We start from the raw sequence: 72,089 nt of genomic DNA on the forward strand, positions 1-72,089 counted from the left end.
CTGGTTGAAGATCTTTCCACAGTCAGTGCTCTGGAGCACTCTCACTTCCCTGTGTGTATTTCACTGCTTTACCATTCACACTCCCATTTAACATGTTTCAAACTGACAGAACAAAAAAATCACTTCTCCAAGATAAAAAGACCGATGATATTCACAACCTGAGAAATTGAATGAATCAATCAGACCCTGCCTACATTTGATTTAGTTTACAGTCTGTAAAAGCTCCCCTTCTAAAATGCTACAAAAAAGGTCATTACAGTCAGTTGCATTCAGTTCACAGCACTCTCGCCTCTGAATCACAGGTCCCGATATTTATATCTTACTCAAGGATTTGAGCATAAAAACCAAGGATGACTACTGCAGTCTGGAAGGAGAACTGCAATGTAGAATTTCAGATCAGGCAGGGGAGTTATTCCTGGTGTCCTGGCCAATATTTATCTGGTAATCATCAAAGAAATTATTTTGGTGGAATCCAGATGTTTGTCTCTGATGCCAACACAACTGCAGCAAAAATAGATGACAGAAATTCAGAATACAAAATTCTACTTGCCATGAAACATCCTTCTCCCTCTCAAACTATAAATCTCTGCCCCCTCATGCACTCCCGTCTCACTATTTATTTTAACACTAATTCATCCCACTGTTCTCCTGCTTTTCCCCAATTCTCCTCCCCTCAAGATGCTGACTCTGGCAGAGTTTCACTCTCACCTATTGTCCTCCCCAATATGTCACCCAATTGTCTGAATCTTATCCTTAAGTTAACAAACTGTTTTGCTAAGGGGAGAGGCATGGTGGTGCAGTAGTTAGCACTGCTACCTCATGGCGCCAAAAGAAGTTTGCATATTCTTCCCGTGTCTGCTTGGGTCTCATCCCCACAACTCAAAGATGTGCAGAGTAGCTGGATTGGCCACGCTAAATTGCCCCTTAATTGGAAAATGAATTTGGCAGCAGTGGTTAGCACTGCTGCCTCATGACACGGAGGACCCAGTATCGATCCCATCCCTGGGTCACAGTGTGTGTGGAGTTTGCCCATTCTCCCTGTCCCTACCTGGGACTCACCCCCACAACTCAAAAAGATATGCAGGGTGGGTGAATTGGCCATGCTAATTTTGCCCCTTCGTTGGAAAAAAAGAATTGGGTACTCTAAATTTATATTAAAAATTGGAAAATAAATTAATTGGGTACTTTAATTTTTTTTTACATTTACCCACTAGTACTTTGTGCCAGGATGAGGTTACTGCCGCCCACTCCTCCTCGCTTTTCATCCCAGTCCCAGTAATTTGGAGACTGGGCTCAGTATGGGTAATGGCGACCGGAGCTCCCACAATCCCGTGCGCTTGAGAAACCGCTTTATCCGCAGCGCTGGCGGGGAGCACGGGACTGCGCATGTCCAAGGAAGAGGTCAGTTGCACACACAGAAAATGGCTATTCCATTGGGCATGTGATCCGCTCTTGAGGTCAAAAGTGCATTCGTGGCCACGTGACATGGTGCCCTGTGTCTTTATGCGGCTGGCAACCAATGGGAAGAGTTGAACGATCGGAAGGACTCTGCTCCTCCGCCAATCAGAGCTCCCCCATTGTCTCAATGCAAGAAGCTGGACATGGAGGTTTCTGCCGAGCAAAGCTGTTGTTCCTCGAATGCTGAATGAGCTTGAACTTCACACAGACTAAAACTTCCTCCTGTATCCAACATCTAGGGAGCAAAACTTTCTTTTCTCCCCCTTTCCATTTATTTTCTCATTCTGATCTTCAATTGGTCACTTGCAGCAAATGAAGAGAAAGGAAGTGAATTCAGGGAGAGTGCATACTCTGGAAAGCTTGGCCCAGGTCTCTCTGTCTATGAAAGACATTGACATCCTTTGCTTCCTCAGCTTGACACCTTTATTTGCCTGGCTAAAAGGATGGTCTCTTTCCTAAAGTTCACAATTAAAGGGCTGGTTTCCCCAGGTGAAGGCTGAACATTTAAGGGTACAGTAAATTATATCGGCCAGAGAAATGTCCAGTGTTGTTATATGGGGAAAATTAGATATATTATTTATGGTTCTGTAAAGTACATTTATTATTATTTCTAGTCTTGTAATATTGTACTGTAACAATGTTTTATATTTTCAGTACTCTCTTACCTCAAGAGGATTGTTAATCTCTGGAATTCGTTTCCCAGAGGAACCAGTGCAGTCTGGGGGTCATTGAATATATTCAAGGATGAGCTAGACAGAATTATTTTTTAAAAATTCTAAGTGCCCAGTGTTTTTTTTTTCATTTAAGGGCCCCTTTCCCTTGGACATGTGCAGTTCCAGACCACCCACCCACATGGCGGATAGAGAGGTTTCTCCAGCATGGGGGGATTGTGGGAGCTGCGCTCGCCATTACTCGTCCGGAGCTGAGTCTCCAATCTCCTGGGACTGGGATGAAAAGTGAGGGGGTGGATATTGACCCCAACCTGACAAAAAGTACATGTGGGTAGTTTCATAGAATTTACAGTGCAGAAGGAGGCCATTCGGCCCATCGAGTCTGCACCGGCTCTTGGAAAGAGCACCCTACCCAAGGTCAACACCGTCACCCTATCCCCATAACCCAGTAATCCCACCCAACACTAAGGGCAATCTTGGACACTAAGGGCAATTTATCATGGCCAATTCACCTAACCCGCACATGTTTGGACTGTGGGAGGAAACTGGAGCACCCGGAGGAAACCCACGCACACACGGGATGTGCAGACTCCGCACAGACAGTGACCCAAGCCAGAATCGAACCTGGGACCCTGGAGCTGTGAAGCAATTGTGCTATCCACAAGGCTACCGTGCTGCCCCGTTGCTGGATTTGATTGTGATGTCCCCCTGTGATGATCTCTGTGTTAAGGACAGGAAGCCGTGAGCGTGAATCTGTCAATCAGCATCTTCAGGAGAATTGGGAGGTTGAATATTAGATACAGCAGAGTGAGAATGGAGGGGAAGTGTGTGGAACGGAGATGTACAGCTTTTGGGGAATGAGTGTTCAGAAAGTCTGTTCTGAGTTTCTATCCTGTGCTGACAGTGATGTCTTTTGTAAATTGTTTTTCTAGAATATTAAAAGAGGAGGAATTATAGACAGAAACCTCAAACATCATGTCTTGATCTGCCAGAGTCACTTGATTCCTCGGGGAACACACACCCGAGAGAGAGTGTTCCAGAGCACTGACTGTGGAAAGAGCTTTAACCAGACACGCAGCCTGACAAAACATCGCAGCTCTTACAACAGGGAGAGACTGCTGATGTGCTCTCTGTATGGGTAAGGCTTCACTTGTCTAACCTGGAGAGACACAAGGAGACCCAAATTATGGAGAAACAGTGGAAATGCTGGAACTGTGGGAAGAGATACAGAGCCCCATCTGCACTGGAAGTTCATCGACGCATTCACACTGCGGAGAGCCCATTCAGCTGCTCTCTTTGTGGGAAAGGATTCAGTCAGTCATTCACCCTGCAGACACACCAGAGAGTTCACACTGGGGAGAGGCCGTTCACCTACTCTCAGTGTGGGAATGGATTCACTCAATTATCCAGCCTGCAGAGGCACTAGTGGGATCACACTGGCGAGAGGCCATTCATCTGCTCTCAATGTGGGAAGGGATTCAATCAATTATCCAGCCTGACGTCCCACCAGCGAGTTCACAGGAGGGAGAGACCGTTCACCTGCTCTCAGTGTGGGAAGGGATTCTGTGTTTCCTCGTACCTGCTGAGACACCAACAAGTTCACAATTGATTACAGGGGTTAGATTCTGCTGCTATTATTTCTGCTCTCAACTACATCCAGGACTGCATTTTGTTCATTCTGACAGTTGGTCAATGGGGAGGGTCGGAGGGTTTCTTTCTGCTGAACTGGCCTTCTCACGACTGATGCTCTTGAGCCTTGTGGCAAATTTCATAAGGATCACAGAGTGAAAGGGTGTTTGGAAGGTAGATGACAGATAGTTCCTGTTTCTGTTTGGAACCCCTAAAGAATGCAGGTTTAAATGAAGATAGGCTATGGTGGTTACATGGTTCTGTCTCAGAAGGAAACTGTCAAGCTATGAAGGGCAAGTTGATTGGGAAATTTCAATAAAATGTGTAATGATACACAGGCAATCACATTTAAGGAATTATCACATATTTACATAAAATATAGATTCCCTTCAGAAACAAAAATCCAACAGGAAAAGTGACGCAACCGTGACTATCAAGAAAAATTAAAGATTCCACTGGTTAAAGGAAGAGGCTCATTGATAGATTACAGATTTATTGCTTCACTGATTTATTGGTACTTTTAAGAATTAATGCAGTATAATTCTTAAATTCAGTATACATACAGACAGAAAATGGAATATCCACAAGGCAAAGTCATTGTTTCAGATAAAAATATGAGAATTGCTGCACAGGAAGTTAATTATGTGTCAGAATCTAACACGGTTTCAAGAAAAGTTGCAGAAAAGCCCTCGTAGTGAATAAACCATTTTTCTACAAATACATTTAGTAATGAAAACGAATTGCAGCCTCAGCAACAGAAACATTTACAAAATGTAGCAAAGCCTGAGCAACAAGCAACGTTAATGCAGAACACCTCATCTTCAGAGGATTGGTACACGTGGCGGGAGCATGTAGATATTTAATTAATTTGATAGACATTAATGAATCTTAAGTCATGACCAATGCCTGGGTAACAAATCATGCTCCAAGTGACAGAGAGTTTTTTGAATTAATCAGGAAGCCTCAGCTGAGAATTTGAAACCAATAAGGGGTTAGACCACTGATGAGAATTTCTTTAAGAATAAAGTTTCATGACTAAAGTTTGTTCTGTATTCATGCTTTAAGAAATTCTGAACCATCTATTGATTTCCTAATTTTTTCTCATGTTTTTGTTTAACTCTCTTCATTATGTTTTGATGTATTATTTGATCTGAATTTTGATTTATTTTTATTAAGAGAATCAAGGTGGATAATTAGCAATAAAGTTGTATTTTTGGACACCTCTAATCAACCAGAACGTGGGATCATTTTTGAAGATAAAATAAGAGATCTTATCACTCATATAGGATGATAATGGCGTAGTGTAGGTTAGATGGCTTTTGTTTCGGTGCAAAATCGTGGGCCGAAGGGCCTGTACTGCGCTGTATCGTTCTATGTTCTATAGTTGCCAAAATAAATGTCACCCTGAGGACTGGGAACTTGTTTTAGAATTCAGCAAAGGACCAAGAAACTGATGCAGAGAAAATAGAATCTGAGAGCAAACTGGGGAGAACTGGAAAAGCTCCTGTAGGAATGTGAAAAGGAAAAGATTTGCAAAGACCAATGTGGATCTATTCCAGACAGAGACAGGAGAGTTTATAATGGGGAATAAGGAAGTGGCAGAGAAACTAAACAATATGTGTCTGTCTTCACAGAGGAAGATACAGAAATCGTCCCAAAAACATGAGACCCAAGGGACCAGTGAGCACGAGGAACTGAAAGAGATTAGTATTAGTGAGAAAGTAGTATTGGAGAAATTAATGTGGTTGAAAGTTAATAAATCCCCAAAAGCTGATGTTCTACATCCCAGAGTGTTGAAAGAGGTGGCTGGAGAGATAGTGGACACATGGGTGATCATATTTCAAAATTCTATAGATTCTGGAATGGTTCCTGCAGATTGGAAGGTGGTAAATGTAACCCCACTATTTAAGGAGGGAGAGAAAACAGGGAACCACAGACCCATTAGCCTGACATCAGTAGGAGGGAAAATGCTGCAATCTATTATAAAGGATGTGATAACATATAAATTAGGAGCAGGAGTAGGCCACTCGGCCCCTCGAGCCTGCTCCACCATTCAATAAGTTCCCGGCTGATCGGATTGTAACGTCAACTCCACATTCCCACCGACCCCCCGATAATCTTTTACCCCCTTGCTTATCAAGAATCTATTCAACTCAGTCTTCAAAATTTCAAAGATTCAGCTTCCACTGCCCTTTGAGGAAGAGAGTTCCAAAGACTTCCAACCCTCTTAAGAGAAAAAAGTTCACTGCCTTAAATGGGCAACTTATTACTTTTAAAGTGACTCCAATTTCTAGACTCTCCCACAAGAGGAAACATCCTTTCAACATCCACCCTGTCAAGGCCCCTCAGGATCACTTCAATGCCTTTTCCCCCACACTGTCCCCGTATCCCTTTGTGTTATTGGGCTTTAGAAATCTGTGAGTCTCTGCTTTAAACACACTCAGTGACTGAGCTCCCACAGCCCTCTGGGGTAGAGAATTCCAAAGATTCACAACCCTCTGACTAAAGAAATGTCTGCTCCGAGACCCGTCCTAAGTGGCTTCCCCCTTATTTTGAAATTTTGTCCCAGGGTCTAGACTCCCCAATCCAGGGAAACATCTCACCTGCACCTCCTCTGTCTATTCCTTTATGTATTTTATAAGTTTCAATTAAATCCCTCTCATTCCTTGAAACTCGAGAAAAAAAAGACCTAGTATCCCCAATCTCTCTTCATAGAACAGTCCTTCCAAACCCAGAACAAGTCTGGTGAAACGTTGTTGCTGTTCCTCTGTGGCAATACCTTTCCTAAGGTAAGGGGAGTAAAACTGGACACATTACTCCAGCTATGGTCTAAACATTTCATAATGATCGATGTCAAGGCCATCAGACGGTATTCATTGAGGCACGTTGCCTGGTTCTTCTTTGGCACCGGTATGATGGTGGTCTTCTTGAAGCAGGCGGGAACATCAGAACGGAGTAGGGAGAGGTTGAGGATGTCCGCGAACACACCCGCCTGTTGGTCAGCGCAGGATCTGGGTGCATGGCAGGGATCCCGTCAGGACCTGTCGCTTTCCGAGGGTTCACTTTCAAGAAGGCCAATCTGGCTTTGGAGGCTGTGACGGTGGGTATGGGTGTGTCCAAGGCTCCTGGGGCAGTTTGTTGGTTTCCTGCTCGAAGTAAGCATAGAATGCGTTGAGTTTGTCGGGGAGGGCTGCGCTGCTGCTGAAGACTCTACTCGGCTTTACTTTGCACCCATTATGTTATTTAAGCCTTGCCACAACCAACGAGAATCCATGTCGTTAATCTGTGATTCGAGCTTAGTCTGGTATTGTCCCTTGGAGTCCTGGTGTGGTCTCTTGGAGTCTGTGATGGCTTTGCGGAGATCATACCTAGATCTCTTGATTAGGTCAGGGTCGCCTGTCTTGAACTCCTCAGACGTGCCCTTCCGTAGGGAGTGAATCTCCCGATTAAACCATGGTTTCTGGTTGGGTAACGTACGTACTACCTTCTTTGACACACAATCTTCTACACACTTGCTGATGAAGTCTGTGACGGTGCTGGCATACGTGTTTAGGTTGGCTGCTGAGTTCTTGAATATGGACCAGTCCACTGACACCAAGCAGTCGCGTAGGAGCTCTTCTGTTGCCTCGGACCAGCATTGCACAATCTTCTTAATCGGATTCTCCGCTTCAGTTTCTGCTTGTTTGTCGGGAGAAGGAGCACCGTCTTGTGCTCCGATTTTCCGAAGTGCGGTCAGGGGATGGATCGAGAGGCGCCCTCGATGTTTGTGTAGCAGTGGTCAAGGATGTTGGGGCCCCTGTCGGGACAGGAGATGTATTGGCGGAATTTTGGCATTACACCTGAGGTTGGCCTGGTTAAAGTCCCCGGCCACGATGAACAAGGCCTCCGGGTATTCTGCTTCATTGTTATTTATAGCGGTTACAATTCATCAAGCGCCTTTTTCACCTCCGTTTGGCGTGGGATGCAGACCGCCGTGATGATGGCAGAAGAGAATTCCCATGGAAGGTAGTATGGACGGCACTTCACAGTCGGGTATTCCAGATCGGGAAGCAGGAGTTCGCCAGGATCGCCATGTCCTAGCACCAGGAGGAGTTGATGAGAAGACAAATCCCTCCACGCACTTCAGTCCTGGATGTGAACAGCAGGAATAACAGCAGAATCTAACCCATCATCACATGAGAACCATTTGGTGTCTCAGCATGTTGGACGACTGAGTGAATCCCTCCCCACAGTGAGAGCAGGTGAATGGCTTCTTTCCAGTGTGAACTCACTACTGTCTCCGCAATGTGGATGATGTTTCAAACCTCTTTCTGCAGTGAGAGCATCTGAACAGTTTCTCCTTAGTGTGAATGCGCTGGTGGGACATCAGTACCAGAGAGCTTTTAAACCCACTCCCACAGTCAGAGCATTTAACGGGTCTCTCATTGGTGTGAGTGACATTGTGGCTCAGCAAGTGATGACCGAGTGAAGCTTTTCCCAGTCAGAGGGGTGAACAGGCTCTCCCCGGTGTGACCTCGCTCGTGTTTCATCAGGTTGGATGAGGTTCTGAACCTCTTTGTGCAATGAGAGCAGCTGAACGGTGTCTCCTCAGAGTGAACGCGCTGATGGGACATCAGTAGGTGTGAGCTTTTGAAACCCCTCCTGCAGTCAGAGCATTTAAAGGGCCTGGTCTTGGTGTGAGTGACATTGTGTTTCAGCAGGCTGGATAATTCAGTGAATCCCTTATCACACACAGTGCAGATGAACGGCTTCTCCCCGGTGTGAACTCTCTGGTAGGTCTGCAGGTGGGATAACTGAGTGAATCCCTTATCACAAACAGTGCAGATGAATGGCCTCTCCCCAGTGTGAACTCGTTCGTGTCTCCTCAGGTTGCTAATGACAGTGAATCCCTTTTGACACTGAGAGCAGGTGAAAGGCCTCTCACCAGTGTGAACTCGTTCATGTCTCCGAAGGTTGCCAATGTCAATGAATCCCTTTTCACACTGAGAGCAGGTGAAAGGCTTCTCTCCAGTGTGAACTCGTTCGTGTCTCCGCAGGCTGCCACTATCAATGAAATCCGTTTCACAGTGAGAGCAGGTGAACGGTCTCTCTCCAGTGTGAACTCGTTCGTGTTTCCGCAGGTTGCCAATGTCAGTGAATCCCTTTTCACATTGAGAACAGGTGAAAGGCCTCTCTCCAGTGTGAACTCTCTGGTGGCTCTGCAGTCTGGATAACCGAGTGAATCCCTTCCCACAGTCAGAGCAGGTGAACGGCCTCTCCCCAGTGTGAACTTGTTCGTGTTTCCGCAGGTTGCCAATGTGAGTAAATCTCTTTTCACACAGAGCAGGTGAAAGGCTTCTCTCCAGTGTGACTGCGTTGATGCCTTTCAAGCTCGCACGGGCCTTTGAATCCCTTCCCACAATCCTCACATTTCCATGGTTTCTCCATGGTCTGGGTGATCTTGCATCTCACCACGTTGGACGATCAGTTGAAGCCTCATCCACACACAGAACACCTATACAGTCTCTCCCTGCTGTGAATGGTGTAGTATTTTTTCAGGCTGTATCACTGGTTAAAGCTCTTTCCACAGTCAGTGCTCTGTAACAGTCTCACACGGGGTGTGTGTGTGTCTCAGTGCTTTTCCAGACACACTGATGTTTAAAATATCTTGAAGCAGACAGAATAGACAAACATTTCTCCTTCTAGATTCAAAGGCCGATGATCTTCAGTTCCCAAGAATTGAGTGACTCAGTCAGTTCTTGACATGATATTTAGTTTGAGATATCGGCCTCAAACTCCTCTCGTTCTAACTTCCTGCAAACAGATTTTACAATAGTAATCATTGTCAGTACAGGATAGAAATTCAGAACAGACAATTCTAGTTTATATCGAACATTCTTTCCTATCTCTTTCCCTGAAATGCTCTAAATCTCAATCCCACACACTCTCCCTCCATTCTCACTCTGCTGTGTCTAATATTCATACTCCCAATTCTCCTGAAGGTGCTGATTCAGGCTGATTGAGAGATCCAAGCTCACTGCTTCCTGTCCTGGACACAGAGACCTGAAAAACTTCATGCAGGCTGCCAGACAGATATATGTCGATATTACTGGATGAAAAATGTATGTAATATACAGACTGTATTCAGTTACTTTCCCTCCCAATTTTCCCGAAGCTGCTGATCAACAAATCTAAACTCACTAAAACCTGTACAAGAGTAGAGAATCTCCATGTAAGTACATTTACTGATTAGAGATGGGGAAAGTCTGAGGAAAAATTTTATTTAGTCATGGAGTGGTCATGACAGGGAACTCACTGCCCACAAGGGTTGTGGAAGTTATTGAGATGATCAATAATTTAAAATAAAATAGGATGGTCACTTGAAGAAAATAAGCTTGCGGGGGAACAGGGATATCGAGGGGGAATGGGACTGACTGGATTGCTGGACAGAGAGTCAGCATTGACTTGAGTTACCAAATGGATTCTGTCAGTGCTGCAATGACTGTATGACTGGAAATATATAATGTAGGTACAGTACTATTTACAAAACTAGAAATAATAATACATGTATTTTATTACAGAACCATCAATATCTATAATACATACCATATAACAACACTAGACATATCTCTGTCCGATATTAAATTTTTAAAAATTAATTTACAGGATGTGGACAATGCTGGTTAGGCCAGCATTTATTGCCCATCCCCAGTTGCCCTTGCGAAGTAGTGGTGAGCTGCCTTCTTGAACCGCTGCTTTCCTTGAGGTGTAGATACATCCCGTGCTGTTTTTTTTTTTTTATAATTTGTTTTTTATAAATTTAAAGTACCCATTTCATTTTTTTCCAGTTACTGCAGTGTATCTTGTAGATGGTATACACGGCTGCTGCTGTTTGTCGGTGGTGGAAGGTTTGAATGTTTGTGGAAGGGGGTGCAATCAATCAGGCTGCTTTGTCCTGGATAGGTTTGAGCTTCTTGCGTGTTGTTGGAGCTGCACTCATCCAGCAAAGTGGAGTGTATTCCATTACACTCCAGACTTGTGCTTGTAGATGTCTGGTGGGCAGGCTTTGGGGCATCAGGAGGTGTGTTACTCGCCATAAGATTTCCAGCCCTTGATCTGCCCTGGTAGCCACAGTATTAATATGGCTAGCCCAGTTCAGTTTCTGATCAATGGTAACCCCCAGGATGTTGGTTGTGCGGGTTTCAGTGATGCGAATGCCACTGAATGTCAAGGGGTGGTGGTTAGATCCTCTCTTGCCAGAGATGGTCATTGCCTGGCACTTGTGTCGCGCGAATGTAACTTGTCACTTATCAGCCCAAGTCTGGATATTGTCCCAAGTCTTACTGAATTTGGACATGGACTGCTTCATTATCTGAGGAGTTGAGAATGGTGCTGAACATTGTGCAGTCATCCGCAAACATCACCACTTCTCACCTTATGATGGAAGGGAGATGATTGATGAAGCAGCTGAAGATGGTTGGGCCTATGATACTGCCCTGAGGAACTCCTGCAGTGAAGTCCAGGAGCTGAGATGGTTGACCTCTATTACCACAACCATCTTCCTTTGTGCCAGGTATGACTCCAACCAGTGAAGAATAATCCCCTGATTCCCATTGACTCCAGTTTAGCTGGGGCACCTTGATGCCATACTCAGTCAAATGATGCCTTGATGTCAAGGGGAGTCACTCTCACCTCACTTGTGGCATTCAGCTCTTTTGTCCAAGTTTGAACCAAGGCTGTAATGAGGTCAGGAGCTGAGTGACCGTGGCGGAACCCAAACTGAGCATCCAGGAGCAAGTTATTGCAGAATAAGTGCCACTTAATAGGACTTTTGATGACTCCTTCCATCACTATGCTGATGATGGAGAGTATTCCGACAGGGAAGTAATTGGCTGGGTTGGATTTGGCCTGTTTACTGTCCCCTTAAATGTCAGCCATCTCCTGGAGAAACGAGCCCTTTAATTGTGAACATTAGGAACAGACCATCCTTTTAGCCAGACAAATAAATGTATCAAGCTGAGGGAGCAAAGGATGTCAATGTGTTTAACAGAGAAAGAGACCTGGACCCAGCTTTCCAGAGTCTGCACCCTCCCTGGATTCATTTCCTTTCCCTTCAGTTGCTGCAAGTGACCAATTGAAGGTGAGAATGAGAAAATAAATGAAAAGGGGGAGAAAAGAAAGTGTTTTACTCACAGTTGTTGGAGACAGGAGTCTGTGTGTAGCTCAAGCTCATTCCGGGTTGGAGGAACAACAACTTTGATCAGCAGAAACCTCCATGTCCAGCTTCCGCATTCAGACACTGGTGGAGCTCTGATTGGCGGTGAAACAGAGTACTTCCGGTCCTCCAAGTCTTCCCATTGGTCAACACCTGAGCGGAAAGGTCCGCGGAATGAGCTTCCCCGCGCATGCGCAGCTTCCCCACACCCTGAGACATGCGCAGTCCCGGGTCATGGGATGGGGACACCACGGACGGCTGGAACTGTCAGGCGGTTGCCTTGAAACCGTCTCGAGGAAGTGTTGGGGGGGGAGGAAACAGAGGGTGGGGGCGGGGGACGCGTGTCTGAGCGCAGGCGTGTGCGCTCTGATGCAGTGACGTCACCGCGGAGCGGATTGATTCCTATTGGCTGATTTAGAGAATGAGCTCTTTTGGGATGTCATGATGTGGAGGTTGAACAATGGGTTTCAGACTAAAACTTCCTCCTCTGGACAACATCTGGGAGCAAATCAATGTCTCCCCTTTCAGAAGTTCATAAATATAGGAGCAGAATTAGGCCATTTGGCCCATCGAGTCTGCTCGGTCCTGGCTGATCTCATCCTGGCCTTGTCTCCACCGTCCTGAGAGTTCTTCAGAACCCTTCAACCCAATTAAAAATCTGTCTAACTTCTCCCTAAAATTACTCACTGTCCCAGCACCACCACACTCTGGGGTAGTTTTGTAAGGGCCACGAAGAATCCAGCACGAGTTTTAAGGATACAAAGTAATAACATTTATTTACTATAACAATATATACATAACAGTAGGAGTAACTTCCCTTGCTACCTTCTCCTTCCTGCTGGCTCCTGAACTGGCCAGCTTATTTATACTAGGAGTTTCTCCGCCCCCTCATTGGGGAAGTTTATACTCCCACAGGATTGTGGGATAGTCATTAGTCCCCAGCCAATCGTAAGTAGGCAGGTTATAACAGGTAGTGAACTCCACAGATTCACAGCCCTTGGGACAAGCCGTTTTTCCTCAACTCTGTTTTGAATAGGGCAGCACTGTGGCCCAGTGGTTAGCACTGCTGTCTACGTTGCTGAGGACCTGGGATTGTGATATAGTTCTCCTCGTGTCTGCGTAGGTTTCACCCCCACAACCCAAAGATGTGCCGAGTAGGTGGATTGGTCACACTAAATTGCCCCTTAATTGGAAAAAAAATAATTGGGTACTCGAAAAAAAAATTGAAATTAAAACTGTTTTGAATTTGCCACCGCTTATCTCGTTCTGGAATGCCCCACAAGAGGCAGCAGCCGCTCCAAGTCTAATTTATCTTTCCATTTCTTTTCTCATTCTGAGGGGTCATTGGTAACTTGCAGCAACTGAAGAGAAAGGAAGTGAATCTAGTCTGTATGTTCCACACATTTAGTGTTCAGTAATATAGACATATTTATGTCTGGCAGTCTGCATGGAGATTTTCAATCCTCTCCAAGATGGGAAGCAGTGAGCAGGGATCTGTCAGTCAGCCTGAATCAGCACCTTTAGATAATTAGGAGGATGAATATTACATACAGCAGAGTGAGAATGGAGGGAGGGTGTTGGATGGAAACTAGAATTGCCTGTTCTCAATTTTCGTTTGTAAATTCCTTTTACAGGATATTAGACGAAGATTTGCAGAAAAAAACCTAACGCCACTTCAGGATTTGAAATTAAATGAAATGAAAATCACTTATTGTCACAAGTAGGCTTCAAATGAAGTTACTGTGAAAAGCCCCAAGTCGCCACATTCCGGCGCCTGTTCGGGAAGGCTGGTACGGCAATGAACCATGCAGCTGGCAAGCCTGGGTCTGCTTTAAAAGCCAGCTATTTAGCCCAGTGTGCTAAACCAGCTCCTAGCCCCTATTTGGAAGAGTCACTTGGTTTATCGGGACCTGAATATCATCAGGAGAACCATCACCGCAAAAGACACTTCTGGGATGAAGGTTTGCCAGTCAGGCAAAGGAATAGAATGGAAGTAAACACAGGAACGAAGAATCACATTGGGCTGGTTCCAGGGGAATTGAGTGACAACTTCAGCGATGTAACCATGTTTGATTGTGTGAAAAGTAAAAGGGCTACATTCTATTTATAGTTTAAGGGATACGTTCCCTATAAAAAATAGTGTTTAGGCATTGTTGCTTCTCGTTTGTTTGTTGCAGTAAAAGTCATAAAACCTGAAGTTTTTGTCTTATGACTCATTAATTTGTTCACTGGGTTTAGAATTTATCTTTTAAAATTCCTGATCTTTTCAGAGATCTTACACAGTTGGTTTTGAGTCACAAGTTTCAACTTCCCATTTAAGCCTCAGGCAACTTGCTATCTCTCTGTTGCTCATGACAATGACAGCCCAGTAACAGAGCTGAGGGCTGGAGATGCTGTGACCACTTGGAGCTGGAATCAGTAGAAAGAAGAACCATAGTTTCTGGTTGAACTTTGTGTTTGCTGTCCGACCATGATGATATATCCAATAGCTAACCAGGTAAGATGTTGTGATGAGGGTTTATGAAACAGACCTCGGGTAGATGAGTTCAGTGAAGCTGTGGACTTGTCAGCTGTACAGCGAAACTAGGCGTCCAACAGCCACAGAGACCTCTAATATTGCACACTGGGTTTAATCCTGTTCTGTATTAAACAGACCTAGTTGATACTGGGTGATTGTGATATAGTTACTCTGACCCTTTATTCATTCAATTCCAAAAGTGAATAACATTGATTCAAGTACAGTAACTACCTTGTCAATCTGTCAATAAAGTGGTGTCAGTTCATGCAGATCTGTGTCTGAACTGAATTCCATTACTTATTTTTGTTACTGACTAGACTGTCTCTCTCTCCTCTCTCTCTCTCCTGCCTCTCTCAGTCTCTGGTGTTCCTCTCTCTCTGGTGCCTCTCACTCCCTCTGCTTCCTCTCTCTCCCTCTGTCTCTCTCAACTGCCTCTCACTCTCTCTCTTCAGTGCTTAGGAAGGTAGGTGGGATAGTTTCCTTTGGTAGCCGAGGGCTGAGATTATGAGAACAGAGAGATTGTGCTGGAACTGCATCAAACACCAGTTAGACCACAGCCATATTACAGGAAGGATGTGATCATCCAAGAGAGACTGCAGAGGAGATTTATTTAAATTTAGAGTGCCCAATTAATTTTTTCCAATGAAGGGGCAATTTATTGTGGCCAATCGACCTATCCAGCACAACTTTTGTGTTGTGGGGGCGAAACCCACGCAAACACAGGGAGAATGTACAAACTCCACACGGGCAGTAACCCAGAGTCGGGATCGAACCTGGGACCTCATGCTGCCCGTTGCAGAGAAGATTTATGATGATGTTACCAGGGATGGAGAATTTTAACTATGAGGAAAATTTGGATCACCCCAGTGTGAATTCGCCGATGTACAGTGAGTTGCTGAATCTAGTCCCACAGTGAGAGCACCTGAACGGTCTCTCATCAGTATGAACAAGCTGATGGGACATCAGTTCCCCAGACGTTTTATAGAATTTCCCACAATTTAGACATTTGAAAGGTCTGTCTTTAATAATAATCATCTCTATTGTCATAAGAAAGCTCACATTAACATTGCAATGAAGTGAAAAGCCCCGAGTCACCACATTCTGCCGTCTGTTCGGGTACATGGAGGGAGAATTCAGAATGTCCAATGTACCCAACAGCACGTTAGATAAACTCGGTCAGTTCTCACCGGAACGATGGAGGTTGAGAGGCGAGCTGATAGACGTTTACAAGATGATGAGTGGTATGGACAGAGTGGATAGTCAGATGCTCTTTCCTAGGGTAGGAGAGTCAAGTACTAGGGGACATAGGTTTAAAGTGCACGGGGAAAAGTTCAGAACAGATGTGCAAAACAGGTTTTTTACACAGGGTGGGAAATATATGGAACGTGCTGCCTGGGGAGGTGGTGGGAGCAGGTACGGTAGCGGCATTTAAGGGACATCTAGATAAATATATGAATAGGGTGGGAATGGAAGGATTATGGACTTCAGAAGTGCAGACGGTTTTAGTTTAGGCAGGTACCATGGACGGCGTAGGCTTGGAGGGCCGAAGGGTCTGTTCCTGTGCTGTATTGTTCTGGGTTTTTTTAAATTTAGAGTACCTAATTCATCTTTTCCAATTGAAGGGCAATTTAGCATGTTCAATCCACCTACCCTGCACATCTTTTGGGTTGTGGGGGTGACACCCACGCAAACACGGGGAGAATGTTCAAACACCACACGGACAGTGACCCAGAGCTGGGATTGAACCTGGGACCTGGTGCCATGAGACTGCAGTGCTACCACTGCACCATCGTGCTGCTCTTGCATATTGTTCTATGTTCACCTCTTTCAGGACTTGTGGGAGGAAACCAGAGCACTCGGAGGAAACCCACACAGACACGGGGAGAACGTGCAGACTCCGCGCAGACAGTGACACAAGCCGGGAATCGAACCTGGGACCCAGTGCTAACCACTGTGCTACTGTACCGCCCCAATATGATCCCACTAGTATTTCAGCAAGGCGGATGCCTGCATGAATCCCTTCCCACAATGAGGTGAATGGCCTCTCCCCAGTGTGAATTCGCTGGTGGACAGTGAGTTGAGATGATCGCCTGAACCCAGTCCCACAGCGAGAGCACCTGAACGGTCTCTCATCAGTGTGAATATGTTGATGGGACATCAGCTCCCAGGAGCCTTCATTACATTTCACATAGTCTGGGCATTTAAAATGTCTCCCACCATTGTGAACATGTTGATGGTACATCCGTTTTCCAGAGCTTTTAAAGCACTTCCCACAGTGCAGACATTTAAAAGATATTTTGTCAGTGTGAACTCGCTGGTGTCTCAGCAGGGTGGATATATGAGTGAATCCCTTCCAACAGTCAGTGCAGGCAGATGGTCTCTCCCCGGTGTGAACTCGCTGCTGTTTCAGTCGCTTGGATGAAACAATGAATCCTTTTCCACACACACAGCAGGTGAACAGCTTCTCTCCAGTGTGAACCTGCGATTGTGTCAGCAAGTTTGATGACCAAGTAAATCCCTTCCCACACACGGAGCAGATGAATGGTCTCTCCCCAGTGTGAGTGTGTCGATGAGTTTCCAGCTCAGACGGTAAACCAAATGCCGCCTCACAATCTCCACATTTCCACGGTTTCGCGCCAGTGTGAATGCGCTTGTGACTTGACAGGCCAGACGATTGGCTGAAACCTCGTCCACACACACAACACATCTATGGTTTCTCTCCACTGTGAACGGTGTTTTTTCCTTCCATGTGAATCGATGGAATTCCCTGCCCAGTGAAGCAGTTGAGGTTCCTTCATTAAATGTTTTCAAGATAAAGATAGATAGTTTTTTGAAGAATAAAGGAATAAAGGGTTATGGTGTTCTGGCGGGAAAGTGGAGCTAAGTCGACAATACATCAGCCATGATCTCATTGAATGGCGGAGCAGGCTCAAAGGTCCAGGTGGCCTACTCCTGCTTCCAGTTCTTATATCCTTATATTATGTTCAAAACCTGTTGATATTCAGTAACAATAACTTAAGCCACTCCGTCAGATCCTGATGTGATGTTTCCCAAATGCAAACCTTCCCCTTCCAATATCCTGTGAAATCAGTTTAGACAGAAAAAAAGGAGTGAGAGAAAATGCAGAAGAACACAAAGGTGGGTTGTGAAATTGAGCTGAAATCTGGTCATTTGTGAGGCTGGCACTAGGAAAAGGTGACCTTGAAAACTGCCAGATTTTCACAAAAGAACAACTGATTCACTGATGTCGTTCAGGGAAGGGAATCTTCCACAGCTCTGGGCCAGAAAAATTTCAAGCCTCTGTGGGGGGAGGAGAGTGAGAAAAGATTGAGAGCAGAGGTGGAGAAGGAGAGGGAATTTCTCTTTCCAAAATCTAACCAGAACATTGACAGAATCTCCCAAACCCTCAACCTTCGCCTCCTTGAAGGACCAGGATATCGGGTCTGTGAACACCATCACATCCAGGTTCCCTTCCAAGGCACACACAGTTCTGACAGTAAGTAATGGGTGAGCAGAAACCTTCTCCACTTCAACATTGGGAAGACATTGCGTTCAGCCCCTGTAACAAACTCCATTTATTAGCCACTGACTCCATCCCTCACCCTGGTCATTGTTTTGAGATTGAGGTTGAAAGAGATTGTCCAAATGGTTGGTGTGATATTTGACCCTGTGACTTGCTCTCAACCACATATTTTCATCATCTTGAAGACTGGATTCCACCTCAGTAACATTGCCTGACTCCAGCCAAGGCTCAGAGCATCTGTTGCTAAAACTCTGATCTATTCCTTTGTTACCCCTGAGAGATCTATGCTCCTCGAATTGATACTTCCTGAATATTCCTAATTTTATTTACTCTGTCTTAGGTGGCATCACCTGAAGGTGCCAAGACCACAAGACTTTGTAAGGTGCACCTTGTCCACCACCTTCAGCGGTATCAGCCCCAGCCTCGCACACAAAGTTGAGGCGTTTAGCCTCCGCAGCACACACCCTCCTCCAGTGCCACACCCAGCTTTTCCTCCCACTTTGCCTTAACCCCTCCATGGACACCCCATCCTCCTCCAAAACCCTCCTGTAAATCACCGAGACGACCCCCCCCACCCCCCCTCCCCTCCCCTCCCCCTGTCTGTTGACAGCACCGCCTCCAACAGCGAGGAGACAGGCACTATTCGGAAGGTCGGGAAGACCTTCCTTGCAAAGTCCAGCACCCGCATATACCTAAAACATTCTCCCCATGCCAACCCAAACATCTCAGTCAGCCCCTCAAAGCTCGTAAACTGCCCTTCCAGAAACAGGGATTCTATAATTCTAACTTTTAAAGAATATTTTAGAGTAGCCAATTATATTTCTTTTCCAATTAAGGGGCAATTTAGCGTGGCCAATCCACCCAACCAGCACATCTTTGGTTGTGAATATAATTCTAACTTAGGGTGACCACTCGTGTGCCCTTCTGAACTTAACTTTACCCCTTGTCATGTCAGCAGTCCCTCCTTGGTGCAATATGTAGATAGTCCAACGAGGGCAAGGGCAGTACTGGATCTGGTATTGGGGAATGAGCCTGGACAGGTGGTTGAGGTTTCAGTAGGGGAACATTTTGGGAGTAGTGAGCATAATTCCATATGTTTTAGGGTACTTTTGCCACAGATTTTTGGGCACATAAGGCAGGACGTCCCTTGAGGTAGTAGGATCCAGAGAGCAGGATTTACATCCTTTTCTTTCCTTCCCTGCTTCCTCAAAGGGTGACCCAGTTTGATGGACAGGTTGTCTCTATTCGAAACAATGGGGGACAAGCTCCACCCAGCTCTGAAAATATTGCCCCCAACGTGATGGTGGCCGCACATGCTCAGTGCTGCACATTGCCCCCAATAAAGATGGTGATCATTAACCGGGACGACCTAAGGGATCTTTGGCCCCGCTCAGTACAAATGGGATTGATGAGTTTTTGAGGGAGTTTGTAGATCACACAATCTGTATAGAAATTGTACCGTCCACACGCCAGCTCCATCATATGCTCCAATCTACGATTTTCCGCTTACAAATTACAGATCCGAGAAAAAAAGCATCTACCCCTCGCCATTTCCCGCATTACGCATGCTTCATTCACTGCCCCTCATTCGCTCCGATTGGTTGGAGGACCAGCTGCTCCCCTACAGTCCTCCAGTCCCGCCCCCTATTACTAGTGGTCCGGAGCCGCCTTCAATCATTCCCCTGGGCATTGTGATCTGGAGCATGCGCAGTGCGGTTGATGAGGTGAGACAGTAGCACGCAGACGCAATGCTATTGTTCGTCTGGAGGAGAGTCCTTTGCCCCGTGGAAGCAAAGTTAGTGTCAGGGAAGATCCGCAAACCCTTCACAATCATTGTCAGCTCCCTGGTTTGCAGCTGCGGGGCTTCTCCCTCCTAGGAACAGGCCCAGGTTAAAGGTCACCATCCTGCTTCAGCGACTGGAGGATGGTTCACATCAGAGGATTGGGGAGGGGGGAGACAATAAATAAGAGCTCACACTTTGCACTCAAATCAATGAGGACTCTGATCTCTGGAAAGGAAGGAAGCCATGGGAGGTGGGCGGGGAGGATTCACAAATACCTGCTGGAGGCCCCAAACCACCAAGAAGAACCCACAGATCCTGATTTTGCAGCTCCCGGGGCTTGTTTACTTCAGCTGAGGCCGTCTTGTTGAAACAACAGAGTGGGCGGAGCATCAGGATTCCAGTGACCAGGAGAGAAAATTACCGATTTATTCTCACTTTACACAGAGGGACTTGAGAACTGAACCCAGCCAGAGTGGAGGGAGCGGGTAAACTGTAAGGAAAGGAATTTTGAAGGTGGTTTGAAAGGTTTGGCAGACTGACAAACTCTCATGGTGAAAATTAAACGTAATTGCATGGGTCTGCGTGAAGAGGTGGGCGGTGTTGGGTGGGCTGCTGACAGAAATGTGAGGCCAGGGAGGGGGTGGTTGGCTGCCAGAACGGTTGGAACAGAGTTCTACATAGGTCCAGTTGACGAGTCAGACACCCAAGCAGCAAATCTCAGTGGATTCACATATGGCCCATAAAATTTAGGCTGGTTTGTCACCCTGGGGTTTGGATTCCAGCATAGGGCGGAGAGAGAATGTATGTGATGAGGATTTACTGTTTCGCAAAAACGAGTGTAGAAAACCTGTTCCATACAAATGAGAATTGTCTCTCCTTCATTTTTATTCGGTATTGACAATGATGATGTTTAGAAACTCTTTTTATGGGAAATTTGAGATCTACAGGTGTGAAATCGTCCAACCTGGAGAGACACAAGGCCATCCACACCATAGACAAACCAAGGAAATGCGGGGCCTGTGGGAAGGTGCAGCCAGTTAAAATGGCTAACTCCCGATTTAGAATGGCTAACTCCCGATTAAAATGGCGAACAGCAAAGGCTGATGGGAAAATCAGCCAACAGGACAAAAATGAGCAGCTGCAGGTTAACTGTGTATTCACCTCTGGGAAGGCCAGACAAGATCGATACCAGTAACCATCAGCACAACAAAACACCAGCCACCTGCATATTAATGAGCAATCCCCGGGAACAATATGCAACAGTTAGACACACAAAGCCAACCCAGACTCGTCGGCGCCAGCAGAAGCCTACACAAAGGGAGGCGAATGACCACCTCAAGACAGCCCATCGATCAAGGAATCGCTCCAGCATTGGAGAAAATCGAACCAAGTGATTGGGACAAAGTCCAATCACTTGGAACCAGGTACAGGGTCCGCCCCGAAAGGCGGGAAGCTCCTGGGGACTATAAGAATCAAGCCCAAGTTCAAATCGGCCGTTCTGCTTCTTCTTCTTCTTCTGGACCGGGTCACTCAGCAACGCGAACCAACCCTTGACAGTGACCGGTCCAGCCACCGCTGATACATCCAGTAAGTCTTACTTCAAAGCTCACAACGAGATAGGCGCTCCTAGCTTTCAATCTGTACCAGCTTCGTATCCCGCAGGCTCAGAACCCGAACGAAAAGCCATTCGTTTCCCTGACCTGGTGGGCCAGTTCCAAGTTAAGTATTGGCCTGTTAGTTGTAGGAAGTAGCTTAGACGTAAAATTTATGCATGAGTAGTGATTACTGTGTATAATAAATGTGCTTTGATTTAAATCTTACTAAGCGGTGTATTGGATTATTGATCATTACTCGTACTTGAACCACGTGGCGGTATCAGAAAGATACCTGGCGACTCAAGAGCAAAGGTGATAGAACAGAGCAATTAAACTAAGGCAAAAGTTAGCAACATTATTTGGCGACATCCTGACGGGACCCGATCTAGAAGTGGAAAACCACTCCGGGAGAACCCAAGATTTTGAATTAGAGATCTAATTGGAAACAGAAAACCACAAGTGTTCAAGTAGTTCTGATCAATACTCATAATTCGGAAGTGTGTGTCTGCATGCGTAACTAACAGGGCTATAAGGTAAAACTGATAGATTTTTGTTGCGTCAAAACTGTCGGAAGTTTGTACATCGGAAAGTAGCGAAAGCCGTACTCATATTTACAGCACCGCCTTAGCTCCCCTGTTCCAAATTTAGAAGAAGCATTCGGATAGGAAAGATGGCAATGCAGGCAATGCAGCGCCTAATGAACCCTGAGGAATTTGCGGTCGCAGCGACCAGCAGCAGTAGAGTGGGACAATGTCCCATTTGGGAGGAAGAGATCAGGAAATATCTCAAAGGGAAAGGATGGCCCCTTTGGAATGAATTCTGTGACAACGAGGAATCAGGCCCCGGGTGTATAGGACATACTTGGTGGGAGAACCTGAGCGAGATCCACAAAAAGAGCTTAGGGAAAGCTCGCAAGCCGATGGCAATCATGTCCTGCTTGGCATAATTGTGAGGCACAGAGGAGGTCGTCAAGACGCTCCGCAAAGAAGTTGAGGGCATACATCGAATGAGTAAGGTCGATGTAAGCGAGGTAGAAAAGGAGAATTTAGACTTGAGAAGGAAATTGGCAGCAAAAGATGTCGAGGTGGATGACGCCAAAAGGGCTCACCAGTCTTGTCTGGCGCACTTAAGCAGCTTCCAGTCTCAATATGAAAAGGCCTATCAGGACACGCAACGTGCAGTCCTGGTACGAGAAGAAACGGAAAAACAGGTAGAGACATTACAGAAACAGTGTAGTGACCTCAAGGCAGCATTAAGAGCACTCCATGCTGCCACCACAGAACAAAGACAAAGCACATTAGACCATGCGAAGTGCCGGAAGCAGATTGCAGAGCTGCAATCGCTGCGTTCTGTTCAAAAAGGTGTTCAGGAAACCTTTGGGGAAAAATTAGATCAGGAAGACGGCCCTGATTGGGAAGAGTTGAATGAAACAGCACAGAGATATGTTCAGGGAACATGTGCGCAGGGAAAGCCACAAAAGAGAAAAGCGCCCCAACCCCCCACACAGCAGATACTTCACGCTCCGATGAACCCAGTCACCACACACCACACAGCCACATCGGCCGATGCAGAATTTCAATATTCCACCCCCTTAACAGTGACCCAATTACGGGACGCGTGTGATAGGATCACACCGTTCCTCCCCACCTCAGACCCCCACCATTTCTTTGCCACAGTTAAGCATCAGGCGACCATGTGTGGCCTGGATGAGCGAGAGCATGTAAAGCTCACCGTTTTAAGTTTAGACCCGTCAGTAGCAGCAGCCTTTCCCGAACCACAGGATGTAGGAGGAGGCACCCTTGCAGAAATGCATACCGCAATCCTGGATGCGATCGGGTATAACCGGGGTGACCCCATAGATGGCCTCAACAAATATAGGCAAAAGAAATCCGAGCACCCCACAGCGTTCGCTGGACGCCTGTGGATTCACTTTGCAGCAGTCTTTGGAGACTTAGACCGTGCCCATTTGTCCCCAGACAACATGGCCAAATGGACCCGCACCCTTATCTCCCATGCCACAGAAACAGGACAGAACGCTTGTACGAGTTATGATCCCTCAGAGGAGGCCCATAATGAGAAGTGGGTAGTGGAAAGATTGTCCCGCGCTTGGGAGCAATCTGTTCAAAGTAAACCCGCAGTTAAGAATAGCGAGGAAAAGCAGGCCGGCGCAGATATGCAGGCAGTAAAAACACACCAGAACCCCGCATGGGTGAATGAGGGAAAGAACAGCCACTCACCCAAGTCACAGGAGTGTTACAACTGTGGACAGTTGGGACACTTCGCAAAAGAGTGCAATGCCCCTAAAAAGCCACAGAGAGCCCAGCAGGTGGGCACTCTGATTAAGAAAAAGACAGAGCCCAATCATAGCGTTCAGATCAGACAGACTTGACCGGAACGGACTGACGGTGTACGGGCTCCCCCAGTTGGGTCTGCGACACCCTTTGGGATAGGTCCTGATGACCGGGAGTTGCAGCAAAAATTCGGGGGCAGCCCATCGAATTTCTATGGGACACAGGAGGGTCCTGCACCACAATAAATTCCTCCACCATGTTCCATAAAGACACGTGGCCCACTACAGTCACTATCACCCTCAGTGGCTTTACAGGCCACTCACAGCAGGGACACATCACAGCCCCTGTACCCATTCAAATCGGTAACATCACCACCAAGCGCCCCGTGGTTTTAGTTGACCTGTCCCACACAGCAGAACACATCCTGGGAATTGATTTCATGAATTCCCATAATCTTTCATTCGATCCAGTCAACCAGTGTGTCTGGAAGATGGCAAAATCCGAAAGAGCCCCTGCAACGCACAACATAGGAGAGTACATGAACAAAATTAGCGCCGTAGGCGAATTTTGGTTTAACCCGACCACGCTTAGCACGGACAAGCAGGTTAGGGCAGTTCTGCAAAATAACAGGGCAGCATTCGCGACCCACAAGCACGACTGTGGGCGGATGACTGGCTCCGTACAAGTAACAGGACCTGACCCTAGACCCCCAAAACAGTACGGTTTTCCCCAAGCGGCAGAGGGAGAAATCTCCAAGATAATAGACAGCTTATTAGAGCAGGGCGTACTTAGATCAGTAGCCTCCACTAATAATGCCCCGATTTGGCCAGTGAGAAAGCCTGATGGATCATGCCGACTGACCATCGAGTACCGGGAACTCAACAAAGTCACCCCCGCAGCAGCCCCCACAGCAGCAACAAGTCCCGAGACCATGCTCAAGCAGGGACTCAATTCCCGGTTCTTCACGGTTTTGGACATCAGTAATGGATTCTGGTCCATTCCATTGGCAAAGGCGTGCCAGTACAAATTTACCTTCACTTTTAAAGCACAGCAGTACACGTGGACATGCCTGCCACAAGGCTTCCACAACTCCCCCTCCATTTTCCACCGACAGCTGGCAAATGGTTTAGCCAAATTCTCTCGCCCCGAATGTCTGGTACAGTATGTAGATGACCTTCTATTGTGGACAGACACCAAGGAAGAGCACATCGAGCTTCTGTCCGAACTCCTGGAACTCTTACACTCAATCGGTTGTAAAGTCAACCCCAAAAAGGCCCAGATTTTGGAAGAAAAAATCTTCCAACAATTATTTGGGAACAATTATCACACATGGTAAACGCAAGATCGAGCATAAAAGAATTGACTCGATCGCTAAATTGCCCCTTCCCCAGAACGTTTCAGCCCTCTGGTCGTTTTTAGGACTGGTTGGCTATTGCCGAAACCACATTGATGGTTTCGCCAGTAAGGCAGCGCCCCGCTCAGACCTCCTAAAGAAAGGAGCCCCCTGGGAATGGCTTCCGCAGCATACGGATGCTGTGGATTCTTTAAAACAGGCACTCATAGCCGCCCCCGCACTACAAGTTCCAGACCCGTTTTCCCCTTACACAATAGAGCTAGCAACCACAGACCGCACCCTTTCAGCCGTGCTCCTCCAGGAACGGCACGACCAGTTAAGGCCCGTAGCTTACGCATCCAGAATTTTAGATGCTGTGGAGCAGGGATTTTCAGCCTGTGAGAGGCACCTGCTCGCAGTATTTTGGGCAGTTCAGTATTTTTCCTATATTACCGGACTGAACCCCATCACAATTCTCACCGAACACACCCCCACCCAACTTTTACTGGATGGACGACTCAAGGACGGCACGGTAAGCCAGATTAGAGCAGCGAGATGGATCCTTCCCTTGCAGGGACGGGACATCACAGGTAAAAGGACAAAGACGCACACCTACTTAGCCGACAACTTACAGTACCCCAGAAACCCCCATGAATGTGAGATTATCTCTTCACACCAAAACACCCCCCAGAAAGATAGGTAATTCAACCCAGAGCCCCCAGCACATGGACACGTGTGAGCCCATAAAGATCTATGTGGACGGATCTTCCACAGTCTTGGATGGGAAGCACATAACAGGTTGCGGTATCTATGTCAAGGACGCGCAGGGACGCGCCCTTGAGGAAATATCGTTAAAACTCCCAGGCCACTTAGGCGCGCAGGCAGCAGAGCTCGCGGCCATCGCGTATATAGTGGAACACCCAGATTCCTTCCCCAGCCCAGCAGACATATACTCAGATAGCCTCTATGTCTGCAACAGCCTCACGGAATTCCTGCCCCTGTGGAAAGCAAGAGGATTTGTTTCCGCAGACGGAAAACCCCTCCCCTCCGTCATATTGCTCCGTCATATTTCAGAAAGAGCCCAGAACAGGACTTTTGGGATAATCAAAGGCCGCAGTCACCATCGTTCCTCCCCCCTGGAAATGTAAACGCCGATGCACTGGCTAAGGCAGGTTCCAGGCATGGATATTTTTGGAAACCCCCCCGAAAGCATGCCAGTGAGTGCAGTTCAGGTCTCACAGACAAAGATCGAGGATCTAGTAGAGGCCCAGAAGCAGGACAGCAATCTCAGGGAGATTGTAAAAGGAAAGTATCCAGCACCCTACGAGAGGTTCAAAAATGCACTGACCACACATGACGGTGTGGTGTTAAAAGACACCCTTTATGTGGTTCCTGAACAGGACAGGAATCAACTGATTTGTTTGTTCCATGACGGTCATGGACATCACATCAGGGAATCAATCCCACTACAGCCCATCTCAAGCAGCTTTGTTGATGGCTGAATTTAAAGGATGATGTAAACCATTATATAGAGAATTGTCTTATCTGTGCCCAGAATAATCCGGACAGATATGCCAAAAAGGCTCAACTCAGCCACACCCGACCCGTTAATGGCCCCTGGACTAACCTCCAGATTGATTTTATAGGACCATTGCCCCCTTGCAGGAATGGCTATAAACTTGTGGTAATTGACACATTTACAAAATGGGTGGAAGCATTCCCAGCCCGCACAAACACTGCAAAAACCACAGCCAAGATTTTGACCCACCACATGATTACAAGATGGGGACTCCCCCGCAGCATTGAATCAGACCAAGGTTCCCATTTTACGGGATGTGTCATGCAGAACGTCCTCACGATATTTGGCATCACCCAAAAATTCCACATAGCACACCACCCACAGTCGAGTGGTATCGTGGAGCGCATGAATCGGACCCTAAAATCCACCCTCAGAAAAATGGTCCAGCAGAACAATACCACTTGGGACTCAGTCCTCCCTTTTGCGCTGATGTTTTTGCGTAACACTATTTCTACCTCCACAGGTTGCACACCACACACCCTCATGACCGGATGCCCCATGCAAGGCACAGAATATTTGTTAGGTTTGGACCTGACCAGCCCCGAAGTGACGGCCCTCACACACGAGAAAGCCGTGGAGCAATTAGTTGCAAATGTTAAAAAGGCTCAGCTAGCAGCCGCAGTAAAATTGGGCACCAGAAAGAAACAGAGCAAGGCTTGTTTCGAGAAGACAGTGCATGCGACCGAGTACAGTATAGGATAGCAAGTTATGCTCTCTGTATATAACCCCAGCACATTCCTGTCACCAAAATACTCGTGTCCGTATTCCATTGCGGATAAAGTAAGCCCTTCCGTTTATAAAATAAAATACCCCAACGGTAAGACTGCATGGTTCCATATAAACCAGCTGAAGGCATATGGAACACAGTCGAACCACGCACACCACGTCATGCTCGACGCAGCACACCACGCCCCGCCCACAGCCAACGTAACCCTACCAACCCCCACCACGTCCAGCCCAGCCACGGACTCGACCTCGACTCCATCCCCGAAATATACACTCCGGCCCGGAACGCCCACAGACTGCAGCAGCAGAAACAGCGACTGTGACTCTGACGATAGCCACAGCACGCCTCCCTACTATCCCCATACAACCGGATCCACACCCAGCGACTCCGACTACGATCCGAGTGATCCCTTCATGATCACTTTCCTAAATAAACCCCACCACAGACCACCGAACTACACCGACGACCCCGATTTCGTCCCCACACAACTAGACACCAACTATTGGCACCGAGATAACTCGTTCCGACTCGTCCGCAACGACGAGAGCGACCCCACCTCACACCATGCAGCCCTTTCAGCCCTGATCCACTCCAGAGTTTGGCACATGGGAGAAGAGGACGACCTTAGGTCTGACTCCCAAACCGCCAACCCCTTTGCGACCCTGTTCGCAACCGAGATCTGAGGTGTCCAGATGATGTTTTAAAGCAACCGCTTGGGAGAAGTGGTGTCCTTTCTGATGGAACCTGCAGAATGTTTCATGTTGTTTGTAAGTTTGTTAAATGTTGTATGGCCGACAGGAGAATTTTCTTTCTCACTGCCCCACGCCTATTCGGCCGAAACCTCGGAGGACTTGCCTACAGAGACTCACTGTGGCCAGACACTAGTTCAGAGGAACTAGCTTGTCTGCAGACACTTGTTAAGGAACCAGATGCCCGTTCATAACTGCCCTTCTGGTTCGAAGGATAGAACCACTACGGCAGCCCCACCACGATGACTACATTTTTTGCCCGTTCTTGTCGGTTGCTCAGGCAGTGGAGAAACGGCCTGGGACCCGTCCTGCTTGGGAACCCCCCTCTGGTCAACTACGCTCGGGTCGGAGAGACATGGCATTGGTAGCCGTCCTACCCGGGGACTCCATCAAACTCTTACCCGTCGTGGCCCACACGCACCTCATTTTGGCATTTTCGTTCAAAAGGTTTTGTTTTGTTTAGGTAACCCTTAGGTTGCCGACCATCTGCTATTTACATCCTGAAACATTTGGATGGTAAATTGCACAGTTTGCGAGACGGCTCGCACTGGTTCATCATTGGGAAGTGTGTCTTCTCCTAAAATTTGTTTTTGAATGAGGGAGTCACACATAGTGACCAATTATAAAGGGAATAATTGGCACCAAAGGACAGACACACTAGCGTACAAGATATTAAACAAAGATGGTTACAGACACCATGCTTGTTTCCACAGAACTCCAGAAGCTCCAGGACCGGAGAAGACAAAGAAAGAAAAGGAAAAAGAGCCATGAGGACTTCCTTCACGTGGATCATCCTCATGATTTTGACCATTTGGTTGCGCGTGAACACGAACTCCATGACTTCAAGCCCCCCAGCCGTTAATGTTTCACTTTCCCGCAGTACCCAGAGCCCAGTCACCAGCGACACTACAGCATCTTGGTGTGCCAGGTTTATAACCTGGTACTCTCTGTCCTATGTGATCGAAACTTTACTAGCATTAGCGATACTCTGTTGCATAGTGCAGACTACGCGTCTATGAAAATGGAGAAGGAGAGCCCACCACGCTCGAACCCCGGTATATAGGATCAGATCCCCTAGTTTTGGTTACGACCAGACCCCCGACCCCCGCGATCTATAATAAAGTGCATTCACTTGCGTTTATTGTAAATAAAGAAATGTAAAGAACTTTTCATGAGCAAATTGTATGATCCTGAGCTTGACTGCCAAGCCAGGAAACACTGTGTATGAAATGCTATGATTTTGTTGTATGATTGAGGAAGGTAGGATAATGGAATGTTTAAGTGAGTGTAGTGTCTTAAGAATAAGTTAGAGGTTCCCAGTTTATTGTTTTGTAATGCATGTCCCTGTCTGACATAGCGCCCTTAGAATTGTTCGTTAAAACGTTTTTTGCATAGCTATGGTCAGTGCAGAGGCCATGAATTGGCCAGCTGTAAGAAGACAGAGGGTGGTGGTTAATGTGAAATGTTCAGCCTGGAGTTCAGTTACTAGTGGTGTACTACAAGGATCTGTTTTGGGGCCACTGCTGTTTGTTATTTTTATAAATGACCTGGAGGAGGGCGTAGAAGGATGGGTGAGTAAATTTGTGGATGACACTAAAGTCGGTGGAGTTGTGGACAATGCGGAAGGATGTCGCAGTTTACAGAGGGACATAGATAAGCTGCAGCACTGGGCTGAGAGGTGGCAAATGAGTTTAATGCAGAAAAGTATGAGGTGATTCATTTTGGAAGGAATAACAGGAATACAGAGTACTGGGCTAATGGTCAGATTCTTGGTGGTGTAGATGAGCAGAGAGATCTCGGTGTCCATGTATATAGATCCCTGAAAGTTGCCACCCAGGTTGATAGGGTTGTTAAGAAGGTGTACGGTGTGTTAGCTGTTATTGGTAGAGGGATTGAGTTTCAGAGCCGTGAGGTCATGTTGCATCTGTACAAAACGCTGGTGTGGCCGCATTTGGAGTATTGCGTGCAGCTCTGGTCGCCGCATTATAGGAAGGTTGTGGAAGCATTGGAAAGGGTGCAGAGGAGATTTACCAGGATGTTGCCTGGTATGGAGGGAAGATCTTATGAGGAAAGGCTGAGGGACTTGAGGCTGTTTTCGTTAGAGAGAAGGTTAAGAGGTGACTTAATAGAGGCATACAAGATGATCAGAGGATTAGATGGGGTAGACAGTGAGAGCCTTTTTCCTCAGATGGTGATGGCTAGCATGAGGGGACATAGATTTAAATTGAGGGGAGGTAGATATAGGACAGATGTCATAGGTAGGTTCTTTACTCAGAGAGTAGTAAGGGCGTGGAATGCCCTGCCTGCAACAGTAGTGGACTCGCCAACATTAAAGGCATTTAAATGGTCATTGGATAAACATATGGATGATAATAGAATAACGTAGATGGACTTTAGATTGGTTTCACAGATTGGCGCAACATCGAGGGCCGAAGGGCCTGTACTGCGCTGTAATGTTCTATTCTATTCTATTTTACAGGACATTAGATTGGATGTTGAGTCAAGATCTGCCAAAGTCATCGTTGCATCAGGACCTGGATATCATCGTCCTTTGAATCGAGAAAGAGAAATGTTTGTGCATTCTAAGCGTTTCAAAATATTTTAAACATCAGTATAACTGGAAAAACACCAAGATGCACACACCCAAAGTGACTGTGTCCCAGTGCACTGTCCGTAGAACGAGATTTACCAGTTACACAGCCAGAAAAAACAGCATCCCAATCACAGCAGGGAGAGACCGTACACGTGTTCTGTGTGTGCATGAGGCTTGGTTGTCCAACCTGGAGAGACACAGTCAGACCCACACCATGGAGAAATCGTGGTGACTGTGGAAAGGGATTCAGATCCCCCTGCTGGAAATTCATCAAAGCATTCACACTGGGAGAGACAGTTCACGTGCTCCGAGTGCGAGAAGGGTTTCATTAATTCATCCAGCTTCCTGAAGCACTTGCAACTTCACACTAGGAGTAGGCCGTTCGCCTGTCCCGAGTATGGGAAGGGATTCAGTCATTCATCCAATTTACTGATACACCGACGGGTTCACACTGGGGAGAGGCCATTCACCTGTCTTGAGTGTGGTAAGGGATCCATCAATTCATCCGGCTGACACACCGACGAGTTCACACTGGGGAGAGGCTGTTCACCTGTCCTGAGTGTGGGAAGGGATTCAGTCATTCATCCAATTTACTGATACACCGACGGGTTCACACTGGGGAGAGGCTGTTCATCTGCACTGAGTGTGGGAAAGCATTCATTAATTCATCTCACCTGCGGAAGCACCAGCGAGTACACACTGCGGAGAGGCCATTCATCTGCTCTGAGTGTGGGAAGGGATTCAGTCAGTTATGCAGCCTGCAGAGACACCAGCGAGTTCACACCGGTGAGAAGCTGTTTATCTGCTCTGACACACCAGCGAGTTCACAAGTGATTACAGACCAGAGGAAGCTGGAGAACCCAATGGCTGCCTGCTGAATGCTGTTCCATTCACCCCCAACAAGAATCCACCTCCATCCACTAATTAAATCGCCCATAAATACTTATCGAGTGTAGATATAGACACAGAATGAGACAAAGTACAAGATGGACGAGAGATGAATGGAAACTGCTTAAGGAAGACAGAAATAATGAAGTAAGAAGCCTCAGCCCCTCTCCACATGGCAGCAACGGGCCCGTCCCAACACCTCATTCAGGTCTGGAGAAGTCTGAGCTGAGACTATCCTGACTGAGCTGAGAGAATTCAGAAAAGACATTAGTGACGCCCTTGGGACAATGAAAAATTCAATCTCAGAACTGGAACAAGCTATCAGCGGTTTGGGAAAGAGGGTAGTGCAGCCTGAGAACAGAATTAGTACGGTTAACAATCGTAACATTCACAGATACAGGCTCCTTTCTTATTTACACCAGAGAGACAGACGGTTAGAGGACAGATGTCAGAACCTCGAACATTTCATGAGATGGAACAACCTGTGAATTTATGAGGTGCCAGAAAACTCAGTAGGCGGGACATTATCCGCTGGGTCGAAAGCTTTCTCAAGAACCTGCTTAAACTCCCGATCGATTTCCCACTGCAACTAGAGTGGGCTCACAGATCACTGCAACAAAAGCCGTCAGATGCTAATTCACCCCGAGATCATTTGTGGTGAAATTTCTCAGCTCCAGATGAAAATGTTAAATTAATTGCATACTCTTAAAAAAAATTTTTTAATGTGAAAGGGTGACATAAACCCATTGAGAGAAAAAAGATGCTCTGTCAGTTGAAACATCTAAGCTGCAAAACTGCATTTTTACAAGAAACACATTTGTCAGACATAGACCACAGTAAGCTGGGCAGATCCTGGGCAAACCAGGTATTCTTTTCCTCTCGTGCATTAGACTAAATTGCCCCTTAATTGGGAAAAAAATAATTATGTCCTCTAAATTTATATTTTAAAAAGCAAGCCCTGGCCTGGATGGCTACAGAAACAAATTTTATAAAACGGTTGAAGACATACATCCACCTTTACTTCAGCAGGCCTATCGTCACTCATTAGAAACTGGATCATTGACTCCTTCATGGAGAGATGCAATTATAACGGTCATTCATAAGGAGGGGAGAGACCCAACAGAGTGTGGGTCACATCGCCCCATATCATAACTTAATTGTATCCTGAAGGTTCTAACAACAATACTGGCCCATAGAGTAAACAGGATAATAACTGAGGTGTTAATGCCCAGATCAAACTGGGTGTTACTCTGGAGACAATCTCCACAGGCTCCTTAACATCATGACTCATGTCCAAGGGAATGGAGTTGAGGCCATGATCTTATCTTTAGACGCTGAAAAGACATTTGATCGAATATCATTGGTGTACCGATTTCAGACTTTACACCAGCCTGGAGATTGGACTCAACTTTGTGACATGGGTCCAGGTCCTCTATTCAAATCCAGGGGCCTCTGTTCGTGTGAACAGTCATATTACTGAAGTCTTTGGGCTAGAGAGGGGGACAAGACCGGGTTGGTCTCTGTCCCCCTCTTCTGTTCACTTATGTATAGAACATTGGGCACAAATGGTGAGAGACAAGACGGACATACAGAGGTTCTAGCTGGAGAAGAAAAGCACCAGTTGTCATTCTATGCTGATGACATCCTGCTTTACTTATCAGATCCTGCAACATCCATATTTTCTATGAAAGAGAGTATTTAAAAGGTAGGCTGTGACTCAGGTTATAAAGTTAATGTTAAAAAAATTGAAGCAATGGTGGACAAATCCCAACCATATTGAGACACAAAGTGCCTTTAAATGGCAGTCGGACACTAAATATCTCAGTATTCTTGTCCCACCAACAATCGAAAGAATATATGGAGCAAATTACACTTGTATCATTAGCCATATGAAGAGTGGTCTGGATGAGTGGCTGAGCCAACCACTCTCTCTGTTAGGACGAATTGAAGGTATTCGGATGAATGTCCTCCCCGGATTGTTCCAGATGTTACCTGTTCAGATTCCTGAATCTACATTCAATTTGCTACATTGTCTGATCTCCTGTATTTGGGCAGCTCAACTATAATGTGACAGCTTGGTTAACAGACAGCGCAGACACACGGTGGCTGAACCTGGAGAAACCTGCGTCCCAACTTCCATTAACAGCACTGCCATTTCTGGGTAACAGCTTAAGGGATTGCAGAATGAGTGAATGCCAGATTGACTAACAATATTTGAAAAGAAATTCAGAAATCATTCCATTTAACTGGTTCAATCTCGGCTCTGACCACCATTGGGTCTATAAAATATTTAATACTCTCCACGCACGATAAGGACTTTTTAAGAAATGGTCTGAATATTGCCTCACCTTCGCCAGATATTTCAGCAGATACTCCAAAATCTTTTGAGCAGATCAGAGGGGAATTTGGCCTTCCAAATATTAACATTTTAGCATACGTACAGATACAACATTTTCTTTGCAAACATGAAGGGGGCAATTTCATGGAAAAGAAACAGACTCCCATTTTGGGCAAGTTTAACAGGATGGCTTCCAGCGCTTGCAGCGGTTGAACTGCAACAGGAGATACCAGTGGAAGACTGGGATCAAACTTGTCCTGAGACCAATCTCGTCACCGACCAAATATCCTGAGGGAATATAAATGGAAGCTCATTACGAGCTACTTTAGAATACCACATATTACTGTAAGAATTGGTTCCTCCTCTATATGTAGTTACTGGAAAGACTGCAGGAAATCATTACTTCCACACATGCTGATCGTGGCCAAATTTGAGAGAGATTGGGATAAGATATTCAAAACATTGGCTGAGGTGTTGCACATGGACATCCCACAGACACCCCTCCAGCTGCTCAATGGGGGACAGTTCCAGAAGGGATGGAAAGAAGAAAACAACACAATCTTTTACAAGTTTGGCTGTCATGAAGGGTGTTGTCCTCAAATAGCTGAAACCCATTCCCCCAACCTGTGAAACTTGGTGATCCGAAGTCAGAGAGCGATTTGAGATGGACAGAATCCCGCATGCATTCCGCTCCCAGAGCCAAACATTATTTCAAAGGTGATTGCCAGTAACGGGATTATTCATATGAATTAAACCACAGAGAGCACTCCCGCCCCCAACCCAGCCCCATTCATTATATACATTTTATTTGCCTTTTTTTAAAAAAAAGTGTTTTCCCATCTATTTCCGTGGTCATTTTTCCCTGATGCTCGATGTAAGGAAGCAACTTTTAGACGGACCAGTATCATCATCAAACTCTTGTTTATCTGCTGTATCGACACCTGTCTGTGCGTGTAACTTGATTCTCAAAACTAAAAGTGACTTTGTTATATTGTGTCTTTTATATTTCTGTCAACAATGCCAATGATTGATGTGGACAATTCGAACCATTTTAACCTTTTGTTTCTATGTGCCATGAAAAAATAAAAATAAAGAGTTTTTCAAAAAGCACTCCATTGGTTGCAAAGCACTTTGGGATGTCCTGTGGTTGTGGAAGGCGCTATAGAAATGAAAATTTTAAAATTGAAGTCTTCTGTCATCTGATCTTATTTTATGCATCTTAACTAATTTCAGTCACCCCCAACTTACCATTTAATAAATTCACTTTGGGTCAGACAAAACTTTAAACAATTAAGACAAAGGCCGAATTCTCTGGATAGAAAATTTTAAAAGAAGTTTATTAAATGAAAAACGTTTACTGAACAACTTTAAGAAATTGACTATTTACAACTTCATGTGGGAGATCAGTCTGGAGAAGCGTAAGCCTCTCTGGCTCCTTCTTTGACAGTAATTTCCTTGGAACTCGGCCTCGGGAGTCTTCAGTACTTGACCAGCAAGGAAGACCGTCAAAAACTCTACTTTTATCCCCAAAGTGACCATTACCTCACGTCAGAGTTGGGCCTGTTGTAACATGACCATTGTTCAATTTGGTCACTGGATTAATTTAATTGGATCCTAATTACGGACACCACCTTCTCTCATTATCTCAGACAGGAATACAATAGAACTGTTTCATACTATCCCTTTCTCTGTTTCTATATAATTCCTTATTCATACCGTTTGAAATGTTGAGACTAATCAGAGCTTGAAGGTCTCTCTTGCCAGTACATTTATCTTCATTGCAGATTCTTTTTTTAAATAAATTTTTAGAGTATCCAATTCATTTTTTCCAATGAAGGGACAATTTAGCGTGGCCATTCCACCTACCCTGCACATCTTTTGGGTTGTGGGGGTCAGACCCATGCAGACAGTGACCTGGAGCAGGGATCGAACCCAAGTCCTCGGCACCATGTGACAGTAGTGCTAACCACTGCACCATCATGCCACCCCTTCATTGCACATTCTTTACATACACAGCAATTAAGGTTGTATATGTTTACAGCAAATAAAACTCAGTCTTTTAATAGAATTACGGATTCATTAATTGCAGCTCAATTAAGGCTCAGTACTTTTTCAATCATCTGTGACTGACAGGTAGCTAATTAGTACAGTGATCTTTAATTAATACATTTGGTTACTACAAGATCCACTGATTTAAAAAGACAAGTTTGGAAGCCAATAGCTTTCTTTCTTCCTCATCGTGATCGGATTGAAGTATCAGCCTTATACTTGATGCCAGATTGGACAAAACATAATGTTGTGTAGCTGATCAAAATGATAAAAGAAATTCTTAGTTTAAACAATTTCTGTTGCTATGCAGCTTATTCAAGCATTTAGGTTGATACAGTGTTAACTTTTGAACTAAAGTTCCTGTCATATATTAGAGTTTAAAATGGCTTCCTTGACCTTGTTATGTATAATGTTCAGAGTCAGCATGGGCACAAGGGGTGGATTGGGCTCCTTCTGTGCTTTCTGAGCCGCATTTGCACTGAAAGAAAAGTGGTAAATACCAGTGGAAATACTTCCGACGGGTGGATTCGAAGCAGAGATATTGGAATGTTTCCCAAAGGAAGTTGGGGGGGGGGGGCACCTGAGGGATATAAATGAAAAGGGATAGATCTATAGAGAGAAATTTCACCTGCTCCAGTCATTCCAATTAACTGACGCCCCTCATCCCAGGTGCCATTCTCATAAATCTCCTCTGTACCCTCTCCGAGAACTTCACATCTTTCCTAAAGTGTGGGGCCCCAAAATAAGGTTCAATTTTTGAGGGTTAGAATTGTTCAATACGTTAAACTTGTTTAGAACCAGGGTTAGATTACACAGGCAGTACTGTAAACATTTGTGATCGCCATTTAGGAAAAGGAAATCGAGGCCTTGGAGAAGGTGCAACAAAGATTCACAAAAATACTATGATCAGATGAAATGGGGCAGCAGTAGGCCATTCGAGGGGCCGGGTGGCCTACTGCTGCTCCTAATTCGTACCTTATCACATCCTTTATGATAGATTGTAGCATTATCCCTCCTGCTGATGTCAGGCTAATGGGTCTGTGGTTCCCCGTTTTCTCTCTCTCTCCTTAAATAGTTACCACCATTTACCATTTACCACCTTCCAATCTGCAGGAACGCTTCCAGAATCTATAGAATTGTGAATGATGATCACCAATGTATCCACTATCCAGCTGCCTCTTTCAACACTCTGGGATGTAGAGTATCAGCTTTTGGGGATTTATTAACTTTCAATCACATTAATTTCTCCAATACTATTTTTTCACTAATACTAATCTCTTTCAGTCCCTCGTGCTCACTGGTCCCTTGGTTCTCTAGTGTTTTTTGGACAATTTTTGTATCTTCGTCCATGAAGACAAACACATTGTTTAGTTTCTCTGCCATTTCCTTATTCCCCATTATAAACTCTCCTGTCTCTGTCTGGACTGGACCCACATTGGTCTTTGCTGATCTTTTCCTTTTCACATTCCTATAGGAGCTTTTTCAGGCGTTTTTTATGTTTCTCCCCAGTTTGCTCTCATATTCTATTTTCAGTTCCTTGATCCTCCTTTGCTGAATTCTAAACAAGTTCCGAAACCTCAGGCTTTTTTTTTAAAAGTTAGAGTACCCAATTCATTTTTCCAATTAAGGGGCAATGTAGCTTGGCCAATCCACCTGCCCTGCACATCTTTGGGTTGTGGGGATGGAACCCACGCAAACACGGGGAGAATGTGCAAACTCCACACGGACAGTGACCCAGAGCCGGGATCGAACCTGGGACCTCGGCGCCGTGAGGCAGCAGTGCTAACCACTGCGCCTCCGTGCTGCCACTGAAACGTCAGGCTTACTACTATTTTGTCCACTTTATGGGTCCCTTCCTTTGATCAAATGGAATCTTTAACTTTCTTGTTGCCACGTTTGCATCACTTTTCCTGTTTGATTTTTGTTTCTGAAAGGAATATATTTGATGTAAATATTTGAACTTAAAGTCGCTAAAATTCCCAAAAGATCATCGGCTGCTCTCCCCTTTGAGAGAGAGAGAGCTGACTGGTGGTGACTTAAACTGAGGGTCACCACACCTGAGTTGAGGGGCAATGTTGACAAGGCTGGACCTTCATAGATAACCGAAGCCGCTCGGGGGATTGAAGCCACGCTGTTGTCATTGTGCCGCATCACGAACCGGCCGTCCAGCTCGCTGTGCTAACTGACCCCTTGGTCAATATGTAATAATTCCTTAAATATTAGCTACTGCCTATCTCTGAATGTACCATTTAATGTAGTTTCTCAGTGCACCTCAGACAACATGCCTCTCATACCGATAGTTTCCTTCTGTGAGAAACACCCAGATAAATTAGACAAAAGAACCATGTAAACACCATAGCCATCCTCATGGCAACATGGCATGCTTTGGGAGTTTCCAAACAGAAATGAGAAATAATTATCTTCGAACTTCCAAACCCCGTTCACTCTGTGATCCATGTGCAATTTGAAGCCAAAATCGCAACAAGGCCCAAAAATCATCAGCCCATTGGAGGCAAATTAGTCAGACCGGTTAGTCCAGCAAAAGGCAAAGTTCCGACCAATCCCATTTACCAACTGTCAGATGAACGAAATGCAGTCCTGGATGTAAATGAGGGCAGAAACAAAATCATCAGAATCCAACCCCTGTAATCACTTGTGAACTCGCTGGTGTCTCTGCAGGTGCGATGAATCACGAAATCCCTTCTCACACTGAGAGCAGATGAATGGTCTCTCCCCAGTGTGAATTCGCTGGTGTATCTGCAGGCTAGATAATTGAGTAAATCCCTTCACACACTGAGAGCAGGTGAATGGCTTCTCCCCAGTGTGAACTCGCTGGTGTGTCCGCAGGCTGGATAATTGAGTAAACCCCTTCACACACTGAGAGCAGGTGAACGGCTTTTCCCCAGTGTGAACTCGCTGGTGTCTCTGTAGAGTGGTTGAATCACTGAAGCACTTCGCACACTGAGAGCAGGTGAATGGCTTTTCCCCAGTATGAATTCGCTGATGTCTGTGCAGATGGGATTGCAGAATGAATCCCGTCCCACATTGAAAGCAGGTGAATGGCCTCTCCCCGGTGTGACTGCGTCGATGAGCTTCCAGCTCTGATGGTGCTTTGTATCTCTTCTCACAATCCCTACATTTCCACGGTTTCTCCATGGTGCAGTTGCCCTAGTGTCTCTCCAGTTGGACAAGCAGTTGAAGCCTTTACCATTCACATGTGGATGATTTCTCCCCGCTGTGAATGGTACGATGACTATTCAGGCTGTGAAACCGGTTAAAGCTCTTTCCACAGTCAGTGCACTGGAACACACTCACTCAGGTGCTTGTGGGTCTCAGTGCTTTCCAGTCACACGGATGTTTAAAATATTTTGAAGTAGACAAACATTTCTCCTTCCAGATTATAAGGCTGTTGATAGTCACAAACCTAATAATTGAGTGACTGTGAGATCTGGACTTTTGGTTTGAGATGTCTGTCTGTAATTCCTCCTTTTCTAATATCCTGTAAGTGGAATTCACAACAGACATCACATTTAGTACAGGGAAGAAATTCAGAACAGACAATTTTAGTTTCTATGAAACATTCTTTCCTCTCTCATTCCCCAAAAGCTGTAAATCTCCATCCCACACACTCTCCCTCCATTCTCATTCTGCTGTATCTAATATTCACCCTCCCAATTCTCCTGAAGATGCTGATCCAGGCTGATCAACCCATCCACGCCGACCACGTCATCTCTCGGACTGAGAGGCTCATAAGAAATAGGAGCTGCAATCGGCCATTCATCCCTTTGGACCAGCTCAGCCATTCAATGAGATTGTTGGCCGATGTACATAAACACCATTTTCCCGCACTATGCCCCATATCCCTTGATATCTTTAACATCTAGAAACCTATCAATCTCTATCTTGCAAATCCTTAATGACTGAGGCGCCACACTCTTCTGGGGTAGAGAATTCTTAATTTTCCTGCCTATTCCCCATAACCCTCGACTCACTTGTCAAACGGAAATTGGTAGAACTCAACCTTGAAAATATTCAATTCCACTGATCCCAGTAGAAGAGAAATCCAGAGAGTAACAACCCTCCGAGGAAAGAGATGATTGGAAATATATAATGTAGCGACAGTACAATATATGTATTTAAAAAAAATTAAATTCAGAGTACCCGATTAATTTCTTTTCCAATCAAGGGGCAATTTAGCGTGGCCAATTCACCTATCCTGTACATCTTTCTGGGTTTATGGGGGTGAGACCCACGCAGACAAGGGAGAATGTGCAAACTCCACACGGACAGTGACCCAGGGCTGGGACCGAACCCGGGTCGCCAATGTCGTAATGCAGCAGTGCTAACCACTGCACCACCATGCTGCCCTCTACAGTACAATATTACACAACTAGAAATAATATTAAATGCACTTTATTACAGAACCATCAATATATCTAATCTGTATTATATAACACTAGACATATCTTGTCATATTCATTTAATTTCATTTCATATCTCTGTCCGATATTAATTTACTGTCCCTTTAAATGTCTGCCATCTCCTGGAGAAACCAACCCTTTAATTGTGAACATTAGGAAAGAGACCATCCTTTTAGCCAGACAAATAAATGTGTGAAGCTGAGGGAGCAAAGGATGTCAATGTCTTTAAGCCATGATGTGGAGATGCCGGCGTTGGACTGGGGTGAGCACAGTACGAAGTCTTACAACACCAGGTTAAAGTCCAACAGGTTTGTTTCGATGTCACTAGCTTTCGGAGCGCTGCTCCTTCCTCAGGTGAATGAAGAAGTCTGTTCCAGAAACATATATATAGACAAATTTAAAGATGCCAAACAATGCTTGGAATGCGAGCATTAGCAGGTGATTAAATCTTTACAGATCCAGAGATGGGGTAACCCCAGGTTAAAGAGGTGTGAATTGTACCAAGCCAGGACAGTTGGTAGGATTTTGCAGGCCAGATGGTGGGGGATGAATGTAATGCGACATGAATCCCAGGTCCCGGTTGAGGCCGCACTCATGTGTGCGGAACTTGGCTATAAGTTTCTGCTCGGCGATTCTGCGTTGTCGCGGGTCCTGAAGGCCGCCTTGGAGAATGCTTACCCGGAGATCAGAGGCTGAATGCCCTTGACTGCTGAAGTGTTCCCTGACTGGAAGGGAACATTCCTGCCTGGTGATTGTTGCGCGATGTTCGTTCATTCGTTGTCGCAGCGTCTGCATGGTCTCGCCAATGTACCACGCTTCGGGACATCCTTTCCTGCAGCGTATGAGGTAGACAACGTTGGCCGAGTCGCACGAGTATGTACCGCATACCTGGTGGGTGGTGTTCTCACGTGTAATAGTGGTATCCATGTCGATGATCTGGCACGTCTTGCAGGGATTGCCATGACAGGGTTGTGTGGTGTCGTGGTCACTGTTCTGAAGACTGGGTAGTTTGCTGCAAACAATGATTCGTTTGAGGTTGCGCGGTTGTTTGAAGGCAAGTAGTGGGGGTGTGGGGATGACCTTAGCAAGATGTTCATCGTCATCAATGACGTGTTGAAGGCTGTGAAGAAGATGACGTAGTTTCTCCGCTCCGGGGAAGTACTGGACGACGAAGGGTATTCTGTCGGTTGTGTCCCATGTTTGTCTGCATTGGAGATCTCTACTGCCTCCCGAAAATACATAAGGCCAACACACCAGGCCGCCCTATCGTTTCAGGCAATGGGACCCTGTGTGAGAACCTCTCTGGCTACATCGAGGGCATCTTGAAACCCATCGTACAAGGTACACCCAGCTTCTGTCGCGACACGACGGACTTCCTACAGAAACTCAGCACCCATGGACCAGTTGAACCAGGAACATTCCTCGTCACAATGGACGTCTCGGCACTCTACACCAGCATCCCCCATGACGACGGCATTGCTGCAACAGCCTCAGTACTGAACACCGACAACTGCCAATCTCCAGACGCAAGTCTGCAACTCATCCGCTTCATTCTGGATCACAACGTCTTCACCTTCGACAACAAGTTCTTCATCCAGACGCACGGAACAGCCATGGGGACCAAATTCGCACCCCAATACGCCAACATCTTCATGCACAAGTTTGAACAGGACCTACTCACCGCACAGGACCTTCAACCGATGTTATACACCAGATACATCGATGACATTTTTTTCCTTTGGACCCACGGCGAAGAATCACTGAAACGACTACACGATGACATTAATAAGTTCCATCCAACCATCAGACTCACCATGGACTACTCTCCAAAATCAGTTGCATTCTTGGACACACTCGTCTCCATCAAGGACGGTCACCTCAGCACTTCGCTTTACCGCAAACCTACGGATAACCTCATGATGCTCCACTTCTCCAGTTTCCACCCTAAACACATTAAAGAAGCCATCCCCTATGGACAAGCGCTCCGTATACACAGGATCTGCTCAGACGAGGAGGAGCGTAACAGACATCTACAGACGTTGAAAGATGCCCTCGTACGAACGGGATATGGCACTCGACTCATCGATCGACAGTTCCAACGCGCCACAGCGAAAAACCGGACCGACCTCCTCAGAAGACAAACATGGGACACAACCGACAGAATACCCTTCGTCGTCCAGTACTTCCCCGGAGCGGAGAAACTACGTCACCTTCTTCACAGCCTTCAACACGTCATTGATGACGATGAACATCTTGCCAAGGTCATCCCCACACCCCCACTACTTACCTTCAAACAACCGCGCAACCTCAAACGAACCATTGTTTGCAGCAAACTACCCAGTCTTCAGAACAGTGACCACGACACCACACAACCCTGTCATGGCAATCTCTGCAAGACGTGCCAGATCATCGACATGGATACCACTATTACACGTGAGAACACCACCCACCAGGTACGAGGTACATACTCGTGCGACTCGGCCAACGTTGTCTACCTCATACGCTGCAGGAAAGGATGTCCCGAAGCGTGGTACATTGGCGAGACCATGCAGACGCTGCGACAACGAATGAACGGACATCGCGCAACAATCACCAGGCAGGAATGTTCCCTTCCAGTCGGGAAACACTTCAGCAGTCAAGGGCATTCAGCCTCTGATCTCCGGGTAAGCATTCTCCAAGGCGGCCTTCAGGACCCGCGACAACGCAGAATCGCCGAGCAGAAACTTATAGCCAAGTTCCGCACACATGAGTGCGGCCTCAACCGGGACCTGGGATTCATGTCGCATTACATTCATCCCCCACCATCTGGCCTGCGAAATCCTACCAACTGTCCTGGCTTGGTACAATTCACACCTCTTTAACCTGGGGTTACCCCATCTCTGGATCTGTAAAGATTTAATCACCTGCTAATGGTCGCATTCCAGCATTGTTTGGCATCTTTGAATTTGTCTATATATATATGTTTCTGGAACAGACCTCTTCATTCACCTGAGGAAGGAGCAGTGCTCCGAAAGCTAGTGACATCGAAACAAACCTGTTGGACTTTAACCTGGTGTTGTAAGACTTCGTAATGTCTTTAAGGGAGAGAGAGAGACCTGGGCCAAGCTTTGCAGAGTCTGCACCCTCCCTGGATTCACTTCCTTTCCCTTCAGTTGCTGCAAGTCACCAATTGAAGGTGAGAATGAGAAAATAAATGGAACGGGGGAGAAAAGAAAGTGTTTTACTCACAGATGTTTGGAGACAGGAGACAGTTTCCGTCTGTGAAACGCAATTTTCATTCATACAAATCCCGCGCACTGATTGGCTGGAGGACCAGAGTCCTTCCGATCCACCAATTGTTCCCATTGGTCAACACCTCAGCAGGAAGGTCAGGTTGTTGACTCTTCTCCGCACATGCGCAGTCCCGGGCCGCCCGCACGGCGGATAGAACCATTTCTCGAGTGCGAGGAATTGTGGGAGCCGTGACCGCCATTACTCATCTGGAGCCCAGTCTCCAAACTCCTGGGACTGGGATGAAAAGTGGGGGTCGGGGAGGGAGCAGTGACCCAACCCTGACACAAAGTCACTAGATTTGACTGTGACGTCTCCCTTTGCAGAACAGTTTGTTAACTTCAGGGTGTAAAGATTGAGACACCTGGGTGACATATTGGGGAGGGAATAGGTGAATGTGAACTGAACCCGAGAGCCAGCACCTTCAGGGAAGGAGAATTGGGGGAAAAGTAGGAGGAGGATAGTGGGATGAAGTAGTGTTACAACAGGTAGGGAGGAGGTAGAGATTGGGGACACAGATTTATTGTTTGAGACGAAGATTGATTTTGCTGTTGTTGCTGTACCAAACCTTATTGGTGCTGAAGATTGGGGCCTATTTTTGCTGATGTTAGAGACCCCTGGAACTGAGATGGAATTTAAAATTCTGGATTTAGGTCAAATGAACCAAATTTGAATTGCACATCCTATGTCATGTCCTTCGTGTAGTTCAGTTGGGTCTGCTGCTTGCTGGGTGATCAGTGCCTTTTTAAGAACTGCTGCCTGTGATCTCTCCACATTCATTGAGGGACTCTCAGCTGCAATTATTTTACAATAAAACAGTTCACTTTCAGCATTGCACCCAAACAAATCCATTGGTGTGAAATCAACAATTCCAAGTCTGAAATGTTCCACTGATTGAAATGACATAGAATGGACATCAAATAAACATGCCATAAGGTCCACCTGGTCTGTGATGGTTTTGATGCTCCACATGTTTCCTCCCAGTCTTCTTCACCTTCACTGTCAGTCAGGCTCAGTGGATAACACTCCTGCCTCTGAGTTCCAAAGGTGCTGGGTTAATTTCTCAATCAGGACTGGAGAACAAACTCCACGGCTGCCCTCAAGTGCAGTGCTGAGGGAGTGCTGCTCTTTTGGAGGTGCCATCTTTCAAATAATGTGTGAAACTGTGGTTCCATTTTCCTCCTTTGGTGAATATAAAATATCCCACATCATTCTTTTTGAAGAAGAGCAGGGGAATTAATCTCGGTGTCCTGGTCAATACATATCCCTCAATCAACATCACTAAAACAGATCGTTATTATCCTATTGCTGTTTGTGGGATTTTGTTAACTGTGAATAGGTTGTAGGGAGTCTACAAACAGATACAAACAGGTTAAGTGAGTGGGCAACAATTTGCAGGATGGAATATAATGTGGGGAAGCTTGACTGTGTTCACTTTGGCAAGAAGAATAGAGAAACACAATTCTATTTAAATGGAGAGCGATTTCAATACTCAGTGTTACAGAGGGATCTGGGTGTCCTGGTACAGGAATCACAAAATGTTAACATGAAGGTACATTAAGTGATTAGGAAAACAACTGGAATATTAGTGTTCCCACAAGGGGAATGAAAGTTACAGCTGTGCAGGTCCTTGGTGAGACCACATCTGGAATATTGTGCACTAGTTCTTCACTTTTTTTGAAACACAAAAATATAATTGTGTTAACAGCAGTTCAGAGAAGGTTCACTCGACTCATTCTCAGGATGAAGGGCTTCTCTTATGCAGAAAGGTGGACCATGTTAGGTCCTTAGTCACTGAAGTTCAGAGGAAGGAGTGGTAATATTATAGAAACATTTACAATCCTGACTGAGGTGATTTAATAGGGTGGAAATTAGGCAGATGTTTCCAAATATGAGAGAGACTAGAACCAGGGGACACAGTTTATCAATATGAGGACCACCATTCAGACGGAGATTGAGGAGAATGTTTTTCTCATAGAGGGTGTTTAGTCTGTGGAATTCTCTTCCCCAGAGAACAGTGGGGGCTGGGTCATTGAATATATTCAGGGCAAAGTTGGACAGAGGAGACAAGGGTTATGGGGGTGAGACAGGAAAGTGGAGTTGAGATCACAGCCAGATTAGCAATGATCTTATAGAATTGGGCAGCAGGTTCAAAGAGCTGAAGGGCATACTCCTGTTCCTATGTTCCTATCTTGTTTTGCCTAAATTTGCTGCCACGTTTCCTACACAACAGTGACTTTAATGCACCACGAAATAGAAAGTGCATGTCAGAAAGGCAAGGTCACAGTGATCATGGGGGACTTCAATATGCAGGTGGACTGGGTAAATAATGCTGCCAGTGGACCCAAGGAAAGGGAATTCATTGAATGTTTACAGGAGGGCTTTTTGGAACAGCTTGTGATGGAGCCCACGAGGGAACAGGCCATTCTGGACTTAGTGTTATGTAATGAGCCAGACTTGATTAAAGATCTTAAAGTAAGGGAGCACTTAGGAGGCAGTGATCATAATATGGTCGAATTCAATCTCCAATTTGAAAGAAATAAGGTAGAATCAGATGTAAAGGTGTTACAGTTAAACTACAGGGGCATGAGGGAGGAACTGACGAAAATCAACTGGGAGCAGAGCCTCGTGGGAAAGACAGTAGAACAGCAATGGCAGGAGTTTCTGGGAGTAATTGAGGACACAGTACAGAGGTTCATCCCAAAGAAAAGAAAGGTTATCAGAGGGGGGATTAGGCAGCCATGGCTGACAAAGGAAGTTAGGGAATGCATCAAAGCAAAAGAGAAAGCCTATAATGTGGCAAAGAGTAGTGGGAAGTCAGAAGATTGGGAAGGCTACAAAAACAAACAGAGGATAACAAAGAGAGAAATAAGGAAAGAGAGGATCAAATATGAAGGTAGGCTAGCCAGTAACATTAGGAATGATAGTAAAAGTTTCTTTAAATACATTAAAAACAAACGGGAGGCAAAAGTTGACATTGGGCCGCTCCAAAATGACGCTGGTAATTTTGTGATGGGAGACAAGGAAATAGCTGAGGAACTGAATAAGTACTTTGCGTCAGTCTTCACAGTAGAAGACATGAGTAATATCCCAACAATTATGGAGAGTCAGGGGGCAGAGTTGAATATGGTAGCCATCACAAAGGAGAAAGTGCTCGAGAAACTAAGAGGTCTAAAAATTGATAAATCCCCGGGCCCAGATGGGCTACATCCTAGAGTTCTAAAGGAGATAGCTGAAGAAATAGTGGAGGCGTTAGTTATGATCTTTCAAAAGTCACTGGAGTCAGGGAAAGTCCCAGAGGATTGGAAAATCGCTGTTGTAACCCCCCTGTTCAAGAAGGGAACAAGGAAAAAGATGGAAAATTATAGGCCAATTAGCCTAACCTCGGTTGTTGGCAAGATTCTAGAATCCATTGTTAAGGATGAGATTTCTAAATTCTTGGAAGTGCAGGGTCGGATTAGGACAAGTCAGTATGGATTTAGTAAGGGGAGGTCATGCCTGACAAACCTGTTAGAGTTCTTTGAAGAGATAACAAATAGGTTAGACCAAGGAGAGCCAATGGATGTTATCTATCTTGACTTCCAAAAGGCCTTTGATAAGGTGCCTCACGGGAGACTGCTGAGTAAAATAAGGGCCCATGGTATTCGAGGCAAGGTACTAACATGGATTGACGATTGTCTGTCAGGCAGAAGGCAAAGAGTTGGGATAAAAGGTTCTTTTTCGGAATGGCAACCGGTGACGAGTGGTGTCCCGCAGGGTTCAGTGTTGGGGCCACAGCTGTTCTCTTTATATATTAACGATCTAAATGACGGGACTGGGGGCATTCTGGCTAAGTTTGCCGATGACACAAAGATAGGTGGAGGGGCAGGTAGTATGGAGGAGGTGGGGAGGCTGCAGAAAGATTTAGACAGTTTAGGAGAGTGGTCCAAGAAATGGCTGATGAAATTCAACGTGGGCAAGTGCGAGGTCTTGCACTTTGGAAAAAAGAATAGAGGCATGGACTATTTTCTAAACGGTGACAAAATTCATAATGCTGAAGTGCAAAGGGACTTGGGAGACCTAGTCCAGGATTCTCTAAAAGTAAACTTGCAGGTTGAGTCCGTAATTAAGAAAGCAAATGCAATGTTGTCATTCATCTCAAGAGGCTTGGAATATAAAAGCAGGGATGTACTTCTGAAGCTTTATAAAGCATTAGTTAGGCCCCGTTTAGAATACGGTGAGCAATTTTGGGCCCCACACCTCAGGAAGGACATACTGGCACTGGAGCGGGTCCAGCGGAGATTCACACAGATGATCCCAGGAATGGTAGGCCTAACATATGATGAACGTCTGAGGATACTGGGATTATATTCATTGGAGTTTAGGAGGTTGAGGGGAGATCTAATAGAAACTTACAAGATAATGAATGGCTTAGATAGGGTGGATGTAGGGAAGTTGTTTCCATTAGCAGGGGAGACTAGGACCCGGGGACACAGCCTTAGAATAAAAGGGAGTCACTTTAGTACAGAGATGAGGAGACATTTCTTCAGCCAGAGAGTGGTGGGTCTGTGGAATTCATTGCCACAGAGGGCGGTGGAGGCCGGGACATTGAGTGTCTTTAAGACAGAAGTTGATAAATTCTTGATTTCTCGAGGAATTAAGGGCTATGGAGAGAGAGCGGGTAAATGGAGTTGAAATCAGCCATGATTGAATGGTGGAGTGGACTCGATGGGCCGAATAGCCTTACTTCCACTCCTATGTCTTATGGTCTTATGGTCTTTATTTCAGAAAGTACATCATTGGCTGGAAAGTGCATCGAGAAATCCAGTGGCCCTGAAAGCTGTTATACAAGTCTAAAGCTACGTTAGAGTATCTGACACTTAAAGGTAGATGCTATTGAAGATATTTCATCACCGAGCTTATGTACAGTACAGATTATTAATTACACAAATGTGTTAATGAGGTGAAGTCTAACAGCCAATTATGTTAAAGTGGCTGACTCCAACTATTCTCCATGGAATCACCACTCTTTTTAGTGACTACAATGTACTGACATCACCAAACCTAAACACGTAGAGCTTCCATGCTCATCGATCCCCAAACAGGCTGAATTTGCCCTACACACCAAAGTGGGGAGTCACAGGAACAGCTAACAGAGGAGCCAAAGAGAAACCATTTGGATCCAGAACATTGTAAATATCCTTTTACTCTGGCTGTCTTTGAGCCTCAACTCATTTTCTGCCTTTTATAACCATGTTCAGTTTCATTAATAAACTTTTATCAGGAAAAATATTTGATTGTTGTTGACTTTTCTTGATTAGACTGATGCACATTAAGGATAGCGGCTAAGAGGGGTTGACAGACTCTTTAACAGAAAGTGAGCCACTCTAAGGCAGTGTTTTTCAAACATTTTTACCTAGTACCCATTTTTACCAACCGGTCGACCTTCACGACCCACAACGGCCGAACTTTGCGACCCACATCGGCCAATCTTTGCGAGCCATGTCGGCTGACCTATGTGACCCTGGGAGTTTTAAAGGATAACTTTCCCTTTCTAACTTTGCATTGTCTATAGTGTCAGCCATGGTTCAGTGGGCAGCTCTCTCACCTCTTGAGTCAGAAGGTTGTGGGATCAAATCCCAGTCCAGGGACCCGAGGACAAAAATCACATCCAACATTCCTTGTTCCAGCACTGAGGGAGTACTGCACTGTCAGAACAGCCTTCTTTCAAATAAGATGTCAAACTGAGGCCCTGTCTACCCCTCTCAGATGGATGTAAAAATATCCACAGCCACTATTTTGAAGAAGAGCAGGGGAGTTATCCCCGGTGTCCTGGTCAATATTTATCCCTCAATAAACATCACTAAAAACAGATCATCTGCTCATTATCACATTGCTGTGTGTGGGATTTTGCTGTGTGTAAATTGGCTGCCGAGTTTCTGACATTAAAACAGTGGTTACACTTCAAAATTACTTAATTGGCTGTAAAGCACTTTGGGACGTCCTGTGGTTATGAAAGACGCCGTAGAAATGCAAGTTTTTAAATTGAAGATTTATGTTATCTGATCTTGTTATCTGGAACTTAATTGATTTCAGTCATCTCCAACATACCATTTAATAAATTCACTTTGGTTCAGACAAGACTTTAATTAATTAAGGCAAAGGCAGAATTCTCTGGATAGAACATTTAAAAATAAGTTTATTAAATGAAAAAGGTTTACTGAACAACTTTAAGACATTGACTTTTACAACTTCATGTGGGTGATCAGTCTGTAGAAGCGTAACCCTCTCTGGCTCCTTCTTTGACAGTAATTCTTGTGGAATTCAGCCTCGGGAGTCTGGCTCCTTCTTTGACAGTAATTTCCTTGGAACTCGGCCTCAGGAATCTTCAGTACTTGGCCAGCAAGGAAGACCTTCAGAATCCCCAAAGTGACCATTACCTCACGTCAGAGTTGGGCCTGTTGTAACATGACCATTGGTCAATTTGGTCACTGGATAAATTTAATTGGTTCCTAATTACTGACACCACCTTCTCTCATTATCTCAGACAGGAATACAATAGAACTGTTTCAGACTATCCCTTTATCTGATTCTACACAATCCCATTAATCATACAGTTTCAAATGTTGAGGCGAATCAGAGTTTGAAGGTCTATCTTGCCAGAACATTTATCCTCATTACACAGCAATTTAGCTTTTACATTTTTACAACTAATAAAAGTCAATTTTTTACTATAACTACTGATTCATGATTGATTCATTAGTTGTAATTCGACTGAGGACATACAACATTTCTCGTCCCAGCACTGAGTGAATGCTAAACTGTCAGAACAACCTTCTGTCAAACAAACTACTTATTACTGTACTGACTGGTGCCTAATTAATACAGTAATCTAATTTTTTTTCTTTTAAAATAAATTTAGAATACCCAACTATTTTTTTCTCATTAAGGGGCTATTTAGTGTGGCCAATCCACCTAACCTATACATCTTTGGGTTGTAGGGGTGAAACCCACGAAGACACGGGGAGAATGTGCAAACTCCATACAGTCAGTGACCTGGGGCCGGGATCGAACCCGGGTCCTCGGGCCGTGAGGCAGAAGTGCTAACCACTGTGTCACCATGCCGCCCCCAGAAATGCAAACTAAATATCTTCTCACTTCCAAACACCCTATCCCTGCCCCGGGTCACTGTCTGTGGGTACTCTAAACGTATGTTAAAAAAAACTTCCAAACACCCTTTCACCCTGTGATCCTTGTGACATTTTAAACCAGGTATTTGCATCAAGGCTCAAAGAGCATCAGCCAACTGGAGGTAAAGTCGTGACACCAGACAGTCGAGCAAAATGAAACACTCTAAATCCCCATTGACCAAATGTCAGAAAGAACAAAATGCAGCCCTGGATGTAATTGTTTTTAATTTAAAGTACCCAATTCTTTTTTTTTCCAAATTGAGGGGCAATTTAGCATAGCCAATTCACCTACACTGCACATCTTTGGTTTGTGGAGGTGAGAGCCACGCAGACATGGGGAAAATGAGCAAACACCACACGGACAGTAACCAGGGGCCGGGATCGAACCACTGTGCCACCAGCCCTTGATGTAATTGAGAACAGGAACAATAACAGCAGAATCAAACCCCTTTAATCACTTGTGAACTTGTTGGTGTCTCCGCAGGGCGGATGGATCACCGAATGCCTTCGCACAGTGAGAGCAGGTGAATGGTCTGTCCCCGGTGTGAACTCTCTGGTGTATCCGCAGGTTGGATGATTTACTGAATGCCTTCCCACACAAAGAGCAGGTAAATGGCTTCTCTCCTGTGTGGACACGTTGGTGTACCCTCAGGGTGGATGATTCACTGAATTCCTTCCCACACTGAGAGCAGGTGAATGGCCTCTCCCCAGTGTGAACTCGCCAGTGTATCTGCAAGTGGGATAAATTACTGAATCCATTCCCACACTGAGAGCAGGTAAATGGCTTCTCCCCAGTGTGAACTCGCTGGTGTGTCTGCAGGTTGGATAACTGAGTGAATCCCTTCTCACACCGAGAGCAGGTAAATGGCTTCTCCCCAGTATGAACTCGCTGGTGTTTCCGTAGGTTGGATAACTCAGTGAATCCCTTCCCGCATTGAGAGCAGGTGAACGGCCTCTCCCCAGTGTGACTGCGTCGATGAATCTCCAGCTCTGATGGGTATCTGAATCCTTTCCCACAGTCCTCACATTTCCACAGTTTCTCCATGTTTTGGGTCTCCTATGTCTCTCCAGGTTGGATAATCAATTGAAGCCTCGCCCACACACAGAACACGTGTACGGTCTGTCCCTGATGTGAATGGTGTGATGGTATTTATTCAGGCTGTGTAACTGGCTAAAGCTCTTTTCACAGTCAGTGCTCTGGAACACTCTCACTCGGGTGTGTGTGTCTCGGTGCTTTTCCAGTCACACCGATGTTTAAAACCTCTGAAGCAGACAGACCAGAGAAACATTTCTCCTCCAAGTATCAAAGGCTGGTAATATTCCAGACCCATGGAATTGAGTGACTATCAGATTTTGATGTAAAGTTTGGTTTGAGATTTCTGTCCATAATTCCTCCTCTTCTAATATCCTGTAAAAGGAATTTACAAATGTCATCACTGTCAGTACAGAATAGAAACTCAGAACAGACAATTCTAGTTTCTCTGGAACATTCTTTCCTCTCATTCCCCAAAAGCTGTAAATCTCCATCCCACACACTCTCTCTCCCTCCATTCTCACTCTGCTGTACCTAATATTGACCCTCCCAATTCTCCTGAAGGTGCTGATTCAGGCTGATTGACAGATCCATGCTCACTGCTTCCTGTGCAGGACACAATAGATTCTGCAGTCGGCCATTCGGCCCATTGAGCCTGCTCATCCATTAGAGATAATTGGCCGATCTACCTCAGCACCATTTTCCCACACTATCCTCCATATTCCTTGATATCTTCATCATCTAGAAACCCATTGACCTGAAAATACTTGATGACTCCACAATCCTCTGAGGGAGAGAATTCCCCACATTCTTGGGTGATGAAATCCCTCCTCACCTCAGCTTTCTCTCCATTTTCCTGCCGGTTCCCCATAACCCTCGACTCCCTCGTCAATCAGAAATCTGTCCATCTCAGCGGTGAATATATTCAGTGACCCCCAAACTCCACTGGTCCCTGTGGAAGAGAAATCCAGAGACTAACAACCCTCTGAGGGAAGAGATGACTGGAAATATATAACGTAGCTACAGCACAATATTACACAACTGGAATTAATAATAAATGTATTTTATCTGGATTGTTAATTGCAGGCAATAAACATTGCAAATCAGTGAGAGATTTGGTTTGCTGTCAAGGCTCAAGGGTCTAAAATCCAATCACCTCTCTCAGATGCAGGGATGAGCATGGGGTGTGAAGTCAGTGATTATTGTAAATTATCTGTGTGGGCAGCAGAGAAGGGAGCAGCTGTTTTTAGTTGCCTGCCCCAACTGCAGCTGGGTTAAGGCCCAATAGTGTAGATCACTGTTTGTCTCTCACAATGCGCTATCTTTATAGGTTTATAGCCCTACTGTAAACAGAAGTAATTGCCCCACCCGTCTATCCACCTTGAGCTGCTCATTAACTATTGAGAACTTGTTCCTCCTCAGCCATTTGTTGAATGCAGTGACCTGAGCCAGGTCTCTTATTGCTCAGTATGAACCTCCTCAAGATCCGGCCCTCTGGATTTTATCACAAGTGTGGTTTCATTTCCTCAATGTGATGGCAGAACATGATGCAAAATATAGAAAAGGAATGAGGAACTTCTGTTTCGTGGACAAACACAAGAAGGTTGGTTTATTCTTCTTGGAGCAGGAATGATTGGGGGCGGGGGGGGGGGGGGGAGTTAATCGAAGTGTTCAATGGGCTGGATGCTCCGGTGCCCCAGTCACGTGTTTCTCAGCAGTGCGCCATTCAAGGGCGGCAGGATTCTTTCTTCCCGCTGTTTGTCGATGGGATTTCCCATTGAAGCCATCCCGGAGAATTCCGGCCATCTGAGGGAGTGAATTCTCCACCTCCCCAGTCGCGTGTTTCTCAACAGTAGGGCTCTCCATTCCCGGTGCTGGCCAATGGGATTTCCCATTATATCCATCCCATGCTGCCGGGAATACTGCAGGCGGGGATGTGCTGCTGACACAATAGAAAATCCCACCGGTGGAGAATTCACCTTAAGGTGTTTTGATGGAGTAAATAAACAGATACTGGGCTGCATTCTCCATTCGGGAGACTAAGTGCTGCCGCCGGTGTAGAATCGGGGTGCAGTGAAGAGGAGATGAAGATTTTACAGACAGATGTAGATAGACTCAGAGATTGGGCCAAACATTGGCGATGGAGTTTAATGTGGATAAGTGTGAGGTTATCCATTTTGGCCCCAGTCACGTGTTTCAATTGTACAGGGTGTTTGTGGGACCACATCTGGAGTATTGTGTCCTGTATTTGTTTCCTTTTTGAGGAAGGATGTGGTGGCATTGGAGGCAATTCAGAGGAGGTTCACATGATTGATTTCGGGGATGAAAGGGTTGACGTACGAGGAGAGAATAAACATTTTGGGCTTATACTCATTAGAGTTTAGAAGGATGAGAGGGGATCTGATCGAGGTATATAAAATACTAAAAGGGATTGATAAAGTAAACATAGACCAAATGTTCCCCCTTGTGGGGAAATCTAGAATGAGAGGTCACAGGTATAGTTTGAGAGGCGGTAGATTTAGAACTGAGGTGCAATCTTAGTAATTTTTGTATCCTCACTACCTACAGATGAGGTCCCAGAGGGGCGGAGAATAGCTAATGTTGTTCCTTTGTTTAAGAAGGGGAGCAAGATTTATCCAGGAAATAACGCCAGTGGTAGGGAAATTATTGGAGAGGATTTTTCATACAGAATTTACTCTCATTTGGAAGTAAGTGGAGGTATTAGCAAATGGCAGCATGGTTTTGTGAATGGCAGGTCGTGTCTCACTAACTTGATTGAGTTTTTCGAGGAAGTGACAAAGATTATTGCTGAAGGTAGGGCAGTGGATGTTTTCCACATGGACTTCAGTAAGACCTTTGAAAAGATCCCTCATGTCAGAGTGGTACAGAAGGTGAAGTCTCCTCAGAGATAAGCTGGCAAGATGCGTACAGAAATGGCTCGGTCATAGAAGGGTAGTAGTGGAAGGGTGCTTTTCTGAATGGAGGGCTGTGACTAGTGGTGTTCTGCAGAGCCTTTGATGTTTGTAAATTTTGAGAAAAATGTAAATTTTGGAGATTTGGAGAACAATGTAACTGGTCTGATTAGTAAGTTTGCAGAAGACACAAAGTTTGGTGGAATTGCAGATAGTGATGAGGACTGTCAGAGATTACAGCAGGATATAGATCGGTTGGAGACTTGGTTGGAGAGATGGCAGATTGAGTTTAATCCAGACAAATGTCAGGTAATGCATTTTGGAAGGTCTAATACAGGTGGGAAATGTACAGTAAATGGGAGAACCCTTAAAGAGTATTGACAGGCAGCAGGATTTGGGTGTACAGGTCCACAGATCACTGAAAGTGGCAACGCAGGTGGATAAGGTAGTCATCGGCCGGGGCATGGAGTATAAAAATTGACAAGTCATGTTGCAGCTTTCTGAACCTTAGTTGCTGCACCTGGAATATAGTGTTCAATTCTGTTGCCACATGACTAGAGGATGTGGAGGCTTTGGAGAGGGTACAAAAGAGGTTTACCAGGATGTAACCTGGTATGGAGGGCATTAGCTATGAGGAGAGGTTGGATAAATGCGGTTTGTTCTCACTGGAATGATGAAGGTGAGGGGCAACCTAATAGAAGTCTACAAACCTATGAGGGGCATGGACAGAAGCTTTTTCCCTTGGTGGAAGAGTCAATTACTTGGGGACTTAGGTTGAAGGCACGAGGGGCAAAGTTTCCAGGAGATGTGCGAGGGAAGCTTTTTTTTTTACATAGAGGGTAGTGGGTGCCTGGAACTCTCTGCCAGAGGAGGTGCTGGTGGAAGCAGGTATGATAGTAACGTTTAAGGGGCATCTTCACAAATACGTGAATAGGATAGGAATAGAGGGATACGGAAGTGTAAAAGGTTTTAGGTTAGACGGGCAGCATGGTCAGTGCAGGCTTGGCTTGGAGGGCCGAATGGCCTGTTCCTGTCCTGTACTTTTCTTTCTTCTTTGTGACCTGAGGGTGGTGAATTTGTTGAACTCGCTGCTGCATAGTGAGGTTGAGTTTGAGTCATTAAATGGTTTAAAGGAGATAGACATATTTCTGATTTTAAAAACAGGTTTAAGGGATATGGGAACAGGTAGGGAGGTGGATTTGCGAGCAGGAAGAAATCAGCCATGGTCTGGTTGAATGGCGGAGCAGGCTTGAGGGGCCGAATTGCCTACTTCTGCTCTGAATTCCTATGTTCCTATATTACAGAACCATAAATAATATATCCAATCTGTACCATATAAGAACAGTAGACATATTTCTGTCCTATATTAATTTACCATCTCCTTAAATGTCAGCCATCTCCTGGGGAAACCTGCCCTTTAATTGTGAACATTAGGAAAGAGACCATCTTTTGGTCCCGTGTCTGTTCTTCTTTTCAGTTTTATTTGTTTTTATATAAGGCGGGAACCGGAAGTTCTACCTCTGGCAAGTGCCCCCCCCCCCCCCCCCCCCCCCCCCAACCAATAAATTCTGGTGGAGAGGAAACCCGAGACACTACACGTGTAGTGTCTCCCACCCACCCTCCTCCTCTAACCTAATAATAAGACCCATTGGTGTAAGGTAAGTGCCATATTATATTATTATATTATTAGCATTGTGCAGGTCAAGGATCGGAGGTGGAGGAGCAGTCTCTGTCAGCGAGAGAACCTGAGAACATCTCAGACACTCAGAAGGTAAGCAAGTGATTTTTACTTTTATACCTTTTTTCAAATTGTGTGTGTCGGGGGGAAATTGAAGCGACATCACAGAAAAGCTGTGACCTGAGTGGCTGGTTGGGATTCTAACCTAAATTTAAAAAATATTTGAGTATTTGGGAACTAATTAAACATATCCTCTAAATTATAATTAAGTTATTATCTAAGCCAGAGATCGGAGAGTATTATAGTTAGCTATCGCATTTCTATTAGAAATCTAGTGCTAGGAAACAGATAGTTGACAGTAACTTTGCAATTTAAAAAAAAAAAAAGTATTTAAAAAAAAAAAGAGACAAATTTTAATTTTAATTAATTGACGCAATGTCAGTTAGAGGGGTGCTGTGCTCTGACTGTGAGATGTGGCAGGTCCGGGAGGCTTCCAGCGTCCCGGGTGGCTTCATCTGCAGAAAGTGCACCCAACTGGAGCTCCTCACAGACCGCATGGTTCGGTTGGAGCAGCAATTGGATGCACTTAGGAGCATGCAGGTGGCGGAAAGCGTCATAGATCGCAGTTATGTAAATGTGGTCACACCCAAGGTGCAGGCAGAGAAATGGGTGACCACCAGAAAGGGCAGGCAGTCAGTGCAGGAATCCCCTGTGGTTGTCCCCCTCTCGAACAGATATACCCCTTTGGATACTGTCGGGGGGGATAGCCTATCAGGGGAAAACAGCAGCAGCCAGAGCAGTGGCACCACGGCTGGCTCTGATGTTCAGAAGGGAGGGTCAAAGCGCAGAAGAGTAATAGTAATAGGGGACTCTATAGTCAGGGGCACAGATAGGCGCTTCTGTGGACGTGAAAGAGACTCCAGGATGGTATGTTGCCTCCCTGGTGCCAGGGTCCAGGATGTCTCCGAACGGGTAGAGGGAATCCTGAAGGGGGAGGGCAAACAGGCAGAGGTCGTTGTACATATTGGTACTAACGACATAGGCAGGAAGGGGCATGAGGTCCTGCAGCAGGAGTTCAGGGAGCTAGGCAGAAAGTTAAAGGACAGGACCTCGAGGGTTGTAATCTCGGGATTACTCCCTGTGCCACGTGCCAGTGAGGCTAGAAATAGGAAGATAGAGCAGACAAACACGTGGCTAAACAGCTGGTGTAGGAGGGAGGGTTTCCGTTTTCTGGACCACTGGGAGCTCTTCCGGGGCAGGTGTGACCTGTATAAGATGGACGGGTTGCATCTAAACCGGAGAGGCATAAATATCCTGGCCGCGAGGTTTGCTAGTGTCACACGGGAGGGTTTAAACTAGTATGGCAGGGGGGTGGGTACGGGAGCAATAGGTCAGAAGGTGAGAGCATTGAGGGAGAACTAGGGAATAGGGACAGTGTGGCTCTGAGGCAGAGCAGACGGGGAAAAGTTGCTGAACACAGCGGGTCTGGTGGCCTGAAGTGCCTATGTTTTAATGCAAGGAGCATTACGGGTAAGGCAGATGAACTTAGAGCTTGGATTACTACTTGGAACTATGATGTTATTGCCATTACAGAGACCTGGTTGAGGGAAGGGCAGGATTGGCAGCTAAACGTTCCAGGATTTAGATGTTTCAGGCGGGATAGAGGGGGATGTAAAAGGGGAGGCGGAGTTGCGCTACTTGTTCGGGAGAATATCACAGCTATACTGCGAGAGGACACCTCAGAGGGCAGTGAGGCTATATGGGTAGAGATCAGGAATAAGAAGGGTGCAGTCACAATGTTGGGGGTATACTACAGGCCTCCCAACAGCCAGCGGGAGATAGAGGAGCAGATAGGTAGACAGATTTTGGAAAAGAGTAAAAACAACAGGGTTGTGGTGATGGGAGACTTCAACTTCCCCAATATTGACTTGGACTCACTTAGTGCCAGGGGCTTAGACGGGGCGGAGTTTGTAAGGAGCATCCAGGAGGGCTTCTTAAAACAATATGTAGACAGTCCAACTAGGGAAGGGGCGGTACTGGACCTGGTATTGGGGAATGAGCCCGGCCAGGTGGTAGATGTTTCAGTAGGGGAGCATTTCGGTAACAGTGACCACAATTCAGTAAGTTTTAAAGTACTGGTGGACAAGGATAAGAGTGGTCCGAGGATGAATGTGCTAAATTGGGGGAAGGCTAATTATGACAATATTAGGTGGGAACTGAAGAACATAGATTGGGGGCGGATGTTTGAGGGCAAATCAACATCTGACATGTGGGAGGCTTTCAAGTGTCAGTTGAAGGGAATACAGGACAGGCATGTTCCTGTGAGGAAGAAAGATAAATACGGCAATTTTCGGGAACCTTGGATGACGAGTGATATTGTAGGCCTCGTCAAAAAGAAAAAGGAGGCATTTGTCAGGGCTAAAAGGCTGGGAACAGACGAAGCCTGTGTGGCATATAAGGAAAGTAGGAAGGAACTTAAGCAAGGAGTCAGGAGGGCTAGAAGGGGTCATGAAAAGTCATTGGCAAATAGGGTTAAGGAAAATCCCAAGGCTTTTTACACGTACATAAAAAGCAAGAGGGTAGCCAGGGAAAGGGTTGGCCCACTGAAGGATAGGCAAGGGAATCTATGTGTGGAGCCAGAGGAAATGGGCGAGGTACTAAATGAATACTTTGCATCAGTATTCACCAAAGAGAAGGAATTGGTAGATGTTGAGTCTGGAGAAGGGGGTGTAGATAGCCTGGGTCACATTGTCATCCAAAAAGACGAGGTGTTGGGTGTCTTAAAAAATATTAAGGTAGATAAGTCCCCAGGGCCTGATGGGATCTACCCCAGAATACTGAAGGAGGCTGGAGAGGAAATTGCTGAGGCCTTGACAGAAATCTTTGGATCCTCGCTGTCTTCAGGGGATGTCCCGGAGGACTGGAGAATAGCCAATGTTGTTCCTCTGTTTAAGAAGGGTAGCAAGGATAATCCCGGGAACTACAGGCCGGTGAGCCTTACTTCAGTGGTAGGGAAATTACTGGAGAGAATTCTTCGAGACAGGATCTACTCCCATTTGGAAGCAAATGGACGTATTAGTGAGAGGCAGCACGGTTTTGTGAAGGGGAGGTCGTGTCTCACTAACTTGATAGAGTTTTTCGAGGAGGTCACTAAGATGATTGATGCAGGTAGGGCAGTGGATGTTGTCTACATGGACTTCAGTAAGGCCTTTGACAAGGTCCCTCATGGTAGACTAGTACAAAAGGTGAAGTCACACGGGATCAGGGGTGAGCTGGCAAGGTGGATTCAGAACTGGCTAGGCCATAGAAGGCAGAGGGTAGCAATGGAGGGATGCTTTTCTAATTGGAGGGCTGTGACCAGTGGTGTTCCACAGGGATCAGTGCTGGGACCTTTGCTGTTTGTAGTATATATAAATGATTTGGAGGAAAATGTAACTGGTCTGATTAGTAAGTTTGCAGACGACACAAAGGTTGGTGGAATTGCGGATAGCGATGAGGACTGTCTGAGGATACAGCAGGATTTAGATTGTCTGGAGACTTGGGCGGAGAGATGGCAGATGGAGTTTAATCCGGACAAATGTGAGGTAATGCATTTTGGAAGGGCTAATGCAGGTAGGGAATATACAGTAAATGGTAGAACCCTCAAGAGTATTGAAAGTCAAAGAGATCTAGGAGTACAGGTCCACAGGTCATTGAAAGGGGCAACACAGGTGGAGAAGGTAGTCAAGAAGGCATACGGCATGCTTGCCTTCATTGGACGGGGCATTGAGTATAAGAATTGGCAAGTCATGTTGCAGCTGTATAGAACCTTAGTTAGGCCACACTTGGAGTATAGTGTTCAATTCTGGTCGCCACACTACCAGAAGGATGTGGAGGCTTTAGAGAGGGTGCAGAAGAGATTTACCAGAATGTTGCCTGGTATGGAGGGCATAAGCTATGAGGAGCGATTGAATAAACTCGGTTTGTTCTCTCTGGAACGAAGGAGGTTGAGGGGCGACCTGATAGAGGTCTACAAAATTATGAGGGGCATAGACAGAGTGGATAGTCAGAGGCTTTTCCCCAGGGTAGAGGGGTCAATTACTAGGGGGCATAGGTTTAAGGTGAGAGGGGCAAGGTTTAGAGTAGATGTACGAGGCAAGTTTTTTACGCAGAGGGTAGTGGGTGCCTGGAACTCGCTACCGGAGGAGGTAGTGGAAGCAGGGACGATAGGGACATTTAAGGGGCATCTTGACAAATATATGAATAGGATGGGAATAGAAGGATACGGACCCAGGAAGTGTAGAAGATTGTAGTTTAGTCGGGCAGTATGGTCGGCGCGGGCTTGGAGGGCCGAAGGGCCTGTTCCTGTGCTGTACATTTCTTTGTTCTTTGTTTCTTTGTTCTTTAGCCAGACAAATAAATGTGTCAAGCTGAGGGAGGAAAGGATGTCAATGTCTTTAAGCGAGAGAGAGAGAGAGAGAGAGAGAGACCTGGGCCAACCTTTGCAGAATCTGCACCTTCCCTGGATTCATTTCCTTTCCCTTCAGTTGCTGCAAGTCACCAATTGAAGGTCAGAATGAGAAAAGAAATGGAAAGGGGGAGAAAAGAAAGTGTTTTACTCACAGATGTTGGAGACAGGAGGCCGTTTCAGCCTGTGTGAAGCTCAATCTTCATTAACACAAAGCTCGTGCTTCGATTGGCTGGAGCACCAAAGTCCTTCCGGTTGTTAGCATATTCCCATTGGTCAACATCTCAGCAGGAAGTTCAAGGGACGGGTTTTCCACTGCCCATGCGCAACTTCCCCTCTCTCTCTCTCTCTCTCCCCCCCCCCGGACATGCGCAGTCCCGGGGGGGGGTGAGAGATCTCACTCTGGCCGAAGTATCAGCCGATTGCCTCGAAACCTTGTCTCGAGAAGGTGCAGGAAGAGGGGACACAATCGGTGGGGGCGGGGTTCCCGTGTCCGCGCGCCCGGCCTGGAACCCGGAGACATCAGGGCGCAGCAGACTAATTGTTATTGGATGATTCAGGCACGGCGTCATTGTGACGTCACAAAGACTGCCCAGCACATGGTCGCCCATTGGGAACAATATCACTGATCCCGGTTGCACGGAGCTTGTCCACTGTCTGCCCAGCAAAGCTGCTGCTCCTCTGTCGCTGAGTGAAGATTGAGCTGCACCCAGACTGAAACATCCTCCTGTTTCCATCATCTATGAGTAAAACACTTTCTTTTCTCCCCCATTTCAATTTCTTTTCTCATTCTGACCTTCAATTGTTTAAATCCCCAGGCCCAGATGAGATGTATCCCAGGCTGCTGTGGGAGGCAAGAGAGGAGATTGCAGAGGCTCTGACAATTTTCAAATCTTCTCTGGTCACAGGAGCGGCGTCAGAGGACTGGAGGACAGATAATGTGGTTCCATTGTTCAGGAAGTAAAGTAAGGAAAAAAATGAAATTACAGGCCAGTGAGCCTAACCTCACTGGTAGGGAAACTTTTGAAAAAATTCTGAAGACCAGAATTGATCTCCACTTGGGGAGGAAAGGATTAATCAAGGATAGTCAGTATGGTTTTGTCAGGGGAGATCATGTCTCACAAATTTGACTTGACATTTTTCAGGAGCTGTAGTACAGTACGGTAGTACAGATCATGTAGACTACAGGGACTTCAGTGAAGCATTTGACAAGGTCTCACATGGGAGACTGGTCAAGAAGGTAAGAGCCCATGGGATCCAGAGCAATTGGCAAATTGGATCCAGAATTGACTTAGTGGCAGGAAGCAGAGGGTGATGGTTGAAGATTGTTTTTGTGACAGGAAGCCCGTGTCCAGTGGTCTTCAATATGGATCAGTGCTGGGGCCTTTGCTGTTGTAGTGTACATTAATGATCTGGATGTGGGGGGAAGTTAGGGCCTCGGCGTGGACCCCATTACGGGGGAACCACCGGTTCGCCCCAGGAAGAACAGGTGGAGGGTTTTCGGGGTGGCACAGGGCAGGCATACGTAAGTTAGGGGACCTGTTTGTGGACGGGAAGTTCTTGAGCTTGGGTGAGCTGGAGGAGAAGTACGGGCTCCCCCCGGGGAACACCTTCAGGTACGTACAGGTAAGGGCGTTTGCCAGACGGCAGGTGGTGGAATTCCCACGGCTACTGCCACACACAGTACAGGACAGGGTGCTCTTGGGGGGGGGGGGGGGGCTGGGATTGGGGAAGATCTTGGAAACTTACCAGGTGATGCAGGAGGAGGAGGAGGCCTCGGTGGTGGAGTTGAAAGGTAAGTGGGAGGAGGAGTTGGGAGAGGAGATCGAAGAGGGGACGTGGGCAGATGCCCTAGGGAGGGTGAACTCTTCCTTTTCATGCGCGAGGCTCAGCCTCATACAGTTTAAGGTGCTGCACAGGGCACACATGACCGGGACTAGGATGAGCAGGTTCTTTGGGGGTGAGGACAGGTGTGTTAGGTGCTCAGGGAGCCCAGCAAATCACACCCATATGTTCTGGGCACGCCCAGCACTGGAGGAATTTTGGAAGGGCGTAGCGAGGACGGTGTCGAGGGTGGTAGGATCCAGGGTCAAACCGGGCTGGGGGCTCGCAATATTTGGGGTGGCAGAGGAGCCGGGAGTGCAGGCGGCGAAAGAGGCTGGAATTCTGGCCTTTGCGTCCCTGGTAGCCCGGCGGAGGATTCTCCTTCAGTGGAAGGATACGAGGCCCCCAAGTGTGGAATCCTGGATCAGCGATATGGCAGGGTTCATTAAATTGGAGAGGGTGAAATTCGCCTTGAGAGGGTCGGTACAAGGGTTCTTTAGGCGGTGGCAACCGTTCTTAGACTTTCTGGCAGAACGCTAGACATTGGTCAATGGCAGCAGCAGCTCGGGGGGGGGGGAGGGGGTATACTTTATTTTTGTTTATGTTATTTACAGTGGAAGGGTCTGAGGGGGTGTATACACCTGTTGTCTTAAGTCGGGGTGTTAATGTTAATTTATTATTTAGGTACGGGGGGAGGGGTTTGGGGGGGGGTTGCTTTTTTAGATTGTGTTTTGTACTTACCCCTGTTGGGTTCTTTTTTCTTTCTCATTTTGTTATTGATATTTTATGAAAACCTTTAATAAAAATTATTTTTTTTAAAAATGATCTGGATGTGAATGGAGGAGGTATGATCAAGTAAGTTTGCAGATGATACAAAAATTGGTTGTATGATAAGTAGTGAGGAAAGATTAAAGGGTGATATAGTCGGGCTGGTTAAATAGACAGAACAGTGGCAAATGGAATTTAACCCTGAAAAGTGTGAGGCAGTGCATTTTGGGAGGATGAAAAGGCAAGGGAATATACAATGAATGGTAGGACCCTAGGAAGTACAGAGGGTCAGAGCGACCTTGATGTGCCTGACATAGATCCCTGAAGTCAGAAGGGAAGGTAGATAAGGTGGTGAAGACGGGATATGAGATACTTCTATTAGCTGAAGTATAAAATTTAAGAGTACGGAGGTTACGATGGAGCTGTATAAAACACTCGTTAAGCCATACCTGGAGTACTGAGTGCAGTTCTGGTTACCACACTAGAGGAAGGACATGATTGCACTGGAGAGGATGCAGAGGAGATTCATAAGCATGTTGCCGGGGCTTTTCAGCGATGAAGGGACCCTGGTTAGGAGTTTTCTGTGAGCAGTGGAGGCTGAGGGGATATGTGGTTTGGGCAGCATGGTAGCACAGACCTATGAAGGACATAGCTAGAGTAGATAGGAATAAAGCTTTCCCCTTAGTTGACAGGTCAGTAAACAGTGGGCAGAAGTGTAAGGTAAGGGGCAGGGGATTTAAAGATGTTTTGAGGAAAAGCATTTTACCAGAGGGTGGTGGGAATCTGGAACTCGCTGCCTGAAAGTGTGGCAGAGGCAGGAAACCTCACAACATTGAAGAAGCATTGAGATGAGCACTAGATAGGCCATAGCACACAAGGTTATGGTCCAAGTGATTGGAATTCATGCGTGCTTGATGGCTGGTGCAGAAATGATGGGCCAAAGGGCTTCTTGCTCTGCTGTAAAACTCTCTGTTTTCATCGAATCCCTACAGTGCAGAAAGAGGCAATTGGGCCCATCGAGTCTGCACCAACCCTCCAAAAGAGCACCTCACCGAGGCTCAAGCCCTCACCCTATCCCCATAACCCCAGCTAATGTTTTTGGACACTAAGGGGCAATTTAGCATGGCTAATCCACCTAATCTGCACATCTTTGGAATGTGGGAGGAAACACGAGCTCCTGGAGGAAACCCATGCAGACACGGGGATAAAGTGCAAACTCCACACAGACAATCACCCAAGGCTGGAATTGAACCTGGCTCCCTCATGCTGTGAGGCAGTAGTGCAAACCACTGTGTCTCACCATGTGTTATATGCTACAGATTAGATATATTACTGATGGTTCTGAAATAAAATACATTAATTATTCTTGTCTAGTACTGTAGCTACATTATATATTTCCAGTCAGATTTATAAAAGAAGAGGGCAGCACAGTGGCCCAGTGGTTAGCACTGCTGCCTCACGGCGCTGAGGTCCAGGTTCGATCCTGGCTCTGGGTCACTGTCCCTGTGTAGTTTGCACACTCTCCCCGTGTTTGCGTGGGTTTCACCCCCACAACCCAAAGATGTGCAAGGTAGGTGGATTGAACACGCTAAATTACCCCTTAATTGGAAAGAATGGATTGGGTAGTCTAAATTTTAAAAAAGAAAAAAAAAAGATTTATAAGAGAAGGAGTCCATTGGACATTTTGCGTCGAGGCCAACTCCTTGAGCAATTCTGTCAGTGTCGAGTGGATCCCATTCTGTAACCCTGCAGCACCCATCCAATTTCATTTAGAAATTACTAATCATCTCTGCTTGACTCCCCTCAGAGGCAGCAAGTTCAAGAACATGATCAGTCACAACCCCCTGTATCTTAACCAACTGGAACAATCCTAAACATCAAAACATTTTTAGTCCAGTAATATTGACATATATCTGCCTGTCAGCCTGCATGAAGATTTTCAGGTCTTCATGTCCAGGACAGGAAGCAGTGAGCAGGGATCTGTCAATCAGCCTGAATCAGCACCTTCAGGAGAATTGGGAGGGTGAATATTAGATACAGCAGAGTGAGAATGGAGGGTGAGTGTGTGGGATGGAGATTTACAGATTTGGGAAATGAGAGAGGAAAGAATGTTCCATAGAGACTAGAATTGTCTGTTCTTAATTTCTATCCTGTACTGACAGTGATGATTTTTGTAAACTCCTTTTACAGGATATTAGAAGTGTTCCAGAGCACTGACTGTGGAAAGAGCTTTAACCAGTTACACAGCCTGAAAGAACATCGCACCATTCACAGCGGGGAGAGAAAGTACCCGTATCCTGTGTGAGACTTTAACTGATTGTCCGACCTGGAGAGTCACAAGGACACCAGCAACTTGGAGAAACGGTGGAAATGTAGGGACTGTGGGAAGGGATTTAGGTTCCCATCTGTGCTTGAAACCCATCAACACAGTCACACTGGGGAGAGGCCGTTCACCTGCTCCGTGTGTGGGAAGGGTTTCACTCAGTTGTTTCACCTGCAGCGACACAATTTCACTCACACCAATGAGAGACCCTTTAAATGCTCCGACTGTGGGACTGGCTTCAAAAGCTCTCAAGAACTGATGTCCCACCAACGAATTCACACTGGGGAGAGACCGTTCAGCTGCTCTCAGTGTGGAAAGGGATTCGCTCACTTATCTAACCTGCGGAGACACAGTGTCACTCACACCAATGAGAGACCCTTTAAATGCTCTGACTGTGGGAGTGGCTTCAAAAGCTCTCGAGAACTGATGTCTCACCAGCGAGTTCACACTGGGGAGAGGCCGTTCACCTGCTCTCAATGTGGGAACGGATTCTCTCAGTTATCCACTCTGCAGAGACACCAGCAAGTTCACACTGGGGAGAGGCCGTTCACCTGCTCTGACTGTGGGAAGGGATTCTCTCGGCTATCCATCCTGCAGACACACCAGCGAGTTCACAGTGGGGAGAGGCCATTCACATGCTCTGATTGTGGGAAGGGATACACTCAGTTATCTGGCCTGCTGGCGCACCAGCGTTTTCACACTGTGGAGAGGCCACTCACTTGCCCAGACTGTGGGAAAGGATTTACTCTGTTATCCACCCTGCAGAAACACCAGCGAGTTCATACTGGGGAGAAGCCATTCGCCTGCTCTCAGTGTGGTAAGGGATTCAGTCATCCAGCCCACCTACGGAGTCACCAACGAGTTCACACTGGGGAGAGGCCTTTCATCTGCTCTCAATGTGGGAAAGGATTTTGTGTTTCATCGCACCTGCTGAGACATCAACAAATTCACAAGTGAACAAGGGGTTGGATTCTTCTGTTAATATTTCTGCTCTTAATTACAGCCAGGACTGCATTGTGGTCATTCTGTCAGTTGGTCAATGGGGAGGGTTGGAGGGTTTCTTTCTGCTGGACTGGCCGGTCTCACAACTTTGCCTCCAGTTGGTTGATGTCCTTTGAGCTTTGTTGTGAATACCTGGTTCCAAGTTTCACGAGGACCAGAGTGTTAGGGTATTTGGACGTTGGAAGATATTTTGTTCCCATTTCTGTTTGGAACCCCCAAAGCCAATGCCACATTGCCATGAAGATGGGCTATGGTGTTTACATGGTTCTTTTGTTTAATTTATCTGGGTGTTTCTCACAGAAGGAAACTGTCAACGTATGAGGGACAAGTTGTCTGTGGGCACATTGTGAACTTAAGACAATTGCTAGCATTTAAAATATTATTACATATTTACATCAAATATAAATTCCTTTAAGAAACAAAAATCCAACAGGAAACGTGAAGGAACCGTGGCAAGCAAAGTTTAAGATTCCCATTAGTTCAAAGGAAGAGATTCATAAAGTGGGTACGAGCATAGTAAGCCTGAGGATTGGGGACTTGTTTAGAATTCAGAAAAGGAGGTCCAAGAAACTGATGAAGAGAAATTAGAATATGAGAGCAAACTCCGAATAGTCAACATGGAGTTAGGAATAGGAAATCCTGTTTGAGCAACCTTTTGTAGTTTTTGAGGATGTTACTAACAGAATTGATGAAGGGGAGTCTGTGGACGAAGTACACTTGGATTTTCAGAAGGTTTTGATAAACACCCCACAGGAGGTTAGTTAGCAAAAGGAAAGCACATGGGATAGGAGGTAATATACTGGTGATGCAGTGGTTAGCCCTGCTGCCTATGAAGCTGGGGACCCGGGTTCGATCCTGACCCCAGGTCACTGTCCATGTGGAGTTTGCACGTTCTCCCCGTGTCTGCGTGGGTTAGGTGAATTGACCATGATAAATTGCCCTTAGTGACCACAAATGTGAGGAGGGGTTATTGTGTTACGGCGATAGGGTGTAAGTGAGGGCCTAAGTGGGTCGGTGCAGACTCAATGGGCCAAATGGCCTCCTTCTGCATTGTATGTTCTATGTTCTAAACCCCCGCAACCCAAAGATGTGCAGGGTAGGTGGATTGGTCACGCTAAATTGCCCCTTAATTGGGAAAAATAATTGGGTACTCTAAATGTAATTTTTGTTTTTAAAAAATGTCAATTTAGATTCTCTGCCATTTCTCTATTCCCCCTACTATGGCGAGAAACATAAAAAAACGACTGGTAAAGCTCCTATAGGAATGTGAAAAGGGGGGAAACGATTCGCAAAGACCAATGTGGGTCCATTCCAGGCAGAGACAGGAGAGTTTATAATGAGGAATAAGTAAATAGCTGAGAATTTGGAAATATTACATTGACTCTCCACACCCAAATCATTGTATAAACGGTGAACAGCTGGGGCCCAAGTACTGATCCTTGTGATACCCCACGAGTCACAACCTGTGAGAATGACCCATTTATTTGTGCTCTCTGTATTCTGCTGTTAGCCAATCCTCAATCCATGCCAGTATATTACCTCCCATCCCATGTGTTTTCATTTTGCTGACTAACCTCCTGTGGGATGTTTATCATAAACCTTCTGAAAATCCAAGTGTGCCACATCCACAGACTCCCCTTCATCAATTCTGTTAATAACATCCTCAAAAACTTCAAAAGGTTCGTCAAACCTGATTTCCTATTCCTAAATCCATGTTGTATTTTCCCAATACTGATGTCAGGCTAACAGGTCTGTAGTTCACCATTTTCTCTCTCCCTCCCTTCCTGAATATAGGGCTGACATTTACCACCTTCCAATCGGCAGGAGCCATTCCAGAATCTATAGAATTGTGGAAGATGATCACCAATGTATCCACTATCTCTATAACAACCTCTTTCAACACTCTGGGATGTAGAATATCAGGTCCTGGGGCTTGTCAACTTTCAGCCCCATTAATTTCTCCAATACAGCCTTCTTCCTAATACTCATTGCCTTCAATTTATCATTCTCCCATGTCCCTTGGATCACTAACTCTGGGAGATTTCTTGTGTCTTCCTCAGTGAAGACAGACACAGAGTAATCATTTAGATTCTCTGCCATTTCTCTATTCCCACTTCTATAAATTCTCCTGTCTCTCCCTGTAACGGACCCACGTTTGTCTCAGCCAAATATTTCCTTTTTACGTACCTATAGAAGCTTTTACAGTCCACACAAAACCACTACTGTTTGCAACTCATGTTTGCTGCCCTCTGCTGTTTCTTACCTCCACCTAAACAGTTTCCACATATTGTATTCCTGTTCTGAGATCCTCCCTTACTAATGTACTGACGCCACCCCTTGTTTTCGGCGCAGCATCACCTCTTTTTCCTTTTTGCCGCAGTATTAGCAAACGTAACGATCAGGCCTTCAGTCCCTTCATCAAAATCATTTATATAAATTTTAAAACGTTGAGGTCCCAGCACTGATCCCTGTGACACCCCACTCGTTACATCTTGCCAACCAGAAAATGACCTATTTATACCTACTCTCGATTTTCTGGTAGCTCACCAATCATTCGCTGTGAAAGACAGTTCTGGGGTTAAAGCATGCAGATTGGGAAAAGAAAAGAACGGAAACCTCGGGAATGAATAATCACTTTGGACTGGTTCTGAGACAATTAAGTTTCGACTTCCGGGGTAGAGTCGAGAATAATTGTGGAGTAGAATTTTAGATTGCGTAAAAGGGAAAAGTTATATTTTATACTTTAATGTATAGGTTTCCTTCAAAAATAATGTTTAGTTAATGTTGCTTCTATTTTGTTTGTTGCAGCAAAATCATCAAGGAGCCTTGTCATGTAATCCTTTAAATTGTTGACTGGGAATTAGATTTTTTAATATTAGTTACTGATCTTTACTGAGAACCTAATCCACAAGTTTTGACATCCCATTTGAGCCTCGGGCACTTTTCTGTCTCTCTATTGCTCACATCAGTGACTGTCAGGCAACGGAGCTGAGGACTGAATTTAGCTGGGACCTGCATCCCAGTTGGGAAATTGTCACGGGTGTGACACTAATAAAGAGACAGGAAGGTGCTGGAGGACAGACTGGAGAATGGACCCTCCAACCAACCTGGGTTCAGTGCTGGGGTAACTGGAGCTGATGGGGATGTGACCCCCCAGGTGCAGTGCCCCTGTGTCCAATGTGAGGAGTCACGGGAACAGAGTACAGGGGAGTTGAAGAGAAACATTTGGGTCTAGAACATTGTGAACATGTTTTTATTCTGTTTATTCTTTTACTCTGGTTGTCTTGGATCCTCAAGTCATTTTCTGACTTTTTTTAAACCCATATTCTGTTTAATTAATAAACTTGTTTCATTAAAAATAAATGTTTTTTTTTGGTCTTTTTCTGATTAAATTCATTCACTTTGGGGAAAGTGTGTGAGAGGGGTTGGCAGGCTCTTTAACAGAGAGTGAGCCCCTCAAAGGTAATTAGCAAAGGAGCCAGAGGGGTGGAGGAGACCTTTTCTTTTGACACACAATGTTTAAAAATGAGATTCAGGGATGAACTAATTTATCCAGGCTCTTTGAGGAGGTAACAAGGAATGTTAATAAAGGGAAACCTTGAGATGTGGTTTATCTAGATTTCCAGAAGGTATTTTCCAAGGGGCCGCATCAAAGGTTATTACACATAATACAAGCTCATGGTGTAGGGGGGTAACATATCAGCATGGATAGAGGATTGGTTAGCTCACAGGAAGCAGAGAGTAGGTATAAATGGGTCATTTCTGGGTTGGTAAGATGCGACAAGTGGAGTGTCAGAAGTGCTGGGCCCTCAACTATTTACAATCTATATTAATGAGTTGGGTGATGGGATTGAATGTATGGCGGCTAAATTTTCTGATGACGCAAAGATAGTTCAGAAAGTAATTTGTGAAGTGGACATAACAAGTCTGCAAAGGACGTTGAGTGAATGGACAAAACTCGACAGATGGAGAATAACGTGAGAAAATGTGAATTGTCCACTTTGGCAGGAAGGATTAAATTAAACAATATTATTTAAATGGTGAGACATTGCAGAACGATGAGGTACAGAGGGATCTGGGTGTCCGTGTACAGGAGTCACAATAAGTTAGTTTGCAGGTACAGCAAGCGGCTCGATCGAGTCCTTGAACAGTTTCATCAGGCTTTATCGAGTGAGTTGGAAGCAGTTCAGAGGAGGTTGGCCCCCGGATTCCTGGAATGAGGGGGTTATCCTCTGAGGAAAGGTTTGACAGGTTGGGACTGTATCCATTGCAGTTTAGAAGAATGAGAGGATTTCATGTGTTTCAATAAGATCATGAGTGGAATTGACAGAGAGATTGCTGAGAGAATGTTTCCCCCTTGTGGCAGAGACTAGAATTAGGGGATACTGCTTAAAAATTAGGGGTCTTCCATTTAAGATGTGGATGAGAATGTTGTTTTTCTCGGGAGGACTGTGGGTCTGTGAATCTCTCTTTTCCCAGAGGGTGCTGGAGGCAAGGTCAGTGAATATGTTTTCGGATTGAACTTAAAAGATTCTTTTTTAAAAAATTCTTTTTATTCAAGTTTTTCTTAAACAAAATGTTACATAACCAATAACAAAAAGGAGAAAATTTAACAAACAAGGTGGTTATAGTCCATTTACAAAAGAAGGGTATGCATTCCATACACAGTCCTCCCCCCCTCCCCCCAGATTGCTGCTGCTGCTGACCTTTCAACGTTCAGCCAGAAAGTCAAGGAACGGCTGCCACCGCCTGGAGAAACCCAGCAAGGACCCTCTTAAGGCAGACTTTCTCCTCTCAAGACTGAGAAACCCAGCCATGTCACTAACTCAGGTCTCCAGACTCGGTGGCCTCGTGTCCCTCCACATTAACAAGATCTGTCTCTGGGCTACCAGTGAGGCAAAGGCCAGGACGTCAGCCTCCTTTGCTTCCTGCACTCCCGGATCTTCTGACACCCCAAATATCGCAAACTCCGGACTTGGCTTTACCCGAGTGTCCAAGAGGGGCTGTTTAGCACAGGGCTAAATCGCTAGCTTTGAAAGCAGACCAAGGCAGGCCAGCAGCACGGTTCAGTTCCCGTGCCAGCCTCCCCGAACAGGCGTCGGAATGTGGCGACTAGGGGCTTTTCACAGGAACTTCATTGAAGCCTACTTGTGACAATAAGCGATTTTCATTTTCAAGACCTTGGACATAGCCTTTGCAAAGCCCTGCCAGAATTCTTTAAGCGCCGGGCACGCCCAGAACATATGGACATGCTTTGCTGGGCTCCCTGAGCATCTCGCACACCTGTCCTCCACCCCAAAGAACTTGCTCATCTCGCTGTCGT

The 72,089-nt window shown here is 45.8% G+C and overlaps 2 protein-coding genes across 2 annotated transcripts; one reads left to right on the forward strand and one right to left on the reverse strand.

Annotated features, from left to right (window-relative positions):
• Positions 1–4,234: 4,234 nt before the first annotated feature.
• Positions 4,235–37,302, reverse strand: LOC140418023 (uncharacterized). The gene is made up of 2 exons (XM_072501453.1): positions 37,218–37,302; positions 4,235–9,204 (listed from the first exon to the last, which is right to left on the reverse strand). The coding sequence occupies exons 1-2, from the start codon at positions 37,300–37,302 to the stop codon at positions 8,180–8,182; spliced, it is 1,110 nt and encodes a 369-aa protein (XP_072357554.1). The 3' UTR covers positions 4,235–8,179.
• Positions 37,303–65,758: 28,456 nt separating this feature from the next.
• LOC140418024 (uncharacterized) lies at positions 65,759–70,129 on the forward strand (the record flags this gene model as incomplete). Its single annotated transcript, XM_072501454.1, has 1 exon — positions 65,759–70,129. A coding segment is annotated over one exon (963 nt), but the record flags the coding sequence as incomplete, so codon positions are not given.
• Between the last annotated feature and the right edge of the window lie 1,960 nt (positions 70,130–72,089).

This window comes from Scyliorhinus torazame, chromosome 5 (assembly GCF_047496885.1).
Source record: "Scyliorhinus torazame isolate Kashiwa2021f chromosome 5, sScyTor2.1, whole genome shotgun sequence".
Lineage (NCBI taxonomy): Eukaryota > Metazoa > Chordata > Chondrichthyes > Carcharhiniformes > Scyliorhinidae > Scyliorhinus > Scyliorhinus torazame.

Coding starts and splice junctions, on each gene's coding strand:
- LOC140418023 (XM_072501453.1), bottom strand. CDS start 37,302: ATGGCAGAGAAACTAAACAATGTGTTTGTCTTCATGGACGAAGATACA. Junction 9,205..37,217: donor ACTAGAGAACCAAGGGACCA/GTGAGCACGAGG, acceptor CAACGTGGTGAG/ATGCAAGATCACCCAGACCA.